The sequence below is a fragment of the Schistocerca nitens genome, chromosome 7, assembly GCF_023898315.1.
Source record: "Schistocerca nitens isolate TAMUIC-IGC-003100 chromosome 7, iqSchNite1.1, whole genome shotgun sequence".
Classification (NCBI taxonomy): Eukaryota; Metazoa; Arthropoda; class Insecta; order Orthoptera; family Acrididae; genus Schistocerca; species Schistocerca nitens.
The window spans coordinates 270,793,478-270,865,566 of record NC_064620.1 but is presented as its reverse complement, the minus strand read 5'-3'; positions in this window follow the sequence as shown (position 1 = coordinate 270,865,566).

Sequence of the window (72,089 nt, the reverse complement as noted above, 5' to 3'; positions counted from 1 at the left end):
TGTGCCAACGTCCTGGATTAAATTTCGAACCTTTCCATAATGTATCATGACGTGAGCGCGTGCGGCAATATTGATAATGATACATCCATCGATTGAGATGTTAAGCGCAGGTGTCCCATCTTACAAGAGGAGGCTGTATGCCAGCTCTGGATTCATCCACTCCCGGCACTTATCATCATACAGCAGTAACATGTCGCTGCACTATACTGGCACCCATTTCAGTCATCTACACTCAGCAGATACGCTTAAGAAACAACTGTCATACACTGATGTAGAAAGGCCATTGAGCGCGGATAAAGGTAATACTTTCCGATTAAGCAAGTGTATCTACCTCTAGAGGTCTCCCATAACTTCCGTTAGTTACGTGTTTACATGAAATTATCCATAACATAACACATAAAATCCGTTGCCGTCGCCGGCCGGTGTGGCCGAGCGGTTCTAGGCGCTACAGTCTGGAACCGCGCGACCGCTACGGTCGCAGGTTCGAATCCTGCCTCGGGCATGGATGTGTGTGATGTCCTTAGGTTAGTTAGGTTTAAGTAGTTCTAAGTTCTAGGGGACTGATGACCTCAGAAGTCCCATAGTGCTCAGAGCCATTTGAACCGTAGCCGTCACTTTGAGAACTAACGTACAGGATTTTGGCGTAGATAGCAATTCATTTATACACTGACGAAAAAAAAAATCGCAGCCGCAAAAAATAATAAACGTAGAGTAACGAAATTTCTGGCGTACATTTATCTAGTTAACATGTTTTTTAGTGATTAATGTTGCAAGATCGTTGGTTCGTGTAGGCACGAGATAAGCCATTGCAAATGTGAAATGCTGGCACATTAATGACTGGTGTAAACACCAGGATGTTCAATGCAAGCATGCAAACGTGCATGCACTATGATATACACGGGCCGAATGTCAGTTTGTGGGATTGAGTTCCATCCCTGTTACACTCCATCCCTGTTACACTTGGTCGGCCAATACAAGGACGGTTAATGCTGGTTGTGGATGACGCTGGAGTTATCGTCTGATGATGTCCCATATATGCTCATTGGAGACAGATCTGGTGACCGACGTAGCCTCGGTAACATGTCGAGTATGTTGGGTTAGGAAATCTACATACATACTCCGCAAACCACCATACGGTGCGTGGCGGTGGGTACCTCGTACAACAACTAGCATCTTGTCTCCCTGTTCCACTCCCAAACAGAACGAGGGAAAAATGACTGCCTATATGCCTCTGTACGAGCCCTAATCTCTCTTATCTTACCTTTGTGGTCTTTCTGCGAAATGTAAGTTGGCAGCAGTAAAATTGTACTGCAATCAGCCTCAAATGCTGGTTCTCTAAATTTCCTTAGTAGCGATTCACGAAAAGAACGCCTCCTTTCCTCTAGAGACTCCCACCCGAGTTCCTGAAGCATTTCCGTAACACTCGATTGATGATCAAACCTGCCAGTAACAACTCTAGGAGCCCGCCCCTGAATTGCTTCTATGTCCTCCCTCAATCCGACCTGATAGGGATCCCAAACGCTCGAGCAGTACTCAAGAATAGATCGTATTAGTGTCTCCTTTACACATGAACCACATGTTCCCAAAATTCTATCAGTGAACCGAAGACGACTATCCGCCTTCCCCATAACTGCCATTACATGCTTGTCCCACTTCATATCGCTCTGCAGTGTTACGCCCAAATATTTAATCGACGTGACAGTGTCAAGCGCTACACTACTGATGGAGTATTCAAACATTACAGGATTCTTTCTCCTATTCATCTGCATTAACTTACATTTATCTATATTTAGAGTTAGCTGCCATTCTTTACACCAATCACAAATCCTGTCCAAGTCATCTTGTATCCTCCTACAGTCACTCAACGACGACACCTTCCCGTACATCACAGCATCATCAGCAAACAGCCGCACATTGCTATCCACCCTATTATGTAGACAGAAAACAACAGCGGACCTACCACTCTTCCCTGGAGCACTCCAGATGATACCCTCACCTCCGATGAACACTCACCATCGAGGACAACGTACTGGGTTCTATTACTTAAGAAGTCAAAATTATACAGTCCATGTGAGTTGTGAAGTCACAGCACCCCGTACAAGAGTTTAGTATCATAACCACTACACCATGGAGCTACTCAGCTTCTTAAGCGCTATATGGGCGAGTGTTATCCAGATGGGAAACAATAACTGGAAAGCTGTTTATGAATGACAACATGTCGAATCGCCAGACTGACGTACAATTTTACAGTCAGCGTGTATGAGACAACCGCGAGAGTGCTCCTGCTGTCTTACGAAATCACACCCCAGACCATAACTCCAGGTGTAGGCCCAGACAAATTGGTTGCAGGCCCCCAACTGGCCTCCGTCTAACGAACACACGACCATGACTGACACCAAGCTAGAAGCAGCCTTCATTAGAAGACACAACAGACCTCCACCCTGCGCTCCTATGAGCTCTTGCTTGGCACCGCTGAAGTTGCAACTGGTAGTGGTTTGGGATCAGTGGAATGCACGCTACAGGGCGTCTGGCTCTGAGTTGTTCTTGAAGTAACCGACTTGTAACAGTTCGTTGTTTCACTGGGGTGCCAACTGCTGTTCACATTGCTGCAGATGCAGTACGATGCGACAAAGGCATATGCCGAACGCGATAGTCTTGCCTCTAATTAGTGCCACGTGACCGCCGGGAGCCCCATCTTTTTGCGACCGTACATTCTCGTGACCACCGCTGCCAGCTGTCATGTACAGTGGCTAAATTCCTTCTAAATCTTTCTCCAATATCGCAGAAGGAACTCCAGTTTCTCGTTACCCTATTACAAGACGTCGTCCAAACTCATTTCTTTCTTTCTTTCACTGGTGCCATGTCCCGCACTGACGCAGGGTCGGCATGGTTAGGAACGGATTTGGCAAGGTTAGTGGAAAGGGCTGGCCGGATGCCCTTCCTGCCGCCATCCCGTACCCCCCAGGAAGGAATTAGAGTACCCCAACTATCTGCGACTAGTGTAATCCATGGAATATTGCGAAAGTGTGCAGATGTCCGCGAGCCGTGTAACTGAGGGGGGACGCGGGGACCAGCTCGGTATTCACCTAAGGGGATGTGGAAAACCGCCTAAAAACCACATCCAAGCTGGCCGCTAATCCGCCGGGCGGATTCGATCCGGGGCCGGCGCGCCTACCCGTGTCCAGGAAGCAGCACGTTAGCGCGCTCGGCTACCCTGGCGGGTCGTTGAAACTCATTTAGGCGTTCTTTAATAACATCAGCTCAACCACGTCCAGTCTCAATGGCAACTAACGCTCACCGTGTATTTATACATCTACATCTACATCCATACTCCGCAAGCCGCCTCACGGTGTGTGGCGGAGGGTACCCTGAGTACCTCTATCGGCTCTCCCTTCTATTCCAGTCTCGTATTGTTCGTGGAAAGAAGGATTGTCTGTATGCTTCTGTGTGGGCTCTAATCTCTCTGATTTTATCCTCATGGTCTCTTCGCGAGATATACGTAGGAGGGAGCAATATACTGCTGGACTCTTCGGTGAAGGTATGTTCTCGAAACTTTAAGAAAAGCCCGTACCGAGCTACTGAGCGTCTCTCTTGCAGAGTCTTCCACTGGAGTTTCTGTCATCTCCGTAACGCTTTCGCGGTTACTAAATGATCCTGTAACGAAGCGCGCTGCTCTCCGTTGGATCTTCTCTATCTCTTCTATCAACCCTATCTGGTACGGATCCCACACCGCTGAGCAATATTCAAGCAGTGGGCGAACAAGCGTACTGTAACCTACTTCCTTTGTTTTCGGATTGCATTTCCTTAGGATTCTTCCAATGAATCTCAGTCTGGCATTTGCTTTACCGACGATCAACTTTATATGATCATTCCATTTTAAATCACTCCTAATGCGTACTCCCAGATAATTTATGGAATTAACTGCTTCCAGTTGCTGACCTGCTATTTTGTAGCTAAATGATAAGGGATCTATCTTTCTATGTATTCGCAGCACATTACACTTGTCTACAATGAGATTCAATTGCCATTCCCTGCACCATGCGTCAATTCGCTGCAGATCCTCCTGCATTTCAGTACAATTTTCCATTGTTACAACCTCTCGATACACCACCGCATCATCTGCAAAAAGCCTCAGTGAACTTCCGGTGTCATCCACCAGGTCATTTATGTATATTGTGAACAGAAACGGTCCCATGACACTCCCCTGTGGCACACCTGAAATCACTCTTACTTCGGAAGACTTCTCTCCATTGAGAATGACATGCTGCGTTCTGTTATCTGGGAACTCCTCAATCCAATCACACAATTGGTCTGAAAGTCCCTATGCTCTTACTTTGTTCATTAAACGACTGTGGGGAACTGTATCGAACGCCTTGCGGAAGTCAAGAAACACGACATCTACCTGTGAACCCGTGTCTATGGCCCTCTGAGTCTCGTGGACGAATAGCGCGAGCTGGGTTTCACACGACCGTCTTTTTCGAAACCCATGCTGATTCCTACAGAGTAGATTTCTAGTCTCCAGGAAAGTCATTATACTCGAACATAATACGTGTTCCAAAATTCAACAACTGATAGACGTTAGAGATATAGGTCTATAGTTCTGCACATCTGTTCGACGTCCCTTCTTGAAAACGGGGATGACCTGTGCCATTTTCCAATCCTTTGGAACGCTACGCTCTTCTAGAGACCAACGGTACACCACTGCAAGAAGGGGGGCAAGTTCCTTCGCGTACTCTGTATAAAATCGAACTGGTATCCCATCAGGTCCAGCGGCCTTTCCTCTTTTGAGCGATGTTAATTGTTTCTCTATCCCTCTGTCGTCTATTTCGATATCTACCATTTTGTCATCTGTGCGACAATCTAGAGAAGGAACTACAGTGCAGTCTTCCTCTGTGAAACAGCTTTGGAAAAAGACATTTAGTATTTCGGCCTTTAGTCTGTCATCCTCTGTTTCAGTACCATTTTGGTCACAGAGTGTCTGGACATTTTGTTTTGATCCACCTACCGCTTTGACATAAGACCAAAATTTCTTAGGATTTTCTGCCAAGTCAGTACATAGAACTTTACTTTCGAATTCATTGAACGCCTCTCGCATAGCCCTCCTCCACTACATTTCGCTTCGCGTAATTTTTGTTTGTCTGCAAGGCTTTGGCTATGTTTATGTTTGCTGTGAAGTTCCCTTTGCTTCCGCAGCAGTTTTCTAACTCGGTTGTTGTACCACGGTGGGTCTTTTCCATCTCTTACGATCTTGCTTAGCACATACTCATCTAACGCATATTGTACGATGGTTTTGAACTTTGTCCACTGATCCTCAACACTATCTGTACTTGAGACAAAACTTTTGTGTTGAGCCGTCAGGTACTCTGTAATCTGCTTTTTGTCACTTTTGCATCCTCACACTGGAGCTGCCATTGCCACTTTTATGCGTTTGGCGTGAAATATGAACGGACATTATCTTTCAGGTGTAGAAACGAAACTACTCAGCCATGTCTATGCCGCACAGCTCGTTCTTGATACTGCCATTTTTTCCGTTAGTATATTATCCGCAACGCCGCATGTTGGAACACTTTATCGATAGCGCTATCACGTTTTCGATAGTCAGTTTTAACCTGTGACACAATCACTCAAAGTTATTGACGGTTCGCCGGCCGAGGTGGCCGTGGGGTTCTAGGCGCTCCAGTCCGGAGCCGCGCTGCTGCTACGGTCGCAGGTTCGAATCCTGCCTCGGGCATGGGTGTGTGTGATGTCCTTAGGTTAGTTAGGTTTAAGTAGTTCTAAGTTCTAGGGGACTGATGACCACAGCAGTTGAGTCCCATAGTGCTCAGAGCCATTTTATTGACGGTTCGGTATCTTTATCCGAAAATCATACGCCTTAGTAACGGAGAGAATTTTATCCACAAAGTACTCAACATTTCTGACCTTGCACTCAACATTTCTGACCTTGTCACCGGACGGAGCAGCGATTGCTTCGATAAGGAGACCTTCACCAACCAAGTGTTTAAATCCGTCTTCTTTCACCAGACCTGAAGGACATTCCAGTCACCTTGTGACAATTGCGATTATTTGCCGCTATACATAAGAAAACCAGTACTCGCCCGGACAGCGGCGAGAGTTTAAACTCCACTTCCAGGACATGGCGGTGCGCCAGCTCTGCATCGAATCAGCCCAACGGATTAACGACGAGGGTCGGAGTGTCGCCCCAGCGTGCATGGTTTTTAGGCGGTTTTTCTCCATTCTGTTAGGTAAATCTCAGGCTGGTACCCAAGTCCCCACTCAGGTACGTATTTCGCAGAAATTTAGAAAACTTTCGCTCATTTTCATATGAATAACAAAAAATGGTTCAAATGGTTCTGAGCACTATGGGACTTAACATCTGTGGTCATCAGTCCCCTAGAACTTAGAACTACTTAAACCTAACTAACCTAAGGACATCACACACATCCATGCCCGAGGCAGGATTCGAACCTGCGACCGTAGCAGTCGCGCGGTTCCCGACAGCGCGCCTAGAACCGCTAGACCACCGCGGCCGGCCATGAATAACACTACATGCAGACAGTAAGGGTAACGCATTTTGATTTCTATGCTAACGGGGTGGTGACAAGAAAGACATTGGGACACCACTTAAATCAACCATGCCAAATCTGTTAAAAACCATGATGACCCAGCGCCAATGCAGGACAAACGCACAAGAAAAAGAAGAAAAAGAAGATGCACATGAAAACTAGTAAATATAAGTTCTTTGTCAACAGCCAGTGCTGGTTTTTGCCACGACTTTTCTTCTGAAGAGTACCTGTCAGCGCGTCATCTTCTTTGCGGTGGATCAAGACGAAAATGCTTTTTATAGAAGTGTCCTTGGAGGCACTTGTTAACAAGTAGGTGGAAACACAGGGTTATTTCTCGTCTGATGATGTCCCGTGTACGCTCATTGGAGACACATCTGGTGATCGACGAAGCATAGGTAACATGTCGAGCATGTTGGGTTACAACAGCGGTATACGGGCGAGTGTTATCCAGCTACCCCATGCATTATCTTCTATTTAAGATTTAGATGGCTCATACACTCATCAGTCCGAGATGACTACGTCATTGTCTTGGTAGACAACCCTCCCCCCCCCCCCCTTCATCCACTATCGAATCGATAGGCAGTTAGTCGGTAACGGTTGGACGAAAGATTCCAACCTCATTTTAATCCTTTTGTGGAGCTTGTTTAATGACAGAATGTCACCGAATTCAAAGTACTGCATTGGTTTTGTCCAGTAGTGAAGACAATGACTAGCTATGAAATTTATTGTGACGAAGTCAAGAAGGATTTGAAAAATACACGGAAGAGGTTTAGTTGTCCTTTCCGTTTGGTATTTTCCAATTTTGAGTTTCCTTGCATCATCAAGTGATTGTTATTGTTATAATAAGATATACTTGATGTTATCAGTGACGACGATGCATCTTCCATTTTTCTAAATGTCAACCAATAATTTATCTCCAAGATTTTTCTGGTTTGTCATTACGGATAAGCTACTTACGGAAACGCAAACGTAAAAATCACTTCACTAAAAAGGCTCTAGAAAGAACAGACAAGTATGTTTTCATCTTTTTTATTTTCCATCCGAAGACCAACACTTAGTTTTCGCTCTGGTTTGACTAGACTGCGATTATATTATGTTGGTGCGTAAGTCCGTAGCGTTTTTGTATGCTTGTTGGTATTCTTGTTGTTGTGGATTATATATCGAATTTCATTTTTTTACTTGTAGTTCACTGTTGTTATGTCAGTTTACATAGTGTCATTTTGTCATTTGGACATACTGAGTGGAGTTGTGGACCCTAGGAAAGGAAGTGAAAAGTGGATAAATCGGAACATATTTCGTTTCAGTTCAGTAGAGGAGTGATAGCAGCGAAGCCAGCCAGAAACATTTGCATCGTGTACAGGGATTTTTTTTAAGGAGGATCGTTTTGACTTTAAAGACTGTCCACGTTCAGGAAGACCTTCGGAGTTTGATGAGATCGTTTAAGCGCGTTAATCCATAACGATCCATGTCAGTGCACTCGAGAACTGTCAAATGAGATTAGCTGCGATCACTCCACCATTGTGCGACATTTGTATGCAATGGAAAGGTTCTGAAATCGGATGTATGTGTAGCGGATGCTCGAAGTCAAAATCACATAAATAAGCGGTTGGCCATATGTGCATTTCTGCTTGCTAGTCATCAATTGGCTCGTAAACAACACCGACCACTCCTATTCTGATCGTTACTGGTGGCGAGAAATGGTGTCTTTACGCTAACATTAATCCTTTGTCATCTGACGGGACTTCTGAGACCCACCTAAAACAAAAAAAAAAGAAAAGAGCATAAAATATCCTCTCTTTTTACGAGCCTGAAGCCTGACAGATCTGCTGTGGGCTGTTTATTCTATATCGCAGGACTTTTACGGATGTATTATCTGTGGTTCTAGAGCAGTTTGAATATCAGCACTTACAGTCGTCACGCTGTTCGGTTGCGTGTAGTAAGATGCGGGTCATTCTGTGCTTGGTTTTGAGTGTTCACTGTGACAATCTGGGTATCCTATTTTTCCCCAATTTCGTCGTCAATCTGTTTATGCTAACAACTATTTAGAAGCACAAAATATTGAAGTTTATTGAAAACTTCAATGCAACATGTTCTGTACTTGTAAGTCCCATCAGGTCTACAGCTTCATGTTGTTGCATAACGGGTCATGGCAAGGAAACGTCAAAACAAGGAGAAAATGGAGTTGCTCTAGAAGTTTTTCCCATTTAATACTGATACACCAGTTCAGGAAGGTAGTGACTCTGAAAGAAACACATTCTTGAATAATTAAATGGGCAATTTACCAGCCATGCAAACAAAAAAAGACTCCACGCCAAATTTCAACATTTACAGAATATTTTCATTTATTCTCTCGAAGAAATTGAATGTGAAGATGGCACAGGTAGCAAGAAATATATGTTAATTATTTTTAGAATAAAATAAGAAAGAATGGGTTTTCACTTTCAAATGAAATTTGAACCCAGAATGTAGGTGGTCATGCCAGATTTAATTTCTAATCGTGGAAAATGTGAAAACTATGCCATTTACAACATACAATCAAGAATTCATTCAAAGTGTTCCAAATGTAAGGTGTTTTTATGTGACAACGAGAGAGAAAACTGTTTTTATCAAAACCCTTTCGCAGGAAGTTATGTTTGACATCTACAGGACCATTATGACGTGACGGTTCTCTGAACCAGTTTTTGAGAAAATGAAATAAAAAACCAAAAATATTTATTTCTCCAGTTTTCTTTCTACTAAAACAATTTACAGTCTGCCACCGTGACATAAAAAATTGAGAGTTGCCAAGTTCAAGAATAAAAATTCAGGCCACAAAGGGTTGAGGAACGGAAAGGTAGAGTTAAGCCCAAAAAACAGCAGCAACTCCCTGTACAAAGACCTCGGGCATCCTCAAAAGATAATTTATGCGTGTGGTGGAACAGCGACGATGTGGTTACTACGAATTGCTTCCTCGAGGTGTAACCATCACTGCTGACGTTTATTGTCGGCAGCTGAGACATTTTGCAGACGCAATCCAAGAACAACGACCAGGAAGACGCTGCGATGTGATGATACTCCATGGTAATGCACCCCGCATTCTGCTACATTAACAAAAAACGCTACACAGGAGTTGGGTAAGGAAGTCATTCGGCACTCACATCATTTAACTGATCTTGAGTCCTCAGATTTTCATCTTGTTCGCTTTCCGGATAAAAATGCGCTTCGTCTGAAAATCACGTGATGCCTACAGTCGCCGAACAAAAATGGTACCCCATTGTTGGTAGCCTGTTGTAAATAGTGAAGGAGAATATATTGTTGTTGACTAAACTCTCTGTTATGTGTATCTGTCGCGTTTGTTAAGCTTATGAAAAACATTGCGAAGTTATGCACCAACCCAATACCTACAACGACTTTAGCAGCTGCTCAGTAACAGCCTCATAGCTTTTTATGAAGAACTTTCACGTACCGTTGAACTGTACGATGTTTTTTTTTTTTAAATTCATAACTAGGGAGAAATTATTTTTGAGGCCTGAAACTATTCAGTTGCAAGAAAATCCTGGAAACTCCAGTTTTTCACACCAGTATCATTGGCGGAACAATAATGTGGCTTTGGTAATGCGTTAAATCCCTGTCCTTTTATGTAAGAAGTGGCTTCAGACCCTTTCTTCTTTTGTTGCTGATCTTAGTATTCACATGCCTCATAAATTTAATGCATTATATCTGAGATATTATTTTCAGTTGCAGTCAATCCTCCAAGAATAGTACCTACTCCAAGATACGTTTCCTTATTCTTATGATCATCTGTCTTCGTATAAGCAGTGACATTATGGTTACCCTTGCCTGGTTTCTGCCACCTGACAATGCGGTATCTCTTTTGGTATCTGCAGCAGTATCTGAAACAATAATCCGCATGCATGTAAATTGCTGAATCGATGTAGACTGCTGTTTTCTACCAACAAAGCAAACTTATTTGTTTATTAGTTTTCTTTAGTTGACAAAATAACAAAATTAAATGAAGGAAGGGGGGTTAGGTGCAATTCAAGTTAGCAGTGAGGTCATTAGACACGCCACACTACTCCTTTCTGCGCGGATGACTAATGAAATCGGATGAGGCCTTGTTGAAAGTAACATCAGCGTCTAAATTACTGAGCCGTCTCTCTGTTTAGAATAGAATGAGAGAAAGCTGCCGTGTAGGAGAGAGTGTTTGTCACCTCGGTGCTGTAGCTTGTGCTAGCCGTCCGTGTGAGTTATGCACGCGGGAGGGAAGACGAAAACAAAAGGTGGAAAATTCTGTCGGTCGGAGTGGCCGAGCGGTTCTAGGCGCTTCAGTCTGGAACCGCGCGACCGCTACGGACGCAGGTTCGAGTCCTGCCTCGGGCATGGATGTGTGTGCTGTCCTTAGGTTAGTTAGGTTTAAGTAGTTCTAAGTTCTAGGCGACTGATGACCTCAGATGTTAAGTCCCATAGTGCTCAGAGCCATTTTTGGAAAATTCTCTATTAAAGTCTCCGTTAACAAGTGGGGCATCTTTTGACAGGACACGATTTATGGCCAACGCATCGCGAATGATACAAGTTCTTATAATGCGGAGACGACGAATAACTAAACTTTCCAATAGATTACTAACAAAAGGAACGGGGGCGCTGTAAAATTAATCGGCTGCTGTGTATGCAAAGCAGGGAGTCATCTTCATCAACATAAAGATCAGCCATTTTATATTAACTGCTGGATAAAGGCCTCCTCTAGATTTTTCCATCCGTTGTAGTCTTAAGTTACACGTTGTGATCAAAAGTATCCGGACTCCCGCAAAAACACACGTTTTTCATATTAGGTGCATTGTGCTGCCACCTACTGCCATGTATTCCACATTAGCGACCTCAGTAGTCATTCGACATCGTGAGAGAGCACAATGGGGCACCCCGCGGAACTCACGGACTTCGAACGTGGTCAGGTGATTGGGTGAACTTGCGTCATACGTCTGTACGCGAGATTTCTACACTCGTAAACATCCCAGGGTCCACTTTATCCGATGTGATAGTGAAGTGGAAACGTGAAGGGACACGTACTGCACAAAAACGTACATGCCGAACTCATCTGTTGACTGCTAGAGACCGCTAACAGTTGAAGAGAGTCGTAATGTGTAATAGGCAGACATCTATTCAGACCATCACACAGAAATTCCAAACTGCATCAGGATCCACTGCAAATACTGTGACAGTTAGGCGGGAGGTGAGAAGGCTTGTATTTATGGTCGAGCGGCTGCTCATAAGCCACACATCAAGCCGCCAAATGGCAAACGATGCCTCGCTTGGTGTAAGGAGCGTAAACATTGGACGATTGAACAGTGGAGAAACATTGTGTGGAGCGACGAATCACGGTACACAATGTGGCGATCCGATGGCAGGGTGTGGGTATGGCGAATGCCCGGTGAACGTCATCTGCCAGCGTGTGTAGTGCCAACAATAAAATTCGGAGGCGGTGGTGTTATGGTGCGGTCGTATTTTTCATTGAGGAGGCTTGCACCCCTTGTTGTTTTGCGTGGCACTATCACAGCACAGGCCTACATTGATGTTTTAACCACCTTCTTGTTTCCCACTGTTGAAGAGCAATTTGGGGATGGCGATTGCATCTTTCAACACGATGAGCATCTGTTCATAATGCACAGCCTGTGGTGGAGTGGTTATACGACAATAATATCCCTGTCATGGGCTGGCCCGCACAGAGTCCTGACCTGAAACTTATAGAACATCTTTGGGATGTTTCGGAAAGCCGACTGAGTGCCAGGTCTCACCGACCGACGTTGATACCTCTCCTCAGTGCAGCACTCCGCGAAGAATGGTCTGCCATTCCCCAAGAAACCTTCCAGCAACTGGTTGAACGTATGCACACGAGACTGGAAGCTGCCATCGAGGCTAAGGGTGGGCCAACGCCATATTGAATTCCAGCATTACCAATGGAAGACGCCACGAACTTATAAGTTATTTTCAGCCAGGTGTCCGGATACGTTTGATCACATAGTGTATACGCTAATTGCTAGTTACTCCTGCAAATTATCTATTGTCAGCTACGTTCCTTTCATTACTTGATTGTTTCTTCATTCAGGCTGAACTCCGGGAGAGGAAGACAAAATTTCTGCCTTACACCCATTTGAGTGTTATTGTCGTGGTCTCCCATTCTTAACGAATTCTACCACTGTAGCGAAGTATAGGAGATGTTTGCAACAAACAATATTTTTCGCAGAGTTTTTGGAAAATCCGTAGCCATTTTGGCAAAAGATCTACTTTATACTGTGAACAGTATTTTTAAAAAGCAGAGAAAATAGCCGCTTGTTATTAAATAAAGTGTCCTATCGACTACACATGATCAGACACATCTATAAAAGGTCTGAGACGTAATATTTCCAAACAAAGCGCAAGCTTATAGAACCGACATTGATATTTTGGAAGAATTCAAGGGAACTGGAGATTTTACAGTGGAGGCAGCGAGGAAACTGTGATACCTGCTTACGAGTACTGCTCCAGTATCTTATATCTCTCGAGGTCAAGTTGAGGAGGAACCTGAAAAACTTCAGAACTTAGCTGGGCTTTTGAGTCTGTAGTTCAGCGTTATGGAAATATTATAAAATTTAGATAGAATCTTTTTGCCGAAAAAACTGTTAACATGGTTGATAGTGACGGACTACGAACAATTGTTCTCCCTCCATTGTACATTTCGTGCAAGGAATACAAGGGTTAGGGTGCCTGGGGACACGAAGCGGAACAGTATGTATAGCTGAAACTTCCTGGCAAATTAAAACTGTGTGCTGGACCAAGACTCCAACTCGGAACCTTTGCCTTTCGCGGGCAAGTACTCTACCGAATGAGCTACCCAAGGAAAACTCACGACCCGTTCTCACAGCTTCAATTCCGCCAGTACCTCGTCTCCTACCATGCAAACTTCACAGAAGCTCTTCTGCGAACCTTGCAGAACTAGCACTCCTAGAAGGAACGATATTGCGGAGACATGGCTGAGCCACAGTCTGGGGGATGTTTCCAGAATGACAATTTAACTCTGCAGCGGAGTGTGCGCTGATATGAAACTTCCTGGCAGATTAAAACTGCGTGTGTAGCTGCTCCACCCCTTCTGCAAATGTGCACATTGTACCAGGTGATTGGAAAAGAAAGGACCTATTTCAGCTGTTTATTATAGACTAAATATAAAAGATAGAAACACATTCCGCATATCGCTGGATAGAGAAAGGTTCAAAGTTTTGTCACTCGCGCTGTTGTTTGTTTGTGGCAAAATGGTGACTACACCCCAAGATAAATCATTTTGAGTGTTGGAACTGCGCGAATTCAATCCATCGTCCAAGTGCAGCGTGCGTTTCACCGTCGATTCAACAAGCCGCGACTGCATAAGGAGATTTGTGACTGGCATACGAAATTCTTGGAAGTTGGTTGTCTATACAAACGGAAGAACACTGGTCGGTCATTCACCTCTGATGAAAATGTCGAGCGTATCACAGATGCGATCACACGGAGTCCGGAAGTCCACCAATACGGGCAAGGAAGGAACTTAAACTTCCTGAAACAACAGTGTGGCGTGTTCTGAAACGACGCTTTCATACGAAGCCTTACAAGTTGCACTTACTGCAGCAAATGCATCCCGGCGACCAGAGGTTATGGCAAACAGCTAATTTCTGGGACAGACGTCAACAACAAGAGAGATAAATTCCGATGTTACAAGCAGAAAATAATTGAAACAGGTCTATTGAGAGTTTGTTACTTGCAGTTCTGGAATTTGTACATACTTTGGATATCTCAAATGATAAGAGACAGTTCTGAATTGATTATTATCCGCATGCAGTCTTTGGTCAGAGTAGCTGTGTCGCTGGAAGATGTGCTTGTTTGTCATCGCTACTTGGCAGCGAGGAGCGTGGGAGTTGTATCGTTGGAGTAGGGACGCAACGCCAAGCAGAAGACTCGTAGACGCAAAATTAAGTGTATCAGTGTTTAAGTAAAGAATACTGTGAAACAGAGGAGAAAGATTCGATTAGTGATTCAGAATGAAAAGAGATTAGAAAAGCATATGAAGAAGACTGAAGGTAATATTTTTTATTTAGTTGCGTTGTAGTCGCACGTAGTTTGGAACCATTGTTGAATGAGACATCCATACAAGGAAACTTGACATCATTCGTAAAAGACTGAGTAATTTTCACTGTAAGATATTTTTCATGTTTATTAATTATTTATCTAACATTTGTGAGGGTAAGAGTTTGATATCAGTGTTGCCCTTTGTCAATGTTAAGAAGTGTTGTAACATGAATTTCATAAAAGTAATAATATGTCAGAAAATTTAAAAACAGTCTGTTAAGGAATTATTTCACCTAAGACCACTATCCACATCCTCGATCCAAGTCATCTTTATTTTCAGTGTCTCACTCAATGATGTGTGTAAAATAGTTTACTTGTTGCCTGGAGCATTGCAGTAAGCCCTCAGCAACTGTAGTTAGAAATTTGCAACTGGAGCACAAAGAGCAGCAAGCACCGCGTTTCCAAGTAATTACATTACATGATAAAATATTTATCATTTCACCATCAGTTTGCTACGAAAATTATCTACGCACAGGGATCATTTCATGAACAGCATTATTAGGCAGATCATTAACGCACAGGGACCACTTTGTTTAATTAAAGATATTAATAGTAATGTTTAGGATCTAATTAGTTTGCACATTAATTAGAAAGCTTATAAAACAGGGCCAAATTCATGTTGATTTCTCGCAGACAGATATATTAGGTTTCTCTCACATTTGGAAATGCTTCACTCAAAGCTGAATAACAACAGAGTTACAACCAGTACGAATTCAGAATCAGACAACGACAGATTTGTAAATGAAATTTAGTATACACAGACGCTGAATGGGTTACTCAGTGAATAAAGGAAAACGAATCTCTAATACTTATGGACAGTTGGTGCACTGTAGTAGTGGGAGAGATAGAAGTCGGAATTATGGAAGATTACGGGATGATTAGACATTCCTTAAAAAAAAGGGTTGATAATATTGGTGACTTTGAGCAAAAAACATATGTTCTGTTCTTAACAGTTTCCAGAAAAACTACTGAAAGCACTGGGGAACAGAACAAATGCTGGTGATAGTAAATGACACATTTTAACCTAATGTTTTGTTTAATTGTGTACAGTTCCTCACAAAAGATGTTCAAAAAGTCCACGGCCCGCTGCAATACATTTTGCAGCTCTTGTAGACAGCTGCTGTGTTCCTGGTTTGAGATAATTCGTACAGTCCTTTCGTGTAGGCTCTGCGCTTGTAGACTTTGCTCTTACGCCAACATCACAGAAGGTAATCTAATGTCGCTTTGGTTGTATTCGCATGTAAGTGCAGGTGAAGGACATGCGACTGACGCCCACGATTTTTAAACAGCCGTAAGTCGGACATGATTAAAAAACGGGCATATGTTCATTTGAGGTGTTCATACTCACCATTACTATCATCACACAAAGTATGTGCCTTTCTTCCTTGACTCACCCTTTATAGGTTCACTGAAGGTAAGTAGGAATAAACTTGGGTAACAAATAAATTGCTTCAAGTGATGGACGAAAGACGGAAATACAAAAATGTTCCAGGTGAAGAAAGGGATACAACGACATAAGTCACTTAAGAAGGAAGGGTGTAGGAGAAACATGAAGAAATCGAAAATGAAAAAAGTCGTTAGAAGAACAGATTCAGCAAAAAAACAAAAATTAAATTAACTTTATGTGAAATCCAGAGCAAAGAACCAATTAGTTCTAAAACTATTGCACAATCAACTTGGCAGCACATTTATCTAAGTTGCTGACACGAATAATACATAAAATAATGGAAATAACTGGGAATCTGTTAGACTACGATCGGTTTGTCTTTAGGATAGGTAAAAGCACCAGAGAGGCAGTTTTGACCTTGCGCTTGATGCTGGATGCAAGACTTAAGAAAAATCAAGACGTGTTCATAGGTTTTGTCGATCTAGTTTCAACAACGCAAAATGGTGCAAGATTCATTGAGGATAGCAATATCATTAGCCGAGGAAGAATTATGCAACTTTTTGATTGGAATAAACAGCCTAAGAACAATACCTCTGAAACTGCCAAGATTTTTAAGTGGATGCTTTTGGTCGCTAATGAAATCACGGTCGTCCGTGCATGCCCGTTTAGGAATGTCTTTCTTCTGGTCACCAGAAATGTGAAACTCACGCAGTGAAAGGGCTCTGTAGAAGCGAAACTAAACGTAACCCAGACGAATTCTTGAGGATAAATCCTCACCAGTTTCGTGAGGCAGCATAAAATCGTTCGACAGCATTACAGGCTGTTTGGATTTTATTATGAATATGATTTGTTCAGTATGTACTCACACAGCGGTTTCCGAAAAATCTAATAATTGCCTAGTCTGATCTTAAATTTCTTGAAAGCTATACTTTTGCTTTCAGCGATGTCGACGAACTGTATGTTTCTGACGGGTTGGCTTTATGATTTGCTCTCTAGCTGAAAATGTGAGGGACGTTCAGTAAGTAATTCAACAGTTCTTTTTTTTTTTGGAAAGCAGATTGCTTTCCTTCAGGATTCTACTTGGAACGCTCCTCCTTTACAGACGCGATTGTGAAGGCTACATATAGCGCCGCCGCCAATCGGAACTTCATGAAAATGAATGGAATGAAGCAGGAATATAGCACTGCGTCAACAACAAATTCCGCATTTTTAAAAAATCGAAAATGGGTGCGAAAAAATTTTGTGTTACTTATTGAACGCCCCTCGCAGCAGCAAACACTTCCGGCCGCAGGAGCAATAGGTACGTACTGACCAACCACAACGCTTTGACCACCTAGTTAATAGCGCATTTGTTCACAATTGGTACACATTACATCAGGTAATCTACGTGGTGGGGATTCGTCAAGTCTTGTATGTCGTACTATATGTCTATGCATATATCACGCAATTCCTATGAATTTCTGTCCTTAACTTTGCGGGCCCAGAGCTGACGTTTCATTGTATCATAGATATGTCCTGTCGGGTTGAAATCTGGCACATTTGTTGACCAAGATATCGACACGAGTTTACTGGCGCATTTCTCAAACGAGTGTAGCACGAGCCTGCCCTTGTGTCATAGAAAGTTTAACCTCCTGCAAGATATCAACTCCGTTGGGGAAGCCATCAAGCATGTAGGCTTGCAGGCCTCCGCAGTAATGTTCACGTGGTGCATTGGAGTACCGCCACAGGTCCCATGCAAGCCCAGGTGAATGTCCCGCATAGCATACTACTGCCCTAAGCGGCCGGCCCACATAGTGCAGTGAATATTTGGAGCAGCCGTTCATATGTATGACAGCGTGTCTGTACACTACCATTGACTTGGTGTAACGAGAACCGTGAGTGATCCGACCAGGCTTTGGGTTTACATCGAACCAAGGTTCAAACTCGATGATCCCGTAGACAATGCAGTCGTTGTTGGGCAACAAGGAAACACGTAGCGGTCGTCTGCTGTAGAGTCACATTTGAGTAATGTGCACTTGTGCTCGCTCCAGCATTGTACATAGTCGTTACATCGTCCACATATCGCTAACTACTGTACCTTACAGAGCGGACGAGACTCGGAACTCCACGATGTGTGATGTGGCGTGGACGTCCATCATCTTGCCGTCTACTCGTGGTTTCCCCGTCCTTCGACCATTTCTTCAGAGATGCTCATGACAGCAGCACGTCAACAGCTGACCAACTTAGCCGTTTCCGGGATGACCATTCCCAGGCGCCAGGTCGTAAGAAACTGCCGTTTGTCAAAGTCGGCCGGGCGGAGTGGCCGAGCGGTTCTAGGCGCTACAGTCTGGAACCGCGCGACCGCTACGGTCGCAGGTTCGAATCCTGCCTCGGGCATGGATGTGTGTGATGTCCTTAGGTTAGTTAGGTTTAAGTAGTTCTAAGTCCTAGGGGACTGATCACCTCAGAAGTCCCATAATGCTCAGTGCCATTTGAACCATTTTTTGTCAAAGTGGCATATGTCAGTAGTTTTCCCCATTGTGGTATGGCTGGGAAAAACCGACGGATGAAAACCGATACTCGTATTTCAGTTCTGGATAACAGGTACTTTTCTGCTCTCGGTCATAAGAGGTTTTTTAAATTTTTCACCAATAACCGGAAAACAATCAGTATATCAGAGCGTTGTAACAGTGGTGCTAATTTTTTTCATTTTGAATAACACTTTTTTAAAAATGGGTAACTTTTATTCGTAAAATTTCCAAAGCTTTGAAATATTGGATTATGACAGAACGGAAGAAAGGTGAGCAGCGCTACTTTCATAACAACGACTACTGCTAGAAACTAGCAACAAACACTTGTTGTAAGTATCGGTACAGCATCGCACAGACAATAAAAAACCTGCTATCCTTTACCAACCAGAAGCAGTGATCCTTGCGGTTTCTTGGAAGCCAGATTGTCATTTGTAGCCCAAAAATAATTATCGTTGGTATGAAGTCCTGTGGGTTCTGAACGATTGCTGTCGACTTTGAATGATATTGTCTATGATGAAAGGAGACGACTTAACGGATTAACAAATCATAAAACGAGTATCTATGAACAGACTGGAAGTAAATGTTGGTCACCGTATTAATTCAGTATTGAACTATCTCTGGTAAAAATTTTATTTTGCTTGTTATCTAAATTGTTCATCTTAGCCGGCCGGTGTAGCCGAGCGGTTCTAGGCGCTTCAGTCTGGAACCGCGCGATCGCTACGGTCGCAGGTTCGAATCCTGCTTCGGGCATGGATGTGTGTGACGTCCTTTGGTTAGTTAGGTTTAAGTAGCTCTAAGTTCTAGGGGACTGATGACCTCAGATGTTAAGTCCCATAGTGCTCAGAGTCATTTGAACCAACCATTTGTTCATCTCAATATTTTGAGAGAGCATTTTTAGTTTTGTTATCAAAAGACCAAGGGTATTTAAATTCTTGCTAAAAATCCCATACTCCTTTACAGAGCGTAGAGGGCGATGCGGGGTGACTCGCACCGCTGTACTTGGCAACGTCCTAGCGGAGGTGGTTTGCCATTGCCTTCCTCCGACAGTAATGCCGATGAATGATGACGATGAAGACGACACATCTACACCCAGTCATCTCGAGGCAGATGAAAATCCCTGACGCCGCCGGGAACGGAACCCGGGACCCCCAGGAACCAAGAACGCTACCGCGAGACCACGAGCTATTTGGCCATAAAACCGAAATTTCATTCGAAGTAGTTCAAGAAACAAAAAGCTACAAATTTTACACAAAAGATTATTATTTGTCTGCTATTTCTATGATATAAAAAAGAGAAACAAAAGTAAGGTAGCACTAACAAAATCTTAACAATTTATTCATGGTTTATAATAAATATAAACTAGGTGCTCTGTTGCCTGTGCCGACTCAGTGAACCTTCATCTGTTCGCAGCCCGTGGAAACCGACAACATAAGACAGAAAATAGGTTTCCCTCCACATCGGTTTTACCGTTTAACACTGACTGTTGATAATGGCCAAATAGCTGTGTGTTCCCTGTTTACAACATGATTTTTGAGGAAAGTTTCAAACAATTGGAATGAATAGGAGAGTAGTAGCGATTTCTTTGTGGTGTTTAACCCCTAATTACTTTTCGAGAAAAGTAGTACACATTATTTACCTATTTCTTTTGATACTTTGATTTTAGGTGCCTTGCACGTGTGATGTTAAACTCTGAGGGAGTCGTAGAATTTTTCAATCTCTGTTCGATGTCTACGTTTATTTCTGGAAATAATAGCAATAAAAACCGAAAATCGATTGTTTCAGAAACCTGTTACTTTGAGTGGTTGTATAAGTAAGATTACAGTGAAGATGGAAAAAACGTTATAATCGATAACCTGTTGTTTCAGTGATAACCCCCATCCCTAATTTGTGCTCCGTATCGTTACTGGAATGATATCCCTTCGTCTCTACTCCCCTTATACCCGTTATTACGGCTTTGCCACTGAAGCTAAGGCGATATCAAAGTAATGGAGTTACTCTTTCTACCACATTTGAGACCTCTGAAAGACTGTTTAACATTTATTTAATCCATATTCGCAGTTTTAAGTTACATCTATGTAAGAAATTTTCAAGAGTTGAAGAACACGACCCGCGACGTGGTAATTCAATAAAATCTTGTCGAGTTTCTTGCGGCCTCTGTTAGTAGCGTGTCAGCAACGTTTTGGAAATCATGTTCTATCCTTCCATCTTCACATTCCGAAACGTCGCGCATACACTGTAGACAGCCGTGACAAGAAATCATGAGAGTATTTTATTGCATCCCAAAAAAATTTTATGTCAAGAAATTTTGTGATGAAGGTAGAGAAGAAGGAAACTTAGGAGGTCCCGTCAATATTCACCATTTGGATTTGCAGCTCCATGTGTTTACCTGTTTGCAGTTAAAATGGTTGGATGTAAGATCCACCAGATACGAGGGGCGTTCAGAAAGTAAGCTCCGATCGGTCGCGAAATGGAAACGACTATGAAAATCCGATAAAGCTTTGCACAGATGTGTTGGGTAGTGTCTCTAGTATAACCCCAGTTAGCATCACGTCGCTCTTCTCATTTCTGAGCTCGCAGTGAGTGCGTAAAGATGTGTAGAAAATAGTGTCTGCCGCCAAGTACGAGGGCCTGGTGAGAAATTTCGCCTGAAGCTATGCAGCTAACATTACATAACTGTCGTGCTGTTTCTTCTTCAAGACAATTATCAGCCGCATTCTGCAGGAGCAATGAAGATGCTCCTGCATCGTTTTCAAGTGGAAATGTGAGATTACCCACAATACAGTCCGCAATTGTCTCCCCCTGAGTTTCATCTCTGGTCACATGAACCGCTGTCTTTGAAGACAACATTTTGACACAGACAACGAGGTGTAGGCCAGCGTGGAGAATTGGCGGAAAGCACTGGCGGCTGCCTTCTATGACGAGGCTATTGAAAAGTTGATACAACGCTATGACAAAAGTCTAAGTCAGAACGGCGACTACGTAGAGAAGTAGCTGAAAGGTGTAGCTAATTGTTACAAGTAAAACATTTCTGATGTTCACTGTGGTTTCAATTTGGCAATCAATCGGAGCTTACTTTCTGAACAGGCCTCGTATTTAAAATACCGTTTTTTTTCCAATTTCCTAAACATGCCAGTTAAACACCGACGGGCGGTAAACCGACAATGTCAGGACGGGCGTTGAAACTAACATCAACTTAAAAATTAAAACCAGATGGTCAAATTTTTCTGTGCGAGCCCTGATTTCTCTTATATTATCGTGATGATCATTTCTTCCTATGTAGGTGGGTGCCAACAGAATGTTTTCGCAATAGGAGGAGAAAACTGATAATTCAAATTTCATGAGAAGATTCCGTGGCTACGAAAAACTCCTTTGTTTTAATGATTGCCACTCCAATTCACGTATTATGTCTGTGACACTATCTCCCCTAATTCGCGATAATACAAAACGAGCTGCCCTTCTTTGTACTTTTTGATGTCATCCGTCAGTTCAACCCGATGCGGATCCCACACCGCACAGCAGTACTCCAAAATAGGGCGGACAAGCGTGGTGTAAGCAGTCTCTTCAGTAGACGTGTTGCACCTTCTAAGTGTTCTGCCAATGAATAGCAGTCTCTGGTTTGCTCTACCCACAATATTATCTATGTGATCGTTCCAATTTAGGTTATTTGTAATTGTAATCCATAAGTATTTAGTTGAATTTACAGCCATCAGATTTGTGTGCCTTATCGCGTAATCGAAATTAATAACTTCACACTTTTCCCTATTCAGGGTCAATTTCCACTTTTCGCACCATACAGATATCTTATCTAAATAATTTTGCAAGTCTTTATGATCATCTGATGACTTAACAAGACGGTAAATGACAGCATCATCTGCAAACAATCAAAGACGGCTACTTAGATTGTCTCCTATGTCGTTAATATAGATTAGGATCAATAAAGGGCCTATAACACTTCCTTGGGGAACGCCGGATATTATTTCTGTTTTGCTCGATGACTTTCCGTCTATTACTACGAACTGTGACCTTTCTGACAGGAAATAACGAATCCAGTCACACAACTGAAGCGATACTTCGTAGGCACGCAGTTTGGTTAGAAGACGCTTGTGAGGAACGGTGTTGAAAGCCTTCTGGAAATATAAAAATATGGAACACTGCACCATTTCATTCGGTATTTTCTGTAGATGAAACGAACATCTGTACCTTTCAGAAGCAAATATCTGCGCCTTTCACGGACTGAATATTAATGTGACCAAACTACAGTAAGAGAGTTCAGTAAAGTCTCAGATTCAGATTTGAAAAAACATTTCGTATAGTTCCCTGGAAAACATGATGGTAAACTTTACGAGTACAGCGTAGTCATCAGTCTGTCTCTGTGGTCTAATATCGTAGCAATAGAGCGATCCAGCTGAGCTTATGCCACGTCAACTACATTAGTGTAAGGTTCAGTGGACTACGAGACAGAGAAATTGTTTGTTTTCCCCAGAAGCACGCAGGGATAGTAGTGAGGTGTGAACTCATTTCCCTTTCACGAAGGACCAGAAAATTTGCATTCTCATGGTAAATTCTGATGCTGACAGTATCGTGGTAGCATTACGTTTATAGTCTGGGGAAGCGCCTTTTTAAAATGTTTTAACGTTGAAATGGGAATGGTTTCACCATGAAGCTGTAAATTATATATATATACACTCCTGGAAATTGAAATAAGAACACCGTGAATTCATTGTCCCAGGAAGGGGAAACTTTATTGACACACTCCTGGGGTCAGATACATCACATGATCACACTGACAGAACCACAGGCACATAGACACAGGCAACAGAGCATGCACAATGTCGGCACTAGTACAGTGTATATCCACCTTTCGCAGCAATGCAGGCTGCTATTCTCCCATGGAGACGATCGTAGAGATGCTGGATGTAGTCCTGTGGAACGGCTTGCCATGCCATTTCCACCTGGCGCCTCAGTTGGACCAGCGTTCGTGCTGGACGTGCAGACCGCGTGAGACGACGCTTCATCCAGTCCCAAACATGCTCAACGGGGGACAGATCCGGAGATCTTGCTGGCCAGGGTAGTTGACTTACACCTTCTAGAGCACGTTGGGTGGCACGGGATACATGCGGACGTGCATTGTCCTGTTGGAACAGCAAGTTCCCTTGCCGGTCTAGGAATGGTAGAACGATGGGTTCGATGACGGTTTGGATGTACCGTGCACTATTCAGTGTCCCCTCGACGATCACCAGTGGTGTACGGCCAGTGTAGGAGATCGCTCCCCACACCATGATGCCGGGTGTTGGCCCTGTGTGCCTCGGTCGTATGCAGTCCTGATTGTGGCGCTCACCTGCACGGCGCCAAACACGCATACGACCATCATTGGCACCAAGGCAGAAGCGACTCTCATCGCTGAAGACGACACGTCTCCATTCGTCCCTCCATTCACGCCTGTCGCGACACCACTGGAGGCGGGCTTCACGATGTTGGGGCGTGAGCGGAAGACGGCCTAACGGTGTGCGGGACCGTAGCCCAGCTTCATGGAGACGGTTGCGAATGGTCCTCGCCGATACCCCAGGAGCAACAGTGTCCCTAATTTGCTGGGAAGTGGCGGTGCGGTCCCCTACGGCACTGCGTAGGATCCTACGGTCTTGGCGTGCATCCGTGCGTCGCTGCGGTCCGGTCCCAGGTCGACGGGCACGTGCACCTTCCGCCGACCACTGGCGACAACATCGATGTACTGTGGAGACCTCACGCCCCACGTGTTGAGCAATTCGGCGGTACGTCCACCCGGCCTCCCGCATGCCCACTATACGCCCTCGCTCAAAGTCCGTCAACTGCACATACGGTTCACGTCCACGCTGTCGCGGCATGCTACCAGTGTTAAAGACTGCGATGGAGCTCCGTATTCCACGGCAAACTGGCTGACACTGACGGCGGCGGTGCACAAATGCTGCGCAGCTAGCGCCATTCGACGGCCAACACCGCGGTTCCTGGTGTGTCCGCTGTGCCGTGCGTGTGATCATTGCTTGTACAGCCCTCTCGCAGTGTCCGGAGTAAGTATGGTGGGTCTGACACACCGGTGTCAATGTGTTCTTTTTTCCATTTCCAGGAGTGTATATATATTATTTTAATTTTTGTTTAACTGACTTGAGATAGATGGAAATATTTGAAAATCAGTGAATAAACCATGATAAGGTGGCATCGGACATATACTTTGATAATTTTGTCACCGTAAGAAGGAGGTTCGTGGGCCATAAATACTGAAAATACAGTTTACATATAATGTTGAAATTTTAGGATCATGAATTAAACGAATAATGAAATCACAATTAATCATAACTATAATTACTGAAGTGCACTATGCTACTTACATTGGGAATACAATATTAATCACTAGTGATATGTTGATTATCCGCACGTCGGTATCTCGTCCGTGCGCAGTGGAAATTTCCTTATATAATTACTAGTATGCGCGAGTATGCGCCCCGCAGTACGCAGTGACTTTTTATAAAATTAAAGAGTTTAAATTAGAGTGGCTAGTCTAACTTGCGAGGCTCTCCCTCGACTCCATTCCAGAACAGATAACAGAAGAAGTAATTTACAAAAGACTCTTCATCCTTACTGTGTCTCACCAGCGATCACATGCGACCGCGCACAAGATAACTTGCATTGGCTTTCATGCTTTGTTAAACAGGGTTGTCTGATTTAAAAAAAAATGTATTTACGTGCTATGCCTAAAAATGTGCCTTTAAAAAATATAGCTGATAGAAAAGAGAAATTATTCGCCAAAAGACAGCGTTTTGTAAACCCTCTTCGCAGGTTTTGAGAAGGCCTCGTCGCTACTGCTGTGGGGGCCGAGTTGCCACTGTTGTTACGGTAGGCCGAGTTTGTGACTTCGTGAAACAGCTTCCGGTGCAGTATACCGCTAAGACAATTCCTCCTGCCACTATTACACAGCTATGCCCCAGGATCAGGTAGCAGCATAGGAGAACGAAGGTTCTACAACACTCCAACAAATTAGTAACGAAGTCACACAAATGAGCTGAAAAGGTTTACTTATGTTTGCAACTTGTTTAATAATGAAGTCTGCAACACTGCTTGTAATATAACACAAAAAAGGCCCTCAATGGATGTATAAATAATCGTAGTGTAGTGTAACGACGCGTATGACTCAATGATTTTTGTTTGAAATATGACGATGTGCAGACTTCGTCACCTACGTCGTTTACAAAACACTTCAAAAAAAGTATTTAAATTATTTAAATTTCTGTGTAAAGATTCTTGAACGAAACTGTAATTAAAACACCTTCAGCTGAGTCGTTTGTGAAAAATTACGTCACTCAGTCCAACTGGTTTGCGCAAACTTTTGAAATTATGATGTCGTTTGTTTCTTCTTAGAAATTATATTCTTGCAAGTTATCTTATTTTTCCCATATTAAAATCAGACTGTAAAACCTTTAAGATTCAAAAACCGAAATCAAACTCTTCTGAAAATTAATATCTTGGAAAAATTCAGTAATCATTCTTCCTCAATATAACTCTTCATAAATAATTCTCGAACATGTATTTAAGGTTTAGAGCATACACTGTTTTATTGTCTTCGTATATGCTACATACAGATGTGAACATCAGACTCGACAAAACAAAACTGAACAAAATACAACATGAACTAAACATTCTGTGACGTCATTACAATGGAAAGCTACAAATTTTTATTTATTTGAATGTTGGAGGTTCGACGCAACAACCCGGTCACAGGATCTTCTGCTGCTCTTTGGCCGTTGACCCGCGACGCCTAGTGGCCAGCAATTTTCTTTCTGGTTCCGGCAGTGAAGATGCCTCGTGATGAGTGGGTGTTGTGTGCTGTCCTTAGGTTAGTTAGGTTTAAGTAGTTCTAAGTTCTAGGGGACTGATGACCATAGATGTTAAGTCCCATAGTGCTCAGAGCCATTTTGAAAACACTAAATTAAACTTATATTTACCTGCAAACTGAGCTGATCCTTGTGGATGGGTGACGCTTAATTTTCGTCCCATTACAGTAGGTAAACTTCACAGGACATAGCAAATGCAGTTTTACAACAACTATCTGTTCACTTCTAAGAGTTCACTGAACGACATTCTCTAAGTCAGAACTGGACGATGATCTACAGCCGAGTGGGCGAGAGCTGCTTTTCTGTCTTCCGAGTAGGCTTCTGTCCGGACATTGGCGGATTGCACTCGGCCGGCAATAGGCCGAGGCGAAGTCGACAGCATCATCCTCAGTGCCTGCCGTGGCGCTGGTGGAACTCGCGCATGTGGTGAGTCTCTATGGCACTGGCACCAGCTCGTATCTTTGCGCCTGTGGTGCTTTTGCCCTGGAGGTGTCTTGTTTGGACGACACAGCAGAGCATGCCTACATCTAATGACGGCAAGAAATGAGTTTAACTAAACCCACACAAATAGCAATTGAACTACAAAGGAAATACGTAGGTTGGAACTTAAATAGTGGCAACACCGCTGTGGAGACACTACGCAATGGAATCTACTATTGTCGCTGATACCACATGTTGTTGACACACTTACCTTACCTCCGAGCAAATGGACTCGCCCGTCCCACGTCACCGACGTGCGCACAGTCGAGGGAAAAACAGTCACTTGTTAACGAGCGGTCTAACAGGAACAGCGGAGTTGGATCAAGATTGAATGTGCAAGAGGTCCTACTGCACGACAGTGTCATCAAGGTCGTCAAGAAGCGTGCGGGGAACCGGCATTGCTGTACGGAACAGTGGCACGTTGGGTAAAAGCCCTCAGCGAAGACTGGCAAACTGTGACAGACATGCATCGGGTAGGTCGACCTAGCGTCTCTGAAGAAGAAGTGCATGCTGTTGCCGCGTTAGTGGCCAGTCATCGACCCCATACGATTCGTGAGCTCGCCCACGAAACCGGATTAGCGCATACGACTGTGCTTTGCGTCCTGAAGGAACGCTTGGGCATGCGAAAAATTGCATCACAATGGGTTCAGCATGACTTGACGGAAATGCAAAAATGAATGCGTTACGACGCTGCTCAGACGCACGTGGAGCGCTATGAGCGCAATTGAGAGACTTTCTTACGCCGTATCGTAACACTGGATGAGACATGGGCCACATCGTACGAGCCAAAACTCAAAAACGCAAATCCAACAAATGGAGTCATTATGGGTCGTAAGTGGGTCAGAGCCCCAGTATGGTGAAAGTTATGGTGATTCTCGTGTACGACTGTGATGGTGTTGTCCTAACGCATTACGTTCCTCCACGGCAGACCATCAGTCAACAGTATTACTGTTCGTTTTTGGAGCATCACTTGCGACCAGCTTTGGGAAAGAAGTGGCGACACTTTCTCCGCAACCCACCCATCATTTTGCACGACAATGCGCTGTTCTGTTCGGTTGATGGGACTGGAAAGTACTGTACTGTCCACCATACTCCCCAGACTTAAGTCCTTGTGAGTTTGATTTGCTTCCGAAGATGAAGGAACCACTTCGTGGCATTCGCTTCAGAACTGTTCCAGAGTTTCGACAGGCAGTAGACCGCTCCATTCGCACCATCAACAGAACAGGCTCTGCTAATGGTATACTACGCCTTCCACATCGCTGGCAACGGGTTCTACACAACGCTGGTGACTACTTTGAAGGACAGTGCCAGGTGCAAACACGTAACTCTATTGTATCGGTTGTGAATAAATAGTTGCCCCTATTTAGGTTCCAATCCTCGTATACAAACGTATGAAACTTGCAACTAACAACTGGTTATTTGTTTATGTAAATGAAATAGTACAAGGGACATAGAAGAAGGGTCATTTAACGAAAAGGTGCTATGTGATATTTTTATGGTACGGTTTACTGTCAGGAAAGTCAGCTCCGCCAGGAAGTACATACGGGCCAAAATACTGCGCATCTACTGTAAAAGCCACTACGTCTCCAGACAAAGTTAGCCCTTCACAGACGTTTTCAAGCACTTCAGGCTTAGTACAAATCTGTACACGTGGTATAAAAATGCTGTTCAGTATTTGGTATTTGTGCGTAACGTCAGATACGTTTACTTCCGCTCTAAACTCAATTTTTATGCTTGCAGTTTTTCTCGTTTAACGTGATGATCGTTTTATCTGCTCATTCTAATATCCTGTTCGGCACGGAAAACTCTGCAGACCCTCTCAATATTTTTAAGAATAGAAAATGTAAGCCGGCCGAAGTGGCCGTGCGGTTAAAGGCGCTGCAGTCTGGAACCGCAAGACCGCTACGGTCGCAGGTTCGAATCCTGCCTCGGGCATGGATGTTTGTGATGTCCTTAGGTTTAACTAGTTCTAAGTTCTAGGGGACTAATGACCTCAGCAGTTGAGTCCCATAGTGCTCAGAGCCATTTGAACCATTTTTTAGAAAATGTATTGTAAAAGTAAGTATATTGAATGATGGGTAACGGAGGTTGCCGGTTAATTTTTATTTCACAACGAGGGCATTTGAGAAGTACCACGGACGGGGGATGATGACGAGTTTCGGAACGCCGTTTTTAGCGTCATATACCTCGTTGTTGTATAGCAGTGCCGTGAGTAACACTGAGGACACGTGAAACGCATTAGAATAGGAAATCAAAATGCATAAGTAAAAACAAGCTACTTGTGTAACATTACATGGGTTACAGTCGTTTTTGTTAGGCTGTGTGGTTGACGAGGTAAAAAAAAAATAATCGTCTGGCAGTAATCTTGACTTCTAGTGACATTTGTCACGTTATGCTAAGCTGAGATTCGTCTGCAGAGCCGCCCTATAACATGACAATGCTGTTGCCACAGGCGTATCCAGCATCTCTCGCTGTCTGGTCTTAAGGCCGTGCTTTAATGTACCAGGTAACCTTGAGCTATTCACAGTTGCTCCTAGGCGTCTTTCATGCGACACGAAGAGTTTCAGTGCCATGAATTTTCACCGCAGACGTTGAACGAAACTTGGCTTTACTTGGAACATAGCTATGTTAAAGCAGGGAACCTAAACAGCAATGCCAAACACTCCAGGGGAATGTTTTCCAGTCAAAATTCTCATATTAACCTGTGTCCAATCTTCAGTGTCTATGGGGTTCATTCGGGAAATAAATCATCCACAGCTACAATAAAATTATATATTTTTTTAGTCTGTCATAATCAGTTTTGAGACCAAAGCCTTATCATCAGATAATTACCATCATCATTGAGCATTAAGAATTGTAATCAGACCAGAGAATATGCAAATAAATCCTGAATTACATTTGCTTGTTTAATCAAAACCGTTAATTGGTATGGTATAAACCATCATATTCGAGAGATCACTTTGGCAATGAAAAGCTTCTACCACTAAAGGGGAGAACACAGGGAGAGCCATAATTCGATTTCATAGAGACTTCACTGAGCGGAAGAGGAGTCAAAATACACTTAACACGTCTCCGAGCCTATCATATATAGTGTACTGTTCCTGATAAAAACAACGTTCAAAATTTTCGACGTCAGTTATATACCTTCCAGCAACAATTAAGGTCAACCGAAATGATAGCGAGGCGTTGTGGCCTCTCACTTTTCCACCCGATTATAGTCTTTATTTACTTCACTTCCTTTCTATTTATCTACCGACGTCCGTAGAAGGTCAGTACACGAATGAGTCTTACCAAGTTAGGCATCCAAGGGCGGTAAATTATTTGTAAAGCTACAACTGGGTTTCAAAATAAGTATCATGTATTTATTATATCACTAGCTTAGCGCCCGTTGCTTCGTACGTGTAGACTGTATGACTTGCAGAGATTTTTTGTTTTTCTTTAATCGAATTTTTATTTTGTTCACAAATTGCAACATCTTCTAAGCTTTCCAAACAAATTACGGCCATATAAGCACGGACTTTCCTGAATGTACTTCTGACCAATAAGCGCTCCTGGTAGATGAAGTCCGAATTTTCTGTTAATCATACCTTTTGCGTTCTTATGGAGGTATTTCCACAGCAACTTTCATCCCCTAATAAATATTTCTTTATATCTAACCGAAAAGTGAAATACCAGTTTTCATAAACTTATCTTTCAAATTAAATGTAACGAAATCTTTTACTAAAAATTTTCATCCATTATTGTACTTGTGGGGTTGAATTTCCAGAAACACTGAAACATGTATTTTTTTTTATTTTTTACTTCAAACCGAGACGTCAAATACCAGTTGTCGTAGTGGTAGCCGTAAAAAACGTTTAGTAGGTCTCTAGTAACTATTTATTTTCAAAAAATCTTTCACCCACTATTTTACCCCCCTAGCGGTTGAATTACCAAAAACATTAAAACATATTTTTTTAATTTCTGACGGAGGAACCAAATTCTAATTTTCGTAGTCCTAGCTTCAAAATTCCCTTAATAACGACATACTTTCTAAAAGCCTTTCATCCACTTAGGAGCGGTATTTCAGACAATCCCTTCTTAAACTATGCCTTCAGTAGAAGATTCATACCCTCACCAAACTTCAAGTTTCTATCCTTAGTAGTTTGGGCTGATCGATAATGAATCAGTGAATCAGTCTGACTGACTCTATTTCACCCCATTTGGCGTTGAATTTCTAAAAACAGTGAAACACGTATTTTTTCATCTTTAACTGAGAAGCCAAACACCAAATTTTCAAAAATTTAGTTTTAAAAATGCTTTCGCAATGAAATATTTTCATAAAGGATTCACCCCTATTTCACCTCCTTAAGGTTGAATTTCAAAAACAGTGACATGCGCATGTTTTATTTCTGACAGAGAAACCAAATACAAATTTTCATAGATTTAGATCCGAAAATGCTTGCCCAATGAAATATTTGCATAAAAACTTTCAACCTCCGTTTACTCCCATAGAGGTTTAATTTGCAAAAACAGTGAAACGCGTAATTGTTCCTAACTCAGAAGAGAAATTTAAATTTTCATAGATTTAGCTTTAAAAATGCTTTCAAAATAAAATATTTTCTTAAAGAATCTCATCCTCTGTTTCACCCCATTAGGAGTTCAATTTCCAAAAACAGAGAAAGATATTCTTTAAATTTGTGTGACCGAGAAGTCAAATACCATTGTTGGCAGATGAAGCTTTAAAAATACTTTAGTAGTTCTTTATTATTATTATTATTTATTTTATGGCCTTCATTGGACCACTGTAGTCAAAAATACAAAGTTATAAACAAGTTGTTACACAGGGATACAATTTGGCTCAACAATAACTTAATATGATATTTAATTAATATAATTATTAGCGTTTATTCTTATATGAAAGGTGTTTTGCTCTTCTGTTTGCCCAATATTTCTTCATTCTTTCAGATATTTTCTTTCTTTCTTCATTTGAGACCACTCTTCCTGTACTCCTTTTATTGATTTTCATTTGTAGTCTGGTTTGCGGGTCTTGCAGTATTCTGGTTTTCTCTGTCTTGTTTTTTAGGTCATCTACTGTAATTTGGAGTTCTTTTATATCTTCCTTAATTTCTGTGATCCATTTAATGTCGCCGGCCGCGGTGGTCTCGCGGTTCTAGGCGCGCAGTCCGGAACCGTGCGACTGCTACGGTCGCAGGTTCGAATCCTGCCTCGGGCATGGATGTTTGTGATGTCCTTAGGTTAGTTAGGTTTAAGTAGTTCTAAGTTCTAGGGGACTTATGACCACAGCAGTTGAGTCCCATAGTGCTCAGAGCCATTTTTTGAACCATTTAATGTCGCTCTTGCTATTCCACAATTTTTGTATTATTTTTTTACTAATTCTGTTTTCTGAAGTTCTCATCAGATGTCCAAAGAATGAGATGCGTTTCTTCCTGATCGTGCTGATGACTGGTTCTATTTTCTTATATACTGTTTCATTTGATGCTATTCTCCAATGTCCATTTATTTTGTACTGTTTATTTATACATGTCCTATTCTATTTAGTATTCTGTCAATTTCTGCTGTATTAGTTGTTTCGAAGATAGTTTCAACTGCGTACGTTATTTCTGGTTATGTAACTGTTTTATAGTGTTTTAATTTTGCATCTATAGATAGACTTTTTTTGTTGTATGTAGTTTTGGTAATGTAGTTTGCGTATTTCAGTTTTTTTATTCTATTCTGCCATGATGGCTTCTCATTTAGATTGTATGTTATTATTTCGCTTAAATATTTAAATTTATCGACAATTTTGATTTCCTGTTCTCCTATTGTAATTTTGTTTGCAAGTGGTGGATCAGTTAGCATAATAGTTAGCATAGTAGTTCTTTAATATAACATATTTTCAAAAAAAAGCTTTCATCCACTATTTCAACGCCATACGATTACGTTTCCAAAAATTCTGAAACAAGTTTTGCTTTATGTCTGACCGCGATACCAAATAACAGTTTACGCAGCTCTAGCTTCAAAATCGTCTTAGAAGCGATATTAAAAAAAAAAAAAAACTTTTAGCCTGTATATCACCCTTTTAGGGTTGGACGAATACAGCATAAGATTCACGCCTTCTGCAAATTTCAAGTTTCTGTCCTTAGCGGTTGGATCTGCGAGATGATGAGAGAGTCAGTCAGGCCACTGCCTTTTATATATAGAGAAGATATATACGTGTACGGTATTTTAAAGGCTACGATCTTTTTAGATTCTAATATTGTCATTATGTCACTTCTTATATTTTATTCTTATGCTTGTTCTTCAGGAAGATTTCCTTAGATATAGCCATAGTAGAAACGTTTGAGACGTAGAAGTTCAGAACACCACGAGCATAGTTCGAAGGAAGATTTGCCACAGTGATATTTATTCGTATGTACGTCACACGTGAAAGAGCGGCTGGCTGTCACGCCAAGGTGCCCGGCTTCGATTTCTGGCTGGGTCGGAGATTGTCTCCTCTCAAGGCGTGGTGTTGTGTTGTCCTCATATTCATTTCATCATCATCAGTGGCAAGAAATGGAAAACCACCACAGGAATCACTTCTCTAGACGCTCATGCGGTGGACCTCTCTGACGAGGCTTCCCCCATGACAAGACCTGCCGTACGGCAGAATACAAAGTTTTAAGTTTAATATCAAATACTTAAAGTCCACATCTTGGAAGAGCACACACCAAACAGACCGATGCGACGCAAATCAGAAAACGATACCCTCACACTGATCCTACCACCGTATTGCAACCCAGGGCGTTTCTGTTAAAACTTGAAAGAGGTCGTTCTGTAGGAGAACGATTAGTGGGCGCAGTATTCAAGCAGCCAACAAGGAGAGAAGAAACAGCGTCCTTGGCTGGTTACACGTGATCATCGCTACTACTACCATGGCCGACTTTCTGAACTCCCACTAAACTCTTATCATTCTTTATAAAGATCATCGCTACTACTACCATGGCCGACTGTCTGAACTCCCACTAAACTCTTATCATTCTTTATAAAATAGTGTGCTGACAACTTTACGCACAGGTCGGCAGATCTGATTCACCTATCCTTCCAGTCCGCAAAAGAGTCACAAAGGAATCTCACCTGTTGCATCTATACCTCTCACTTGGCCAATTAAATCACAAAATATCTGATAACCTCACAAACAGATAGCCGAAAATGTTTGTAGTCTGTGTCACCGTCTGGGGCACCGAGTCTTAATCTTTCCTCGAGGATGACCTGTAAGAGTAAATGCAGGAGGTGGTCAAAACTGTTGTTGTTGTTGTGGTCTTGAGTCCAGAGACTGGTTTGATGCAGCTCTCCATGCTACTCTATCCTGTGGAAGCTTCTTCATCTCCCAGTACTTACTGCAACCTACATCCTTCTGAATCTGCTTAGTGTATTCATCTCTTGGTCTCGCTCTACGATTTTTACCCTCCACGCTGCCCTCCAGTGCTAAATTTGTGATCCCTTGATGCCCCAGAACATGCCCTACCAACCGGTCCCTTCTTCTTGTCAAATTGTGCCACAAACTCCTCCCCAATTCTATTCAATACCTCCTCACTAGTTATGTGATCTACCCATCTAATCTTCAGCATTCTTCTGTAGCACCACCCTTCGAAAGCTTCTATTCTCTTCTTGTCCAAACTATTTATCGTCCATGTTTCACTTCTATACATGGCTACACTCCATAAAAATACTTTCAGAAACGACTTCCTGACACTCAAATCAATAGTCGATTTTAACAAATTTCTCTTCTTCAGAAACGCTTTCCTTGCCATTGCCAGACTACATTTTATATCCTCTCTGCTTCGACCATCATCAGTTATTGAAACACAAAAAACACATTACCGTGCCATCTTCCGAAAGTAGACCACAACAGCTCAACAATAACTGGATCTGGTAGCTGTCGTGGTCGCGACATTTCATCCTCGTCTTTACAAAATCCATTCTGGAAGATGCGGGCTGTGTGAACCCGGATGCCTGTCGCTTTGAAACGCAACATTGCTACTGAGGAACAAACAGTGTACCGTGGGAGGGACCTGATAAGCCAAAATTATCCCACAATCTTAGGCTGTAATCCGACATAACAGAGTTACCACTGGGAGAGTGGAAAGCACGACATGGGTGCCCAAATCATCACCGAACTCTCTTGAGGCTTCATTCATGGAACGTAAACTCGGCCAGAAACTGGAGACGTACGAAACATGACACACAAAAAAAATTACTGTCCTTCATTGGTTCACACCCCTGGTTTTATGGTTTCGGCATCACGATTTTCTGTTACGAGCATCTGCATCACTGACGAGTGGTTTCAGAATTCCAGGGCGCCCTGCAGTTCCCTGCTGCTGGAGCTCCTTCCGTGTTGTTTTGGTGACGAATGGGTGCGCGAGTGCGACATTTAGTTCTCCAGTCACTTACACAGCAGCTGTCCCGCTGTTTTTCTTTGCAGTCTCTTTCGATGACCATCAGTCACGATCACTCAATTCTCCTGCGTTGTGACAAAGCAGTTTATGTTTTTCCGCTTTGTATGCGATATAAATCCTTGACACTGTGCCTTTTGAAACACCAAATATTTCGGGACCCTTTGTAACGGAAGCACCGACAATACGAGTAACTACAATTTGCCCACGTTCGAATGTACTGAACTCCGACATAATGTACTTACAGTTACACAGAACACTGTTATGACCACCATTGAGACAGATGCCATCTGTGGTCAAATACAACGGCGCAACCTGCTGGCTTGGCTAGCATCCGCATTTTGTTCAAATATGGATTTATTGTGGTTTCTGCATATTTTTGTCCACCCTTGGTACATAACAGTAAAACGTTAGTAAATAATTTTTTCCTTTTATGATTACGAAATGTCGGTTTTGAATTGCGTAACGACTGGCAGTTAAGGAAATAGGACCTGGACAAATTGAGAGAACCAGTTATTGTTGAGAGTTTCAAAGGGAGCATTAGGCAACGATTGACTAAAACAGAGGAAAGGAATACAATATGAGACGAGTGGATGGCTTAGAAAGATGAAATAATCACAGCAGCAGAGGACCAAATAGGCAAAAAAAGAGACAACGTCCAATAGCACTCTTTGGATCACACGCTGCAAATAAACAGGCCAAAAGGCAACACATTCTAAAATTGAGTTAGACAAGGTTCAAAATGGTTAAGCAGGAATGGCTAGAGGACAAATGCAAACTTTTGGAACCACGAATGACTAAAAACAGATGCTGCCTATAATTAAAGAGACCTCTGAAGGAAAGGAAATAGATGTATGAATCTCAAGAGCTCATACGCTAAGTCACCACTAACAAATAAGGAAAAGCTGAAACATAGAAATAATAAATAAAAGTGCTGTACAAGAAAATGAACTTCAAGACAGTATTAGACAAAATGAATTAAATGAAGGTGAGATGGAAGATATGACACTGCGAGAGGAATTAGACAAAGCAGTGAAATACTAAAGTGGAAACAAGTCTCAAGTGGCACACAGTATTCTCTCAGATTCATTGAGATTCTTTGGGAGCCAGCCGTGACAAAACTATTCCACGTAGTTTTGCAAGATTTATGAGATAGGTAAAATACCCTCAGACTTGAAGAAGAATGTAGTACACTATTGGCCATTAAAATTGCTACACCACGAAGATGAGGTGCTACAGACGCGAAATTTAACTGACAGGAAGAAGATGCTGTGATATGCAAATGATTGGCTTTTCAGAGCATTCACACAAGGGTGGCGCCGGTGGCGACACCAACAACGTGCTAACATGAGGAAAGATTCGGTGGGTTCAGGAGGGTAATACGGAACGCCGTGCTGGATCCCAACGGCCTCGTATCACTAGCAGTCGAGGTGACAGGCATCTTATCTGCATGGCTGTAACGGATCATGCAGCCACGTCTCGATCTCTGAGTCAACAGATGGGGACGTTTGCAAGACAACAACCATCTGCACGAACAGTTCGACGACGTTTGCAGCAACTTGGACTATCAGCTCAGAGACCATGGCTGCGGTTACCCTTGTCGCTGCATCACAGACAGGAGTGCCTGCGATGGTGTATTCGACGACGAACCTGGGTGCACGAATGGCAAAATGTCATTTTTTCGGATGAATCCAGACTCTGTTTACAGCATCATGATGGTCGCATCCGTGTTTGGCGACATCGCGGTGAACGCACATTGGAAGCGTGTATTCGTCATCACCATACTGGCATATCACCCGGCGTGATGGTATGGGATGCCATTGGTTACACGTCTCGGTCACCTCTTGTTCGCATTGACGGCACTTTGAACAGTGGACGTTACATTTCAAATGTGTTGCGACCCGTGGCTCTACCCTTCATTCGATCCCTGCGAAACATTACATTTCAATAGGATAATGCCCGACCGCATGTTGCAGGTCCTGTACGGGCCTTTCTGGATACAGAAAATGTTCGACTGCTGCCCTGCCCAGCACATTCTCCAGATCTCTCACCAATTGAAAACGTCTGGTCAATGGTGGCCGAGCAACTGGCACGTCACAATACGCGTCACTACTCTTGGTATAACTGTGGTATCGTATTGAAGCTGCATGGGCAGCTGTACCTGTACACTCTATCCAAGCTCTGTTTGACTCAATGCCCAGGCGTATCAAGGCCGTTATTACGGTCAGAGGTGGTTGTTCTGGGTACTGATTTCTCAGGATCTATGCACCCAAATAGCGTGAAAATGTAATCACATGTCAGTTCTAGTATAATATATTTGTCCAATGAATACCCGTTTGTCATGTGCATTTCTTCTTGGTGTAGCAATTTTAATGGCCAGTAGTGTAATAACAATTCCAAACAAGCCACCTGCCTACACGAACCATCAGTTTATAATTCATGGTTGGAAAAGACTGACACGAATGATTTACAGAAGAATCGAAAGACTAGTAGAAGCTGACCTCCGGGACCATCACTTTTGGTTCTGCAGAAATGTAGGAACACACGAGATTATACTGCTTCTACCATAAAGAAAAGCAAATCTACATTTTTAACATTTTAGAATAAGAGTAAGCTTTAGACAATCTTTACTGACATAGTCTCCTCGAATTTATGAAGGTAGTAGCGATAAAATATGGAGAGCAGTACATTATGTGGTGTCATCTGTGGCGCTGGCACAAAGGACACCGACGACAGTGCTCGGGGGCCTGTTCGTCAGCGGTGATTGTCTTCTTAATTCGACAGTTCAGCTTCACTTGAGAGCGACTGGGATTTCGTATGTAGTTAGGTCTACGAGAACCATCGCAGCTAGAAATATAGTTTACTGTAAATATGTCCGATTTTTCAGTTACCTGGTCTGTCTCTTGCTTCCTAGTCTACGAAATACTGTTTTGACGATCCGAGATACGACGGGTTATCTACAACATGTACAGAGAGACTGAGATACGATTATTTCTTTTGGGCAGCAAAAGAAGTGATGATGACCGACTAGAGAGGATATAAAATGCAGACTGGCTATAGGAAGATAACTATTTGTACAAAAGAGAAATTTTTTTACGTCGAATGTGAATTTCAGTGTTAGGAAGTGTTTTTCGAAGGTATTTGGCGTGTATCCTTGTACGAAGTATAACGCGAATGATAAGCAGTTCATACAAGAAGAAAATAATAACTTTCGAAATGTGTTGTTATAGGAGAATGCTGGATATTAGATGCTAGGTTGGATAACTAATGAGGAGGCACCGATTCGTATTGTGGAAAAAGAAATTTATGTCACTACTTGAGTAAAAGAAGGGATCGGTTGATAGGATGTATCCTGCAGCATAAAGGTGTAGTTAGTGTATAAAGGAGCGATTTGTGGGGGTAAACCCTATAAAGGGAGGCAAAGGCTTGAATACAGTTAAGGGGTTCAAAATGATGTAAATTCCAGAGATGAAGGGGCCTGCACATGATATACTAGCGCATATACTGCATAACACCAGTCTTCAGACAGAAGACATAGTCATAACAAGCGATTTGAATAAAATTGTTTTGGCTCGTTAACTATATCGAGACACGAAGAGAGCTACCAACATTTCAGCTGATGTTATAGTAATCCTTTATCCAGGCTGACTATTTATGTGACCTTGTAGCTGTGTATGGTTACTGGATCGCTGTCCTTCCAAAAGTTACGTGATACCTCTATCAGTCTTGCCAAACTCTGTATTAAGTGGATGACAGAATAAGGACTCAAGTTCCAACGTAAAATAATTAAAGAATTAATCGTCAGTCACAAAACTGTTTGTCAGACTGGGATTGGATTTTACCGTTACCAGAAGTTGCTAACAAGAGTAATACACTGAAGAATAGAAAAGGAAATTTAGGGTCTTTCAAATGACAATCAATTTGGCTTTAGGAAAAGTAAAGGCACCAGAGGGGACGTTCTGGCGTTGCCCTTGGTAATGGAAGCAAGACTTAACGAAAAATCAAGACATGTTGAAAGCGTTGTCGACCTAGAAAAAACTTTCGATAGTGTAAAATGCTGGAAATTCCGAGAGAAACAGGACCAAGCTAAGGAAAGACGGGTAACATATAATATATACAAGAACTGAGAGGGAACAATAAGAATGAAAGAGCACGGCGCAAATGCTGTTCTTAAAAAAAAAAAGGTGTAAGACAGGGATGCAATCTTTCAAGCCTATTGTTGAAATTATACATCGAAGTCTCAGTGACGAAAATATAAGACAGTTTCGACATAGGAATAAGGATTCAGGGTGAAGGGATAGCAATGATAAGATTTACTGTTGACATTGCTATATCCTCAGTGAAAGTTAAGAAGACTGACAAGTTGTGGTGAATGGAATGAACAGCCTAATGATGAAGTAAACCGAAGAAAGATGACAGCACTGACGAGCAGAAGAAAAGACATTGGTGAGGAATACAACATCGAAATTGGTGACCACGAAGTAAACGAATTCAAGGAATTCTGCTACCTTGAACGTACCACTCAAGGAAGACATATAAAGTGTACTAACACGTGCAAAAAGGATGTTCCTGGCGAAAAGGCTTTTATATGGAGAAGAAATTTCTGGAAATGTACGTTTGGATCACATCCTTGTACGGTAGTGGATGCTGGGCTACGGGGAAACCGGAAAGAGGAGAATCGATGAGTCTGAGACGTTTTACTGCAAAAGGATTGTGAAAATTAGGTGTGGTAACATGAGAAATGGATAGGCTGCTCCGCAGAATCGACTAAGGATGGAAAGTTGTGAAAACACTGACAATAAGTTTCTCGGAGGTGGGAAATGTTTTAAGACATCAGGGCATAGTTTCTCAGGGGGCTAATGAGAGGTGTGGAGAGGAAAACTGCTGGAGAGAAGAGAGACTCGAATACATTCAACAAACAACTGAAGATGGTGGGTGCAAGTACTGCTCTGAGACTTTGAGGTGAGAGGCTGCCACATGAAAGGAACTCGTGACATGTCGGATCAAACCACACAGAAGACCACTTAAATAAAAAAAAAAATAAAAAAGAACGTCCCGCGAAACAAGCTTCGTAACAGTACCATAAAATAACACGAAATGGTCGAAGGCTGTTTTTGTGGGCGAGCTCGTCCAATAAATCTCATTCTGGTGTCATCGCACCCCACAAACACAGCCCAGCAGTTGACTTTTGTGACTAATTGCAGTGACCGATCTCCGGTCGTGTAGTCAAACAATACTGGAGTGCTTTTTTTTTCAATATGGGCATTTTTTAATCTTGTGTTGCTAAAACGTTTTGGAAGGAAAGCGAACGCGAGCCGGTAGTCTGCTGCTGAAGTCTTAGCGGTGCATTTGCATCCTTAGAGTTCCGTTAGAAATGGATTGCCGACGCTCTGCATTCAAATCGGAGTCATGGTACACTGTCTATCGCAGAGTAAGACTCTGCGGAGGCGATATAAGATCCTTTGGTCAAATACCTGTGTCGTCCTTTGCCGCGTTTTAAGTTTGTGGCAATATTGTCTTTTCAGTACTGAAGATCCACGTTAGGTTCGTTTGAGCCGTGAGACCGGAATTTTTGTGTAATCTCCGACATGCTACAGCCCAGGCGGCTTGCACCGATTATCAACCCACGTTCAAAGTCGGTTACCTTGCGACGTGCTGCTATGCTCACTACACGGCTGTCTGTACCAGACTGCTCAGATATCATGTCTATTGTCGCGACATACAGTATGTCGCCTCGAACCGCAACCTTCAGGTCTCACACACGACACATCGTCAAATAGACTACTCATCCCGTGATCTTTAGTCATTCTGTGTACATGTGCTTTGTTGAAGTTTAACTGGTTATCTGTACGTCTGCCTACATTTCGTGGTAGTATGCTAACTAAATCTGTGAAAGGCTTCACATAACTGCTACCGTTACATTCCAGAACATTTCCGTGTGTTCATTGTAACGATTCTGTGGCATTGCAGACACGTCCTTGCCCACTTTCTCATCTCACGATGCCTCGCCACTATTTATGGTAAGCTGAACTGCATATGCTGGGATGTCTTTAGTCCAGCTGCACTGGTATCCCGATATTTTGCAGACACTGATTTTCTTTCCTGGCCGACGCCGTGGAGTTATACCGAAGGTAAGCCGTCAGCAGAGAAGCACGACATTCACTCTGTCTTCGCTGTCTACGTCTTTTTGCGTGTAGCGAGGGAACAATATGTGCTTGCGGAAACCATATGCAATCCTAGAGCGACGTCGTTCAGTATTTCAAAAACGCGTACAGGTCAGTACAAAATATATAATTCTACAACAGACTGTAAAAGAAACCAGTCCTGTTTAGACCCTTCACGCAACCCTTCTGAAATTATTCATATATACTTGCACTTCCCAAAGTTACTTATAAAGATACACCAACGAAAAAAAAAATAGTTCTTAATCTAAATCTTTTTAGAGACATTATTTGCAAGGTACACATGCTGTGCTGTGGGGCGATCGGTATGCTGCGATCGCAGAGTAGACACCTTTATTATTCAAGATTACCGGTTTCAACAGTCTTACGCTGCCACTCAGAAGATATATACGTAAGGAGTGCCTTTTATGCTTCGATTTCATGTAGTGGAAGATCACATGCCCAAACCGGTCATCTTGGAACAATAAAACTGTCTACGCATCGATCGCGGCATGTGAAGCGCGTTCATTTTCAGAGTCATTTGCATAAATACTTATTTTTGTTCACTACAAGCAGAATAATGAATTTCAATATTGGTTAATAATATATGAGCAGAAAAATTCGACATTCTCTTCCATACATCAATGGGTGTCACCTGCACTAAATTATTGATAGGGGGGAACCTCAACAGATAGGGCAGCATCGCAAGGGGTTCTAAACGAGAGATCCTCTTGACAAAGTTGAAAAAAGTTGGAATTTGGAACATTAGGGGTGACTCAGACCATGTACTTCAATGCCACTTGAAACTCCTAAAGTGTGCCAATTCAAGCGTGAACTAAAACGTATTTTTCTATTACCGAGTATAAAAAAATTACATATAATATTAATATTTAAATACATCGACAGTGTTTATCTGATTAGTATGTATTCTGTATGTATGTATGTGTTATGCACGTTTTAAAAACATTTGATAAACATCTATAAACTAGATGCGGTACTATAAGGTTGTAGTAAAATTGTGCAAATTGGAAAACATTTTACACACATCAAAAAAGTTTGGCATCACCTCCGTTCCAAACGTTCCGGAACCTCTACGGAAAATTTGAATAGAGACCAATGAAAACTTCATTTCCCCCATTTTTACTGCTTATGGAAACCACATATTGCTTGTTGTACCTCCATGCAGCGAGACCTTCAGAGGTGGTGGTCCAGACTGCTGTACTCACTGGTACCTCTGATACCCAGTAGCACGTCCTCTTGCATTAATGCATGCCTGTACTCGTCGTGGCATACTATCCACACGTTCATCAAGACACTGTTGGTCCAGATTGTCCCACTACACAACGGCGACTCGGCGTAGATCCCTCAGAGAGGTTGGTGGGTGTGTCGTCCATAAACAGCTCTTTTCAATATATCACAGGCAGGTTCGATTGGCTTGATGTCTGGAGAACATGCTGGAGACTAGTCGAGCGATGCCGCTCTCTCTGAATCTGCTTACAGTATTCATCTCTTGGTCTCCGTCGGCCTCCGTAACGCAGCGGTAACGTTACTCCTACCACACAAGGGAACTGGGGTTCGATTCAACTGAGCACTCCTTCTAATCAGGTTGAGCCACAAGTTCCTCTTCTCCCCAGTTCTATTTAGTACCTCCTCATTAGTTACTTGATCTACAAGTACACATCTCAGCGTTCTTCTGTAGCACCATCTTTCAAAAGTATATGAAATGTACTCGCAGTAGCGTATATGGATTACCATTAGCTGTATAATGGAATGAAAACAATATTTGTGCCGGACCGGGAGTCGAACCCGGATTTATCGCTTGACTCGAGCGGTCGCCTTATCACTAGGTAATCCGAGCAGAATTAATAGCCAGACACAAACGTCCATATATCGTCAACCATGTGTGTATACATATCCGAAAGGAACTTTGCTTCGTAATTCGAAATAACACAGGCACTGCACTATCGTATATCACATTTCAGAAACTTCTATTCTTTTCTTGTCTAAACTGTTTTTCGTCCATATTTCACTTCCATATAAGTCTACACCTCATAGAAATACTTTCAGATAAGTCTTCCTAACACGAAAATCCGTATTTCATGTTAACAAATTTCTCTTCTTCATAGACGATTTGCCTGCTGTTGCCAGTCTACATTTTATATACTCTCTACTTTGGCCATCATCAGCTATTTTCCTGTCCAAATACCAAAACTCATCTATTACTACTCTAATTCCCTCAGCATCATCTGATTTTATTAACTACTTTCCATTATCCCTGTTTTTCTTTTGTTGATGTTTATTTTATATCTTCCTTCAAGATCCTGTCCATTCAGTTCAGCTGCTCCTCTAAGTTCTTTTTATTTATTTTGTAGCTACCAGTTTCAGCGCTTCAATGCGACATTTCAGGCTTTAGTTGATACTGAGCGGTTGTAGGCGTTTCATTTTCTCATAATAGTAAACAGCCGCCGTCCCTAAGACCTGCAGTCAAAGAGATGGATCTACAAAAGCGCAAAGTTCTTAGTTGTAGTCCCTGAACTTTAATTCCTACTCAACATTTTTCTTTTGTCTCCTTTACTGCTTGCTCAATATACAGACTAAGTAATACCGGGGAAAGGCTACAACTATGTCTCACCCTCTTCTCGATCATTGCTTCCCTTTCATGTACCTCGATTCTTATAACTGCCGTCTATTTTTTGTACAAGTTGTAAATAGCCTTTCGCTTCCTGCATCTTTCCCTGTTATCTTCAGAATTTCAAATAGAGTATTCCAGTCAACATCGTCAAAAGCTTTCTCTAAGTCTACAAGTGCTATAAACGTAGGTTAGACTTCCCTTAACCTGTCTTCTAAGATAAGTAGTAGAGTAAGTATTGCCTTGCGTGTTCCTACATTTCGCCTGAATCCAAACTGATCTTCCCCGAGGTCGGCTTTTATCAGTTTTCCCATTCTTCTGGAAAGAATTCGTGTTAGCACTTACTTTCTTTGGAATTGGAGTAATTCTGTTCTCCTTCAACTCTGAAGGTATTTCCCCCTTCTGATACATTTTGCTCAGGAAAGGGAAGAGTTTTGTCATGGTTGGCTCTTCCAAGGCCAAGGAATGTCGTCCCACCCAGGTGGCTTCTTTCGGTTTGGTCTTTCAGTGTTCTGTCAAATTCTTCTCGCAGTATTGCAATCTCACCTCATATCCAGCTACATACTCTTCCGTTTCTATAATATCTATGTTCTGTACAGCCTCCACATATTCCTTCCACCTTCCATCTTTCAGCTTTCTCTTTTCTTCTCAGAACTAGTCTTCCATCTGAACCCTTGATATTCACACAGCTGCTTCTCTTTTCTCAAAAGGCATAATTAATTTTCCTGTAGCCTCTATTTGTCTTTCCCCTATTTGTCTTTAAATCCTTACATAAGATATACACTCAGGTGACAAAAGTCATGGGATACTTTCTGATGTAGTGTCGAGCCTTCTTTTGCCTGGTGTGGTCCAGCACCTCCATGTGGCATGGACTCAAAATATCGCTGGAAGTCCACTACAAAAATACTGAACCATGCTGTCTTTATAGCCGTCCATAACTGCAAAAGTGTTGCAAGTGCAGGACTTTGTGCACGAACTGACCTCTCCATTATATCCCAATTAATGTTCGATTGCATTCTTGTCGGGTGAACTGGGTGGCCAGATCATTCGCTCGAATGGTTCAAATGTTCTTCAAACCAATGTCGAACAACTGTGGGCCAGTGACATGGCTGTTGTCATCCATAAAAATTCCATCGTGTTTTGGTAACATGACTGCAAATGGTCTCCAAGTAGCCGAAAAGAAGCATTTCCAGTTAATGATCGGTTCAGTTGGATAAGGCGACACCTTCCAGTCCATGTAAACACAGCCCACACCACTACCGAGCCACCACCAGCTTGTGTAGTGGTTCAAATGGTTCTGAGCACTATGGGACTCAACTGCTGAGGTCATTAGTCCCCTAGAACTTAGAACTAGTTAAACCGAACTAACCTAAGGACATCACAAACATCCATGCCCGAGGCAGGATTCGAACCTGCGACCGTAGCGGTCTTGCGGTTCCAGACTGCAGCGCCTTTAACCGCACGGCCACTTCGGCCGGCCGCTTGTGTAGTGCCTTGTTGACAACTTGAATCCATTGTTTCTTGGTGTTTGCACCACGCTCGAAGCCTACTATTCGCTCTTACCACCTGGAACTGCGACTCGTCTAACCAGGCCACGGTTTTCCAGTCGTCAAGGGTCCAACCAGTATGATCACGAGTACAGGAGAGGCGCTGTAGCGATGTCGTATTCGTATCAAAGACACGCGCGACGGGTGTCTGCTTCCACAGCCCTTTCACTCCACATTTCGTCCCACTTACCTACTCAATACGTTCGTCGTAGTTTCACATTGATTTTTACAGTTATTTGCGCAGTGTTACTGTTAGCACCGACAAAAGCAACGACAGCTCTACGCAAACGCCGCCGCTCTCGGTCATTGAGTGGAGGCAGTCGGACACTGCATTGTCCGTGGTGAGAGGTAATGCCTGGAGTTTGGTACTCTTGGCACACTCTTGACACTGTGGATCTCGGAATACTGAATTCCCTAACGATTTCCGAAATGAAATGTCCCATTCGTCCAGCGCCAACTACCATTTCGCGTTAAAAGAAGAAAGATAGATCCCTTATCACTTAGCTACAAAATAGCCGGTCAGAAACTGGAAGCAGTTAATTCCATAAATCATCTGGGAGTACGCATTAGGAGTGATTTAAAATGGAATGATCATATAAAGCTGATCGTCAGTAAAGCAGATGCCAGACTGAGATTCATTGGAAGAATCCTAAGGAAATGCAATCCGAAAACAAAGGAAGTAGGTTACAGTACGCTTGTTCGCCCACTGCTTGAATATTGCTCAGCGGTGTGGGATCCGTACCAGGTAGGGTTGATAGAAGAGATAGAGAAGATCCAACGGAGAGCAGCGCGCTTCGTTACAAGATCATTTAGTAATCGCGAAAGCCTTACGGAGATGATAGATAAACTCCAGTGGAAGACTCTGCAAGAGAGACGCTTAGTAGCTCGGTACGGGCTTTTGTTAAAGTTTCGAGAACATACCTTCACCGAAGAGTCCAGCAGTATATTGCTCCCTCCTACGTATATCTCGCGAAGAGACCATGAGGATAAAATCAGAGAGATTAGAGCCCACACAGAAGCATACAGACAATCCTTCTTTCCACGAACAATACGAGACTGGCATAGAAGGGAGAACCGATAGAGGTACTCAGGGTACCCTCCACCACACACCGTCAGGTGGCTTGCGGAGTATGGATGTAGATGTAAAAGTCAGCTGATTGCTGTCGTGCGACCATAATCACGTCTCAAACCGTTTCACTGGGAGCACCTGAGTACAAATGACAGCTCTGCCCTTTTATATCTTGTGCACGCGATGCTGCTGCCATCTATTCAGGGTGACTTTTTTTTTAGATCGTGTACAAACTCTAGGGATTGATCGATGAGAGGATACGGAGCAGAAAAGATGTAATGAACTTACGTCCGTAAATGCGTGGTCTCCATGCTGGAGATCATTTATTCAATCATATTTTGCCACAGAGACTGCGGTCTAATATGCGCTGTACCATGCAGCCACAGTTACATATGCATGGTTTCCTCCTAGAGGGCCGTAATATTCCTCATATGTTATGCCCCAGCGCCCTCTTCCGCCTTAGTAATTGATAATGTGTATCATTTATATGATTTACTTCTCTCGCAGACACACGTTGCAGTGGATGTGATACAGCGTTGTACACAGTGGTTCCGTATTCGAACCGAGATTTTAGCGACGTGGTGTTTACGTACGGAAAGGCAAATGGCAACGGTTGGCGGGCAGCTAGGTTGTGTCACGACACCTGTTCCCGCCGACAGCAACCACAGCATTCAATGTTTGCAACAGCGTTTCGCCGCCTGTACGAGACAGGAACTTTTCAGGAAATCATGAAAGACGTACCAGAAATGTTCGGACACCAGCAAAGGAAGATGTGATTAACACTGTGCGAGGCGACTGCCACCATTGTAAGTCAGACAATTGTGTGGAACATTCTACAAGACAATCGTTACTACCCTTATTACCTACAGCGTGTGCAGATCTCACTAGCAACAGACTTTCCACAACCGGAGCTGTTCTGCTTCTGGTTTCTTCACCAGGCAACCACGTTTCCATGATTTGTGCCATCCATCCTATTCACAGATGAGGCCTCCTTTACGCGGAGCGGTATATACAACTTTCATAACAGCCATGTATGGGACAGTATGCAGTACTCCCATGGTATGATGACAGCGAATCATCAGCATCGGTGCAGCCGGGATGTGTGCGCCGGGATAATTGGTGATCTTATTTTGGCACCAGTCTTCCTTCCCACGTCGCCCAAAACGCCGGACTGTCGGCGAACCTTGCGGGCGTCTTTGCTCCAGTACTGGAAGAAGTTCTATTGATGATTCTAAGGGTTATGTGGCTGCTACATGATGATGCTCCAACCCACTCCGCTGTAACGCGTCTCAATCGTGTCCGTCCTGGGCGATGGATCTGGAGAGGGGGTCCAGTTGCTTGGCCTGCTCGCTCACCGGATCTCAACCCGTGCCATTTTTGGTTAGGAGGCCCGTATCAAAACCTCGTTTATGGAGAGCCCGTTCCAGATGTGGAGACACTGGAGCAGCATATTCATGCTGCGTTTGACACAATTTGGATGCAGCCTGGCCGATGTGAACATGTGAGACAGGGCACCCTACGGCACGTACACACATGCGTGAGGCATGGAAACCATGTTCATCACATGCTGTAACTGTAGCTGCAGGTACAGCGCGTATTAGACCGCAGTCTCTGTAGCAATGTGTGATTAAAGCCATGCGTTTCCACCCATAAGTTCATTAGAACTTTTTTGTTCCGTATCATCTCATCGATCAATGCCTAGAGTTTGTACACTGTGGAAAAAAATCAGCCTGCATATGTACTTACAGCTACCCTATGACTGTTGTCACCTCAGAGCAGTATTTCAGCTTTTATTTTGTTGCCCTCCATTTAGGTTCCTTGAGGGCCAAACCAGCGGGAAATTTGACAGCGTCTGCTCCGGTGACATCACTTGATGATGATGGTCTGTGCCTTCCGGTAGCACACGCTGCTCAGTTCGGTAAGCTCCTGGCACGACGCGGCTCTACAGCTGGTGGACTTTGTTTACATGGCGAACCGGCCAGAGGACAGTCCCTGGAGCGTGGATCGGGGTTCAGTGGTCAGCAGCGCGCGACACACGCGCCGCGCGCCAAGTTCATGGTCTGAGCTCCGCGGCGGCCGCAGCCTTGGTCGCCCCCGCCCCGCCCCCGCTGCCGCCCCTGGCTGACGTCACGCCGTAATTCAGCTTTACAGCGGCGAGCGGCCGTAAAAGCGACAACGGGCGCGGCACGTGTCTTCTGCCGGCACGGCGACCTTCTGCTGCTATCTGCCCGCTGCCGCGACCGAAGCAGCGACGAGCGCAGCTGGCGTTAGAAGCTCACTTTCACACGTACAGGTGCGAGTCCAGGGGAGGGCCATGAGGTTCGTGAGCCTTCCAAAGGAAAATCTATGAAAACCATTTATATCTTTATATACTGATATCAGATTCCAAATTTTTAGTTCACTTAAGGAGAATGGTGTAGCAATTGTACTTGAAAATGGTTTCCTGACGATTTATGTTGAAAAATGAGGAATTTGCTGTGGGACACAGTGGAATATTCCTGCTTCAGCTTCTGTAGTTTTATGAAGTTCCGATAGATGGCGGCCCTATGGTAGCCTTCAAAACGGTGCCTATAAAGGAGGTGCGTTCCAAACAGAGTGCTGTCACTGAGTTTCTTTTGGTGGAAAACCAGAACATCGTAGATATTCATAGGCACTTGGAGGAGGTCTGTTGACCTGACAGTGAACGAAAGCACAGTGTGTCATTGGGCGAGGCGTCAATCACCATCGCAACGATGGCGCACAAAGTTGCTTATCGCACACAGTTGTGACTCCTGCAATATTGGAACGTACGGACACTCTCATTTGAGGTGATAGATAGCTCACAATCGAATAGCTCGCTGTACAGCTGTACGTCTCTGTTGGTCGTGCTGACACCCGAGAGGAGCTCACAAAAGTTCGTTGGAATGTTCTTCCACATCGACCCTTCAGCCCGGATCTCGCACCTTCCATCTGTTTGGTCCGATGAAGGATGCAGTCCGCGGGAAGCAGTACGTGGATGATGGGGAGGTTATTGGCGCAGCGAGAAATTGGCTCCGACATCGACCAGTAGGATGGTAACATGCCGGCGTACAGGCCCTCCGAGGAGGTGTCGCAAGTCTGTCGCATTTAACGGGGATTATGTTAAAAAATAGAGATTTCTAGCCAAAAGAGTGGAGAATATTATGGTTTCTTGGGATCGTAAATAAAAACGATCTGCTTTCAGAAAAAAGTGTTGCATTATTTAGCGAACGCCCATCGTAGCTACTTGTCGTGGAGCTGGCGTACGTGGATGGGTTTCAAGCCCGACCGACAGCAGAGAACATTTCAACCAGCTGAAGGCGCCCATGCAGGGGCTGGCCATACCTACTCCAAGAACAAATCTGACCTTTTCCTGAGTGTAGAGAAGTCGACTAAGCCGTCACCTTCCACTAGGCAAAAAATATCAGAAAGCCTGACGGTAATCAAACGCAGACAGAAACGAAGAAGGAAGGAAGATTAGAGATTAACGTCCCTTCAACAGCTTGCTAATTAGAGTTGGGGAGGAAACAACCAACAGCATTCCCCACGTTTACACGCTTCCAAAGCTATATAACGCAAACCGTTGTCTAGAAACTAAGATGTTGCCGAGGTTGTCTTGATTACGTTGGGAAACCTTTACACATTTTCCATACAGTCCCGGTGTCCTCCCACGCGATTTCCGTACTTTTGGTGCCTTGAAGAAAGGCATTCATGGCTATAGATTTGGCTTGGACGAGGACGAGAAGTGCACGCCTGGGCGCTATATTGGTTCCTTACGCAAACCCATGCAGCTTTACTGTATGGTTAAATGGTGATGGCGTCCTCTTGGGTAAAATATTCCGGAGGCAAAATAGTCCCCCATTCGGATCTCCGGGCGGGGACTTCTCAAGACGACGTCGTTATCAGGATAAAGAAAACCGGCGTTCTAGGATCGGAGCGTGGAATGTCAGATCCCTTAATCGGGCAGGTCGGTTAGAACATTTAAAAAGGGAAATGGATAGGTTAAAGTTAGATATAGTGGGAATTAGTGAAGTTCGGTGGCAGGAGGAACAAGACTTTTGGTCAGGTGAATACGGGGCTATAAATACAAAATCAAATAGGGGTAATGCAGGAGTAGGTTTAATAATGAATAAAAAAATAGGAGTACGGGTAAGCTACTACAAATAGCATAGTGAACGCATTATTGTGACCAAGATAGACACGAAGCCCATGCCTACTACAGTAGTACAGGACTATATGCCAACTAGCTCTGCAGATGATGAAGAAATTGATGAATTGTATGATGAGATAAAAGAAAATATTCAGGTAGCGAAGGGAGATGAAAATTTAATAGTCATGGGCGACTGGAATTCGAGAGTAGGAAAAGGGAGAGAAGGAAACATAGTAGGTGAATATGGATTGGGAGAAAGAAATGAAAGAGGAAGCCGTCTGGTAGAATTTTGCACAGAGCATAACTTAATCATAGCTAACACATGGTTCAAGAATCATAAGAGAAGGTTGTACACATGGAAGAATCCTGGAGATACTAGGAGATATCAGATAGATTATATAATGGTAAGGCAGAGATTTAAGAACCAGGTTTTAAATTGTAAAACATTTCCAGGGGCACATATGGACTCTGACCACAATCTATTGGTTATGAACTGCAGATTAAAACTGAAGAAACTGCAGAAAGGTGGGAATTTAAGGAGATGGGACCTGGATAAACTGAAAGAACCAGAGGTTGTACAGAGTTTCAGGGAGTGCATAAGGGAATGATTGAAAGGAATGGGGGAAAGAAATACAGTAGAAGAAGAATGGGTAGCTTTGAGAGATGAAGTAGTGAAGGCTGCAGAGGATCAAGTAGGTAAAAAGACGAGGGCTAGTAGAAATCCTTGGGTAACAGAAGAAATATTGAATTTAATCGATGAAAGGAGAAAATATAAAAATGCAGTAAAATAAGCAGGCAAAACGGAATACAAACGTCTCAAAAATGAGATCGACAGGAAGTGCAAAATGGCTAAGCAGGGATGGCTAGAGGACAAATGTAAGGATGTAGAGGCTTATCTCACTAGGGGCAAGATATGTACTGCCTACAGGAAAATTAAAGAAACCTTTGGAGAAAAGAGAGCCACTTGTATGAATATCAAGAGCTCAGACGGAAACCCAGTTCTAAGCAAAGAAGGAAAAGCAAAAAGGTTGGAGGAGTATATAGAGGGTCTATACAAGGGCGATGTACTTGAGGACAATATTATGGAAATGGATGTAGATGAAGATGAAATGGGAGATACGATACTGCGTGAAGAGTTTGACAGAGCACTGAAAGACCTGAGTCGAAACAAGGCCCCGGGAGTAGACAACATGCCATTAGAACTACTGACGGCCTTGGGAGAGCCAGTACTGACAAAACTCTACCAACTGGTGAGCAAGATGTATGAGACAGGCAAAATACCCTCAGACTTCAAGAATAATACAGTAATTCCAATCCCAAAGAAAGCAGGTGTTGACAGATGTGAAAATTACCGAACTATCAGTTTAATAAGTCATGGCTGCAAAATACTAACGTGAATTATTTACAGACGAATGGAAAAACTGGTAGAAGCCGACCTCGGGGAAGATCAGTTTGGATTCCGTAGAAATGTTGGAACACGTGAGGCAATACAAACCTTACAACTAATCTTAGAAGAAAGATTAAGGAAAGGCAAACCTACATTTCTAGCATTTGTAGACTTAGAGAAAGCTTTTGACAATATTGACTGGAATATTCTCTTTCAAATTCTGAATGTGGCAGGGGTAAGATAAAGGGAGCGAAAGGCTATTTACAATTTGTACAGAAACCAGATGGCAGTTATAAGAGTCGAGGGGCACGAAAGGGAAGCAGTGGTTGGGAAGGGAGTGAGACAGGGTTGTAGCCTCTCCACGATGTTATTCAATCTGTATATTGAGCAAGCAGTTAAGGAAACAAAAGAAAAATTCGAAATAGGTATTAAAATCCTTGGAGAAGAAATAAAAACTTGTAATTCTGTCAGAGACAGCAAAGGACTTAGAAGAGCAGTTGAACGGAATGGACAATGTCTTGAAAGGAGAATATAAGATGAACATCAACAAAAGCAAAACGAGGATAATGGAATGTAATCGAATAGAGTCGGGTGATGATGAGGGAATTAGATTAGGAAATGAGACACTTAAAGTAGTAAAGGAGTTTTGTTATTTGGGGAGCAAATGATGGCCGAAGGAGAGAGGATATATAATGTAGACTGGCAATGGGAAGGAAAGCGTTTCTGAAGAAGAGAAATTTGTTAATATCAAATATAGATTTAAGTGTCAGGAAGTCGTTTCTGAACGTATTTGTATGGAGTGTAGCTATGTATGGAAGTGAAACATGGACGATAAGTAGTCTGGGCAAGAAGAGAATAGAAGCTTTCGAAATGTGGTGCTACAGAAGAATGCTGAAGATTAGATGGGTAGATCACATAACTAATGAAATGGTATTGAATAGAATGGGGGAGAAGAGGAGTTTGTGGCACAACTAGACAAGAAGAAGGGACCGGTTGGTAGGACATGTTCTGAGGCATCAGGGGATCACAAATTTAGCATTGGAGGGCAGCGTTGAGGGTTAAAATCGTAGAGGGAGACCAAGAGATGAATACACTAAGCAGATTCAGAAGGATGTAGGTTGCAGTAGGTACTGGGAGATGAAGAACCTAGCACAGGATAGAGTAGCATGGAGAGCTGCATCAAACCAGTCTCAGGAATGAAGACCACAACAACAACTTCGCAAACCCAAATATTTTTTCATGAAATTATTGACTGTCTTGTCTCAGCGTGAGATAAATGTATTATAGTTATAGCAATCATTTTTGAAATAATAAACAGTTTACTCACTTTTTTCCATCGGCTTAGTTCTTATTTGACTGCCCCTCATAGTTTTTGAATGAGTGTTGATATCATTTTCACAGGTGCTTTACAACTACAGGAATACGTAGACAGATCGTAAACTTCGCAGCTGTTGTCAGCTATGTTACGTAGCTGACTCCATTACCTGCATGGGGTGTGTATCCGAAGGAAGCCGCTCGAACGGGCGATCTGATGAAGTTCAGGGTTCTAACGTACCGTCGATATCGAAGCCATTACGTAAGGACTACTACAGGAAACGAATCTCAACCAGAAGGAAAATAACTGAGTTAAATTGTTGTTTTGAAAGCGATTTCCATCATGGTATTCATACAACTCAATAACAGCCTGCACTTGCTGAAAGAGTATTGCAACATTCACTGACGAATTAGAACACATTGTTCAATCAGTATCAGGTGAAATAAATCAAAAGAATGAAGGGGTTACAACACGTCCAAACCACTTGTGCATAAATCATCCGAAAAAGGCATGGCGTTATAGGCTCCATGAGCCGTAGTATTGTCCTGCTGCAATCACACTTACAGTAGCTTGCCTTTGGGTGCAGTGCGCACAAAATGTTGCTCGAACTGAAAGTAGCACTCTCTATACACTGTTCCATGAAACAGCGTGGTGAAGATTCGCCTACAGTACCAAACCAACATTTTTGCGTGCAAAGAGTACTCGGAGAACGGAAGTGATTTTCCTGTGTCCAATAGGGTGCATTCTGTGCACTCACTTTTCAAGCAAGGTGGGACCATACCATGTCATATCAAAATCAATATCACGTTTTTCGAGATTTTACTTTACAAGATGACATGAACTACTGACAAAAAAAAAAAAAAAAAAAAAAAAAAAATTGTGGGCAGCCCCAATTCTGTATGGGTGCATCTTAAACACTTGAGCATTTCTGCATTGTGGGTTATCAAAGGAGAAACCGAAATGGCTAGAGAGGAGTCAAACGTTCCGTGGATTAAAAGCGATCAACTTATCTGCTGCCAGCACTCTCGGCCGATCACTTTTGGTTGCATCTGCCACATTTTCTGTCTTCTGGAACTCGTCGTGCGGGTTCTTAGTTGTGGGTTTCTTTTGTGCATCTTTACGAAATGTTTCTGTGATGGTATTCTGAGTCTTGGGGTAGGAGGCGCATGAAACTTCTGATAGTAAATACTCTCTGCTGTAATGCGTAAGTCATTGCTTCCTCATTTAAACAAGGATTATATCTGTAACAGAAGAGAAACCTTCTTCCATAAAGTTGGCTTACTTTCAGAATACGCTGTAGTCCCAGACAATGAAGGGTCAGTCGTGGTATCAGAATTCACCGTAGATATTTGATAATCTTTCTCTAAATGCGTGCAATGGAATGGAAAAATTTGGTAACAGAACCAGAGCACAAAAGCGGCCCTGAAGAACCCATAATGACACGTGATGGCCCTTGTGTTAGGTAAGCGCTGGAAACGGAGGACTGTGATGTCTGCTGGAAAACCGGAAGGCTCAAACCCCGTTCGACACCACATGGGAAGTCAAGGAAAAAAACCAAGTCTCTAACGTGGAACAACTCGGTTCAAATTACACGGACGCAAAAACGAATTAATAGTACATATACTCCTGAAACCTGAGATGAATTTATCTATCAAAAAGTTCAGAAAAGTATGTCTACACTACAGTAGTCGTTCACTTGGCTGCAGTTTGTACGGGGAAAAATCGCCCTCGTGGAAACCTTTATTATTTACATGCGTGAAAAGTTAAAAGAATGCGCAATAAATTCTCTCTAACATTATATTACAAGAAGAGCGTCAAGATGATTACTTAAAGATGAGGTGTAGAGCGTCTCAGACAGAACTTGCAGAATATCGTTAGTAATTTTCCTGATCATTCCGTTGTAATAGGGGGTGACTTAAACTTACCAGGTATAAATTGGGAGTGTTAAGCCCTCAAAATTGGTGCCAGAGACAGTTATTTGTGTGCCATTGTTCTGGATGTCTTGTCCGAAAATTACCTTGAGCAGGCAGATAGAAAGCCAACTCGTGAGGGTAACGTCTGGACCTCCTGGCAGCAAACAGACTTCAACTTATCGAATTAGTTAACGTAGAGGAAGGTATCAGTGATCATAAGGGTGCGACAGCATGTATGACGACGGTTCCTACAAGGAATGTTAAGAAAGGTAGGAATATATATTTGTTCAGTAAAGGTGACAGGATTCAAATTTTACAATATGTCAGCAGTCAGCGTCAAATATTCGGCGATGAGGACAAAGATGTGGAGAAAACAATGGAAGAAGTTCAAAGGCATCGTTCAATATGCCCTAGACAAGTATGTTCCGAGTAAGGTTTTAATGGATGGGAAAGATCCACCGTGGTTTAGTAGCCGTGTCAGAAAAGCGCTACGTAAACAAAGCTCGCAGGAGAGTTTCTGTAAATTTTGGAAGGTAGGAGACGAGATACTGGCAGAAGTAAAGCTGTGAGGACGGGGCGTGAGTCGTGCTTGGGTAGCTCAGATGGTAGAGCACTTGGCCGCGAAAGGCAAAGGTCCCGAGTTCGAGTCTCGGTCCGGCACACAGTTTTAATCTGTCAGGAAATTTCATATCAGCGTACACTCCGCAGCAGAGTGAAAACATCATTCTGGAAAGAGGACTTCATCTCAGAGTCAAGAGAAGTAAAAACCTAGCTGACAAACAAAAGCTTAACGAAGAGAAAATGAGCGTAAGGAGAGCAATGAGAGAAGCGTTCAGTGATTTTGAAAGTGAGACGTTGTCAATCGTTTTTACACTAAGAGATTTTGGTCGAATGTAAATGTAGTGGACTGACAAGGCAGCCAGTCCACAGTGAAGTAGCCGAAAGGGCACGCGTCAACTCACGCCGTCTGGCGTTAAGTCTGGAACAGGATTCGTAATGAATGTGATAAAGAAAAGAACGTAGCTACTAGAACACTTAACTTTTATATTGTCCTTTGGTATACAGCATTCTGGATGATACAAGTGAGACTCTATCTTGAGGTACATGCAACGTTACAAATGGTTAATGGCGCCTTGCTAGGTCGTAGCCATTAACTTAGCTGAAGGCTATTCTAACTGTCTCTCGGCAAATGAGAGAAAGGCTTCGTCAGTGAAGTCGCTAGCAATGTCGTCCGTACAACTGGGGCGAGTGCTAGTACGTCTCTCGAGACCTGCCTTGTGGTGGCGCTCGGTCTGCGATCCTGACAGTGGCGACACGCGGGTCCGACATGTACTAACGGACCGCGGCCGATTTAAGCTACCATCTAGCAAGTGTGGTGTCTGGCGGTGACACCACAGTAAAATCAGTAAGTGTATCAAAATCATCTATTTATTCTCTCAGCGACCACACCGGCACCGAAATAGAAAATAACAGAGAGAAGTCCGAAATACTGAATTCGGTCTTCCGAAGTTGTTTCACCGAGGAAGATCGTAACACTGTCCCTCCTTTCAATCGTCGTACGGACGTCGAAATGGCAGATATTGAGGTAACTGAAGGCGGAATCGAAAAGCAGCTACAATCGCTCAATAGTGAGAAGGTGTCAGGACCAGAGGAAATACCTATAAGATTCTATAAAGATTATGCGAAAGAACTTGCTCCCCTTCTAGTAGTAATTTATCGTAGATCGCTTGAGCAACGAAATGTACCTAACGACTGGAGAAAAGCGCAGCTCATTCCCGTTTTTAAGAAAGGCCGTAAGACAGATCCACACAATTATAGACCTATATCGTTGACGTCAGTCTGTTGTAGAATTATAGAACATGTTTCATTTTCTAGTACTATGACGTTTTTGGAAAATGAACATCTCTTCTATAAAAATCAGCATGGTTTCCGCAAACAGAGATCCTGCAAAACTCTGCTCGCTCTGTTCCTCCATGAGATCCACAGCGCAGTTTACAATATATATATATATATATATATATATATATATATATATATATATATATATATATATAAATGGGCTAGTAGAAAGCGTCGGATTCTCTTTACGGTTATTTGTAGATGATGCAGTTGTCTGTACAAAAGTAGCAACGCCATAAGATAGTAAGAATTTGCCGAACGACCTGCAGAGAATTGTTGATTAGTGCGGGATATGGCCGTTACCCTGATCGTAAATAAATGTAACATGTTGCGCATACATAGGAAAATAAATCCACTAGTGTACAGCTACTCTATTGGTGACAAACAGCTGGAGACAGCGTCTGCCATAAAATATCTAGACGTAACTCTCCAGAGCGATCTTAAGTGGAATGACCACGTAAAACAGATAGTGGGAAAAGCAGATACCAGACTCAGATTCATCGGAAGAATATTAAGGAAATGTAACCTATCCACGAAAGAGGTAGCTTATAAGGTGCTTGTTCGCCCGATTCTTGTGTATTGTTCATCTATCTGGGATCCCTATCAGGTAGGACATAAAGGAGATAGAGAAGATCCAGAGAAAAGCGGCGCGTTTCGTCACGGGATCGTTTAGCTGGCAAGAGAGCGTTACGGAGATGCTAAACAAATTCCACTGGCAGACGCTACAAGAGCGGCGTTGTGCATCGCAGAGAGATTTACTGTTGAAATATCGGGACAGCGCTTTTCAGAAGGAGTCTGACAACGTATTACTTCCCCCCACATACATCTCACGTATTGACCACGAGCAGAAAATTCGAGAAATTAGAGCCAATACAGATGCTTACCGACAATCATTCTACTCACGCACTATTCGCGACTGAAACAGGGTTGGAGGGATCGGATAGTGGTACCGAAAGTACCCTCCGCTACACCCCATTAGGTGGCTTGCGAAGTATGATTTAGATGTAGATGTTGTTTCCTTATAGCATTTTTTTGCACAGGCCTTTGAGCATAATTTTTAAAGTATTGTTTGTTAATAGTAGTCACACTTCTTAAGTTTAAGACTTCGAGCATATTCTTTTATTGCTGTTTTTTAGTACAAAATACTTTTCTTGTTTATAAGTCAGTTGTTTATTTTTCTATCTCATTGTGTTGTAAAGTTGTTACGTAGATTTCTACAAATATATGCGCCTCTGTAATTGCCAGTTAGTTCCTCTTCACAGCCTATGCTGTTGTTAAGCATCCCACTGTATCACGAACAAAAAATAAGTTTGAAATAAATTTGAAGAAGTAGTGACATTGCGGCCAGCGGATTTCTGAGTTAACAATCCACAAAATAAACCACTACTGAGGACAATGGGCGTAGAGTAGAAAGAAACACATCAGGAAAAGATGTTTCAGCCAACATCACACCTGTCGAAATATTGTTTATATTAAGATAAATTAGGCGAGAAACTGACTCCAAAATTAATATGTGCCTTAGCTCATTGAAAAAAAGAACTGACTTTCATAACAGAGTCGACGTCACAACGGGAACAAATCTCGACGTATGAATATTGGTGAGTATCTCGAAACATGGAAAAAGTGTTTCAGTTTGTAAAAACATACTTTGAATATATCTCGGTATGATCTAGTATTGGGAATGTGGGAAAACGTACAGGAGTCAAGAAAAAACACAGAGGAATATGAGCAAGAAACAGATGTTCGATAATAGTAGCCCAAATCCAATGTGCAGAATTTTATACCTCAAAGAGAGTAACTCGAGGTCACAGTTAATCCCTGCTATTGAGGGCAATAAAGGAAGTACAAAAATGTTCAAAACAGGAATAAATATGCGTGGGGAACTAGACCCTAAGTTCTGGCTTGGCGTTGCTCTTCTGTATGTTTCCCATTGCCCGAAAACAGTTGCGTAGCATAAGTATTTCTTTAACTGGATTAAAAGCTAACGGGAGAACTGGAAAACCGAAAAGAATGAACGGCTGGCTTTGAAGTCGGATACTACTTTAATGCTGGATGAAGTTACAGCCTAGTATTTGTGCTGTACAGAGGAGTACAAGGAAATCTTAGGAACAAATTGACCCCCTTCAAGCACTTTTGTTTGTTTTCTGTGTGGCGTACAAGGAAATCTTAGGAACAAATTGACCCCTTCAAGCATTTATGTTTGTTTTCAGTGTTTTTATAGAATTTGGAAAAAGCTAAAACAGAGAAACAAATCGTTCCATTGTGGGTAAAGCGCAGTTTCTATGAAGAATACTAAAATTTAAGTTTTTTCTTGTACTATGTATCGAATTTCATTGATACTTTAAAATTATTGTTGATATTGACAAACGTATAATACGAGGTTACGCTTTTCAACTTAATCTCCCGTCACATCCAGTCGAATGAGAATCTTTCTGATTCCTTCTGAAAAAAAGTGTTTTGTAACTGTAGTGATCAATCATACTCTTCACTCTCGGCCGCTACAGTTTTCTGTCTCTGAATGAATTTCGAAGTGGCTCAATAAAGGTAAAATTTTAGAAATCGGAATACTACGACCGTCAAAGCTTGGCTGTGGCTATATGTGGACTTCTGATTTATGAGAATGCAGGCTGATTTATTTTTAGTTTCACTCCGTTGTCACTGGACCAGGTGACTGTGCGATTTACCTGCATAAGGGGCCCACGGCAAATCCTGTGGCACTTGGCACTGAGGTACCTCAATGGGCCGGACTGTTCTTTTCTCACATATTCTGCGAACTATGGATGAAATGCAACAGGCAGATTCCATATTTCTAGATTTCCGAAAAGTATTAGGCACTATACCCCACTGCAAACTGTTAAAGAAGGTACGTTCACACGGAGTAGGCTTTCAGACATCTGACTGCATCGACCACTTCTTAAGTAACAGAACTCAGTGTGTTGACGGCGACTGTTAATCTGAGACAGGGGTAACACTATTAGTGCCCAGGGGAGTGTGACAGGACCGCTGCTGTTTTCTATATATATGACTGATCTGGTAGATAGGGTGGGCAGCAATCTGAGGTTCTTATATGATGGTACTGTGCCGTATAGTAAGGTGGTTCAAATGGTTCAAATGGCACTGGGACTTAACATCCGAGGTCATCAGTTCCCTAGAACTTAGAACTACAGGGTGTTTCAAAAATGACCGGTATATTTGAAACGGCAATAAAAACTAAACGAGCAGCGATAGAAATACACCGTTTGTTGCAATATGCTTGGGACAACAGTACATTTTCAGGCAGACAAACTTTCGAAATTACAGTAGTTACAATTTTCAACAACAGATGGCGCTGCGGTCTGGGAAACTCTATAGTACGATATTTTCCACATATCCACCATGCGTAGCAATAATATGGCGTAGTCTCTGAATGAAATTACCCGAAACCTTTGACAACGTGTCTGGCGGAATGGCTTCACATGCAGATGAGATGTACTGCTTCAGCTGTTCAATTGTTTCTGGATTCTGGCGGTACACCTGGTCTTTCAAGTGTCTCCACAGAAAGAAGTCACAGGGGTTCATGTCTGGCGAATAGGGAGGCCAATCCACGCCGCCTCCTGTATGTTTCGGATAGCCCAAAGCAATCACACGATCATCGAAATATTCATTCAGGAAATTAAAGACGTCGGCCGTGCGATGTGGCCGGGCACCATCTTGCATAAACCACGAGGTGTTCGCAGTGTCGTCTAAGGCAGTTTGTACCGCCACAAATTCACGAAGAATGTCCAGATAGCGTGATGCAGTAATCGTTTCGGATCTGAAAAATGGGCCAATGATTCCTTTGGAAGACATGGCGGCCCAGACCAGTACTTTTTGAGGATGCAGGGACGATGGGACTGCAACATGGGGCTTTTCGGTTCCCCATATGCGCCAGTTCTGTTTATTGACGAAGCCGTCCAGGTAAAAATAAGTTTCGTCAGTAAACCAAATGCTGCCCACATGCATATCGCCGTCATCAATCCTGTGCACTATATCGTTAGCGAATGTCTCTCGTGCAGCAATGGTAGCGGCGCTGAGGGGTTGCCGCGTTTGAATTTTGTATGGATAGAGGTGTAAACTCTGGCGCATGAGACGATACGTGGACGTTGGCGTCATTTGGACCGCAGCTGCAACACGGCGAACGGAAACCCGAGGCCACTGTTGGATCACCTGCTGCACTAGCTGCGCGTTGCCCTCTGTGGTTGCCGTGCGATGTGGCCGGGCACCATCTTGCATATACCACGAGGTGTTCGCAGTGTCGTCTAAGGCAGTTTGTACCGCCACAAATTCACGAAGAATGTCCAGATAGCGTGATGCAGTAATCGTTTCGGATCTGAAAAATGGGCCAATGATTCCTTTGGAAGACATGGCGGCCCAGACCAGTACTTTTTGAGGATGCAGGGACGATGGGACTGCAACATGGGGCTTTTCGGTTCCCCATATGCGCCAGTTCTGTTTATTGACGAAGCCGTCCAGGTAAAAATAAGTTTCGTCAGTAAACCAAATGCTGCCCACATGCATATCGCCGTCATCAATCCTGTGCACTATATCGTTAGCGAATGTCTCTCGTGCAGCAATGGTAGCGGCGCTGAGGGGTTGCCGCGTTTGAATTTTGTATGGATAGAGGTGTAAACTCTGGCGCATGAGACGATACGTGGACGTTGGCGTCATTTGGACCGCAGCTGCAACACGGCGAACGGAAATCCGAGGCCGCTGTTGGATCACCTGCTGCACTAGCTGCGCGTTGCCCTCTGTGGTTGCCGTACGCGGTCGCCCTACCTTTCCAGCACGTTCATCCGTCACGTTCCCAGTCCGTTGAAATTTTTCAAACAGATCCTTTATTGTATCGCTTTTCGGTCCTTTGGTTACATTAAACCTCCGTTGAAAACTTCGTCTTGTTGCAACAACACTCTGTTCTAGGCGGTGGAATTCCAACACGAGAAAAATCCTCTGTTCTAAGGAATAAACCATGTTGTCTACAGCACACTTGCACGTTGTGAACAGCACACGCTTACAGCAGAAAGACGACGTACAGAATGGCGCACCCACAGACTGCGTTGTCTTCTATATCTTTCACATCACTTGCAGCGCCATCTGTTGTTGAAAATTGTAACTACTGTAATTTCGAAAGTTTGTCCGCCTGAAAATGTACTGTTGTCCCAAGCATATTGCAACAAACGGTGTATTTCTATCGCTGCTCGTTTAGTTTTTATTGCCATTTCAAATATACCGGTCATTTTTGAAACACCCTGTACTTAAACCTAACTAACCTAAGGACATCACACACATCCAAGCCCGAGACAGGATTCCAACCTGCGACCGTAGCGGTCCCGAGTTCCAGACTGAAGCGCCTAGAACCGCTCGGCCACAGCGGCCGGCATAGGAAGGTGTTGAAGATAAGAAGCTGTGGTTCTAAATCTTAAACGTGGCTGTGAAACAGCAGCTGTGTACATCTGAAAAGATTAAAAAATCAGCCAACGAGTTGCAAAAAAAGGTTTATTAGCCCTTTACCTAGGTTTCAATATTTGTAAAAATATCTTCTTCAGAAGTAGTGGGCCGTGTTACATCACACCTAGATGAAGGGCTAATAAACTTTTATTTGCAACTGGTTGGCTGTTTTTTCAACTTCTTTTGACTGTAGGTTGATACAAGGTGACCTACACAAAGTTCCTAGTTGGTGTGATAAATGGCAGTTGGTTCTTAATGTAGAAAAATGTAAGTTGAAGTGGATGAGTAGGGAAAGTAAACCCTTAATGTCCGGATACAGCATTAGTAGTGTCCTGCTTGCACAGTCACGTCGTTTAAATATCGGGGCGTAACGTTGGTAACCGATATGAAATGGAACGAGCATGTGACGATTGTGGTAGGAAAGTCGAATGGTCGATTTCGATTTATTGCGAGAGTTTTACAACAGAGTGGTTCAGCTGTAAAGGAGACCACATACAGGACGCTGGTACGACCTGTTCTTGAGTACTGGCGAGTGTTTGGGATTCGCACCAGGTCGGATTGGCTCTGGCTCTGAGCACTATGTGACTCAACTGCTGAGGTCATAAGTTCCCTAGAACTTAAAACTACTTAAACCTAACTAACCTAAGGACAACACACACATCCATGCCCGAGGCGGGATTCGAACCTGCGGCGGTAGCGGTCACGCGGTTCCAGACTGTAGCGCCTAGAACCGCACGGCCACTCCGGCCGGCAGGTCGGATTGACAAAAGACTTCGAAGCAATTCAGAGGCTGGCTGCTAGATTTGTTACTGGTAGTTTCGGTCAGCATGCAACTATTGCGGATATGCTTCGGGAGTTTAAAAAAAGAATCACTGGAGGGAAGAAGACATTCATTTCGAAGAACACTACTGAGAAAGTTTAGAGAACCGGCATTTGAAGCTGACTGTAGAACGATCCTACTGCCGCCAACTTACATAACGCGTAGGGACCACGAAGATAAGCTACGAGAAATTAGGGCTCATACGGAGGCATAAGACAGTCGTTTTCCCCTTGCTCTATCTGCGAGTGGAACAGGAAAGGAAGCCACTATTTGTGGTAAGAGGTATCCTCCGCCACGCACCCGATGGCAAGCGGAGTATGTGATTTAGATTTAGATGTTTAACAGTTGAAGAGACTGCTCGTCATTAGGTGTGTATGATATAGTTTTGAACTAACATAGCGATGAAAAGCTTCCGGTCTTCGGGTTTTGATCTCTAACGCTAAAATCATGTTGGCTTTATGGTGATAATATACTTTAAAAACCTACCACCTTCGTCGTTGTACTATTTGAGCTATCCACGGGCGTTACTGTTTATTGTCTTCTGTTATATGTTTTAATGCACCGGGCGTAACTGTTGAGAGAGTCCACCCGTTACAAGGTAAACTTAAATCTAGGCACCAAAATTTTGAAATTTTCTTTCTGGGGTATTTCCTGGCTATTGTCGTATAATGGATCCGTACTCCCTTGTGGATCGTTACGGAGCATATGCATTTAGTCTGATTTATTAGAAATTTGTGGTAAGGTCTTATGGGACCAAACTGCTGAGGTCATCGGTCCCTAAGCCTACACACTGCTTAAACTAACGTACGCTATGGACAACACACACACCTATACCCGAGGGGGGACTCGAACCTCCGACGGGGGAGCCGCACGGACCGTGACAAGGCGCCTCAGACCTCTGATTTATTAGCCCTACTTATTGTTGTATCTGTTTTGCACTGAACGTATCTATGTAACAGTGAAATTGTAGACGGTATTCGTAGTATATACTGCCTGCAAACAATCTACTCCTGCTTACTCAAATACCTGTTGACAACAGAGTGCTCAGTATACTCTCTGCACTCAAGCTTTCATTCCGTACTGCTCTGTTCTGTCTCGGTTTCTTTTTAATTCAGTGTTAATGGTACTCAGCAACATGGTGGGGTCACAGATGAAGAGTTTCAAAAGTAGCTAATGTAAATGTACTGAGGTGTGTTTCCCGTCTACATAGCATCTTTGTGTCGCTCTTCCATTGCATTCAGCGAACCCATACACGACGCCTACCTCAGCCAACACCTTCAGGGATGCGTGCGTTTATAAAGGTATACTTTGCATCTTGAATACTTGGTCCTGACGCAGTAGAGGCGGTTCCAGAGTTTTATTGACAGCTGCGCGTCCGTACGCAGTACGGTTGGGTGAGTCTATTCGCCAAGTCTTGTCCAGAAAACAGATGTCCTGTGCGCTTGTAAATCGCATGGAGTAGTTTGATGGAGACTGTTGAGGTCCCTTACAGGCTTTTTACGTTTAAGCCCGGTATGCGGAAAGTGAAAGACAACTTTCTTGATGCGGAATTTCTAAGAAATAAGCTATTGCAGGTCTTACTCCATTCTTGGGAAACTGCCCACGGCCGCCTGAGCTTTAGTAGCGGGATTAAACAAGATACGAAGCCAGGGAAATGGTGTTGATTTTAGCATATCAGTAACAGTTCTCACTGTATCATTAAACTCTGAATCAGTATTGCTATTAGCCCATACAGGAGTGCATTATTCGGCAACAGCGCATACTGTACGTAAAGTGTCTACTTATGATCCACAGCTTAATGCTGACAGCTTTCTGATAACGCGTGTCCAGTTTCAATTTTTTGTTCAATTATTTCAAGATCCTCTCTAAGGTTATAGACCAATGAAGCAAGTGGGTCTAGATGTTTAGGAAGTTAGCTGTGGTTAAACTGTGCTCCGCGAAGTCGATATTATGCTTTATGCTGGTGACCTTGTTACGTAGATGGTGTACACACACCTTTGATTTACTTAAGGATGGAGTTCAGATCCAAATATCAGAGGAAATTGACTGCATTGTGAGGATGAAACTTTTGTGATATCTGTGCCTACTCATTTTCCACACTAGCCGGTTTAACTAGATCAGCCGGCCGCCGTGGCCGGGCTGTTCTAGGTGCTTCAGTTCGGAACCATGCGGCTGCTAAGGTCGCAGGTTCGAATCGTGCCTCGGGCATGGATTTGTGTGATGTCCTTAGATTGATTATGTTTAAGTAGTTCTAAGTTTAGGTGACTGATGACTTCAGGTGTTAAGTCCCATAGAACTTAGAGCCATTTGAACTGTTTCGAACTGGATCAACATGAAACATGTGAGCAACGGCTGCCTTCATCTAGTAGAAAATTTCCCGGTATCAATTACTGCACTTGTCCCGTTCATGGTTGACATAGCAGCCTATACACCCCTGTTATCTATTTCGATGGGGTACTATCCTGAAATAATGAAAAATAAATTTGAAAGGATTTGTTTCTTACGCAAAGAATTCTACACAATGCTGGTGTTTACGGTAACTAACGAAATGAAGTATCCTGACAGCTATTATTGGACACATTTCTGACTGACGATCAAGTGGGAATTTTTAGGATTCTCTCCAAAATAATTTTAATACTCAAATTTGTCGCATACAAAAGAGCATCAAATGATGCTCACCTTTGTTTTACATTAGTATAAATACCAGGTGATCAAAAAGTCAGTATAAATTTGAAAACTTAATAAATCACGGAATAATGTAGATAGAGAGGTAAAAATTGACACACACGCTTGGAATGATACGGGGTTTCATTAGAACAAAAAAAAAAGTATTGCTAGACGCGTGAAAGATGGTGATGATCGTGTGCTCAGCCGCCACTTTCGTCATGCTTGGCCTCCCAGGTCCCCAGGCGTCAGTCCGTGCGCTTATTGGCTTTGGGGCTACCTGAAGTCGCAAGTGTATCGTGATCGACCGACATCTCTAGGGATGCTGAAAGACAACATCCGACGCCAATTCCTCACCAATACTCCGGACATGCTTTACAGTGCTGTTCACAACATTATTCCTCGACTACAGCTATTGTTGAGGAATGATTGTGGACATATTAAGCATTTCCTGTAAAGAACATCATCTTTGCTTTGTCTTACTTTTTTATGCTAATCATTGCTATTCTGATCAGATGAAGCGCCATCTGTCGGACATTTTTGAACGTTTTTTTTTTTTTTTTGGTTCTAATAAAACCCCATGTCATTCCAAGCATGTGTGTTAATTTGTACCTCTGTATCTACATTATTCCGTGATTTATTCAGTTTTCAAATTTATACTGACTTTTTGATCACCCGGTACATTCTCAGACTACCATACCATTTTGTTTAGACGAATATGCAGATTTATTTTTATATTTATGCGAATGAGAAGAAAAGAAACCAAAACAAGGAACAAGCTCGTGATGATCGTTACTGCAGCAACGCGTCTCGTTACACTAGCGAAGTCTACGAGAGGAGAGAAGCGAGGACCATTTAAGGCTCTGAGCACTATGGGACTTCTAGGTCATCAGCCCCTAGATCTTAGAACTACTTAAACCTAACTAACCTAAGGACATCACACACAGCCATGCCCGAGGCAGGATTCGAACCTGCGAACGTAGCGGTCGCGCGGTTCCAGACTGTAGCGCCTAGAACCGCTCGGTCACCCCAGCCGGCGGACCATTTAAGATGTTACTGTATATGAGCAGGGCATCTGCGTAGGTCTTATCACTGTAAGAGTCTGAGCCATGCGCGCTGGCTTCGTGGCCAGAGTAGTGTCTCTCTGGTTGTCGATGATCGTCCGTGATGTAGTCTGACGATCAGAGACGTTGGTCCGAGAGTTTTTGGCTGGAAGACTACTTCAGCGGACGCGGCGTGTCGGCTGTTCTGGAGTTCGGTTCAATGTTGGTGCGAGGCTACTTCGCGAGATGGTGGGTCACACGGCTGCTGGCAGAGTGAGAGAGCGGGCGGGTGGTGCAGTGAGGAGCGTGTTGTCCGCTGTGATTGTGAGGACTCGGTATGGTCGTTGAGTACGAGTCCGGCGATAGTACTGTACACGAAACTGAGGTACCAATTTGCACTGGTGTTCACAAGCAGCGGTGATCGTTTGTTAGCCTGGTTGGTTTTGTGGCTAAACAGCTGTTTAAGGCATTAGTGTTTCCCACTGCCTGAGTTCCTCTGCGTGGGACACGATTAGTAAGTCCAGGATGTTGACGCTCCAGCGCTTACAAAATAAAGTTCTCAGGTGGAGTCTTCACGCCCCTTTGCTCACCAGGATTGTCACTCTGCATGAGGAGATACATACAGCCCTTCTAAAGACGACCATTCACCGTAAGGCTCGCCAACTGTACAGAAAAGTGGACGACCTCCGTGAGACAATCGCTGGACTCCAAACCATCGGCACCACAGTTCCACGGCGCTGGCACCGACACCCCGTTCCGCTCACCATCCTGGAGGACTCGGATTCGGGCTGTGACTGACGATAAGCCCCATACGACCACGTTTTTCTGCCCATTTCGTACAGTCACTGGCAGTCGCATGTTCACGTCCAGCGACTTTTTACCTTGACCATAGAGTTGGCGCATTCCTGCACTCCTCCTCTGTCGTTCCACCGTCGGAGGGTGGCACGGAACTTAAAGTTCCACCGCCACGCCTTCAAAGTGCTATGCTCGGCTGTTATTCAGCCGTTGCTTTGAGTCTCCTCTTACTTGTCCACCGAGACAGTTGGACCGGATCTGAACCGATTACGCTGTGTATTAGTAACCGGCCACCGGCCACAATAATAATAAAAAATAAAAAATAAAAAAAACGGCAGCCTGCTTACAGTAGGAGTACAATTACGCTACTATAGACTATTCTGTGACCAGATATGTATGTTATGAAACAGTTGGTTGGTCTAAGTGATTCGATGTTAGTAATCGTACGCTTCAAGTTAACTTCAGTTGGCTGTAATTTAGTAAGGTGGGCATATTTAAAGAACTGTCATGTGCCGTTGTTGTTGTTGTTATTGTTTTACTGTATTTAAGATATTTTTTGCTTTGAAGAGAGTTCCTTTACTCAACCATTACGTAAAGATTACCTGGGTGGATTATAACTAAATTGTTTATGATTCAAGTGCGATTAAGTGGGTTGACTCTGTTGCTTCTCTTAAACCAAGGAGGTATTTGCGAACTAGATGTTGACTTACTGAGTGCGTTTGGAATATGTGTAACTGGCTTGGACTGTTTGCACTACTGTTGATCCGGAATTGTTGAATAAAGTCAACTGCTATTGTTTGCATTGGTCAAATAATTTCTTCTTACTTGAAGCGTCTGGAAATCATTAACATTGTAGATTTTTTAAGCTGCCATGAGAGGAAGCAATCTTCTATCGGCTTAATTCACAGAGGACTATATTAGAAGGTTAAAATTAAATGGGTTTGTGGTGTCATTGCAAATTTTCTGTGTGTGTGTGTGTGTGTGTGTATGTGTGTGTTGACGTGGGGTTAAGTACATTTGTTGCCGTTATTAAACATCTTAATCAAGCGCAGTGACTTCTTGTCTATGCTTGGTGCTGACAGGTTTATGTTACGGGTATAATGAGTTATTCTAACCAGAAGAGCCAAGACGTGGACTTTTGTAAACAGAAAAGGCAGCAACTGCACAGAAGGACCTACCATTTGTGAAACTAATACCAATATTGTGACGCATAACACTTCCCTCCCCCCCCCCCCTTTCACGTTAACTACTGCTTTTATCCCTTGGTTGACATTGGATTTGCAAGGATTGTATCTGTTGATTAAATGATTGTCTTGAGTGATTTTCCGAATCAGCAGTTTGTGAAATTATGAGTTGTAATTATTTGTTTCAAGGACAGAAGTTCATAATTATTCTTGGCCATAATGGCCATGTTTGTGAACCGTGATACAAACATAGCCATTATGGCCGAGAATAATTATGATTCAACCAGCCAAGTTGTAAAAGTATTTCGTACATACAGTGACAAAATACAGTGTGCAATAGCGTAATGTTAATCAACAGCTCCGCCATTACACCAGTGATGGAAGTGAAGCAGCAAGACGATGAAATCGTATGTGATCAACTGTCATATAAAAGCCTTTCACATTATTTTCGTAACACATAACGGATGCAAATCTATCTGCATCCTATACAAGCTGTGATATCATACATAGTCAACTACAATGAAGAAAACCAGCAGAAGACATCACTGATTTCGATTTCAAGCCATCCACTGCCCCCCTCCTCCCCCCCTCCCCGCCCAAATACCACACCAGCTGCTACAGTAACAAACAATGGACAAAGAGTTCTAGATCAATCTAGTTTAAGACTATTTTTAACTAACATTCCTCCGTATGTATGTATAAACGCCTGAAGATGAACAGGACATGTTCGAAACGCTTTGCATTATGTTAGATTAAACATAAAATAAAAAAGTGACTGGTAGCAGAAGTTAGAAATAAATAACAAAAGCTGATGCTTGAAGATTCTTGGAATTCTTTGTACATATTGTTTACTGTTGGTATTATTTTACTGTCAGCAATCAAAATTGTATTGTTAAGAACGTCCTTTAATGCTGGTTAGAGTTTGTTTAAAGTTTCCTGGACTGATAACCTGTGTTGAAATGTTTAAAGTTTTGAAGAGACTAACAAGAAAATTGTTTTTGAAGTATGTGTGAAACGTGGCTTGGCATCTTACCACTCTCCTCCGCTCCTACCATTTCACAGGCACAGAGAAACATTTCATGCTACAAGAGTTGATAGTTTACATGAGGACAACGGATATATAACATTGTCCTCGAAGGTCGGTACAGATCAAAGGAAGTTACCAGAGGTAAGGAAGGTCACCAGACCGGTTTTACGGCACTATATGTATGTGTGTGTGTGTTTTTTTGTGTTTTAACCTTGACCACAGCTCTGTATACTACGGTATTTTTCAGCATTGTTGATCAGACGCTGCGAGAATACCTAGAAATGCTAGTCGCTTACGTGACTACTGCTGGACTGGATTTATTACAGGCGCCGAGAACAAACAGTCCGTCGGGAAACCAGGAGGAATCTGCCTAAGAAACTTTTATAACGGAAACTGTGCAGCATGTTGTGAATATGTACATAGCAGTACGTTCTGTACGTGCCATATATATATATATATATATATATATATATATATATATATATATATGAAAGATGTGTTGATCAACAAATCTGCAGAACTATATCAACATCTCCCAGCGTCCATGCTCCGTGGTGTTGATCTAGCCTGGTCGTAGAGTAGTGATCTGATATTAACATCACACACACACACATATATATATATAGTTTGTTATGCAGGTAATGACAGAATCTCATAAATGTGCGACTGGGTTAAAATCGAGTGGTTCGGGGGACCAAGTCATGGTTGTGAATTCACTATAATGTTTACCAAATTGTGAAGGTACGACTGAGCTTTCTAAATTAGATATTTCTCGATTTCCGGAAAGCATTTGACACAGTGCCCCGTTGCAGGCCGTTAACGAATGTACGAGCATATGGAATAAGTTCGCAGATACGTGAGTGACTAAAAGACTTCTTAATCAGTAGAACCTAGTATGTTGTCCTCGGCGGAGAGTGTTCATCAGAGACAAGTGTATCGTCAGGAGTACCCAAAGGAATTGTGATAGGACCACTGTTGTTTGGCGGACAAAGCGGGCAGCAGTCTGTCGTTGTATTCTGATGATGCCGTGGTGTACGGTAAGATGTCGAAGGTATCTTCCTACCTAGACAAAACTTCCAGTTGGTTTGATGAATGGCAGCTAGCCTTAAATGTGGAAAAATGTTAGTTAATGCGGATGAGTAGGAAGATAAAACCTGTAATCTTCGGATATAGTACTACTAGTGTCCAGCTTGACACAGTCAAGTCGTTGAAATATCTTGGCGTAACGTTGCAAAAGATATGAGATTCAACGAACGTGTGAAAACTATGGTAGGGAAGGCAAATGGTCGACTTCGGCTTATTGGGAGAATTTTAGGAAAGAGTGGTTCACCTGTAAAGGAGACCGCATATAGGACATTGGTGCGACCTATTCTTGAGTACTGCTTGAGTGTTTGGGATGGTACCAGGTCGGATTGAAGGAAGACGTCGAATCAGTTCAGAAGATGGCTTCTAGATTTGTTATAGGTTCGAACAAAACTTATGTGTTATGGGGATGCTTCGGGAACTTAAATGGGAATCCATAGAGGAAAGGCGGCGTTCTTTTGGGAAACACTCTTGAGAAAATTTAGTGAACCGGCATTTGAAGCTGACTGCTGAACGATTCTGCTCCCGAGAACGTACAACGCGCGTAAGGATCACGAAGATAAGATACGAGAAATAGGGGCTCGTATGGAGGTGTACAGATAGTTTTTTCCCTCGCTCTAT